Here is a 72,089-nt window from a genome sequence, read left to right on the forward strand (position 1 = left end):
ATCCAGTCATCCACTAACCCAACCATTTTCTTTTCCATTTCTTGTCGACTGTTTCTCCTCCACCTACTATATGTGAAGAACTGCCTTATACGTGAAGAACATCATATTAAAGTTTTACACTGCCTTATACGTGAAGAACATCATATTAAAGTTTTCAACTATCAAAAGATTGAATATGTAATTTTTGACTTTCTATACATGCTGAGAGACCATTGGGATTAACGAAAAAACTCTTTTGAAGGGTATTAGCTTCAACAAGCTTAATTTTCTATTTTGCGGAGTGGTCAATCAGTATATACCTCATTTCTCTTCTCTTCATCTCTTAACTGCCACTACAACCGCCACCTTTAAACACTCTGTAAGTCTTTCACCCCCTTAGTTCTAATTGATTATTATGTTTATTTCTTCAGTTTCATGTTTTATTTTTGTATCTTGAGTTGAAAATGAGTTAATTGATCAAGTCTTGTAATCGTTTGTATATTTGGGTTGGGTTTGGATTTTGGTAAAGAATATTGAGGTTCAATGATTTAGACCTTTCTAAGTGATGGGGTTTGTTAATTGTTGCTTTTGGTTATCAAAAATCACACTAGATTATGAAAAAACTCTGTGCTTACCATACGTATCCATACTTTGATGCGGATGTTAAAGCTGGTATCCCCAGTCTTTGTAAGTTGTAACTACCATAAATCCTATAATAGATATGGATGTGTAGAAGCTGATCCCTTGCCCCCATGCCAGACTCAAGTCTCGTATTATGCACTATGCAGCACAAGTTTAGACATTTAAAGCTAGTGCCTACAAACTTGTCACGACATTGTAGAGTGTCATAGACTCACACTACTAGTATGTGCAGATTTTCCTAAAGTTGACAAGTTATTTTTTTTAATTTCATAATATGTTGACGGTTTGTTAGTTACTTAGTTTATAATTGTTGATAACTTTTTATGCTTTTGATTGATGTTGACATCTTCATTTTTTATAGTAAAGTTTATCATATGCTCATGCAATAGTATGTATATTAGTATATCTACATCCAATGCAATTATAAAACAACATACTAGTGTGTTTCTAATCTAAAGTTATTCACGTCAACCATATAGAAAATATTGGACCCATTGCTTTGTCAAAAGAAAAAAAAAAGAAAAAGCTGATTTTCAGCTAATAAAACACTAGACTTAAAATGGTCCTAAGCACCCAATTATCTCAAAAACCAAAATTGACGTACAATCATTTATGTCTTACATTTAAACTTTTTTAAATGTATGTCTTACATTTTGATTAATTAGTTATATTTGTCTACGTACAACATTTCAACGTGTTGGGAAAAATTGTTTTGTAGTTACATATTTGTCTAAGATAAAAAATGGTTAAGAAAGTAGATATTGGTTGGTCTCACGGTGTACCGTTGGATAGCAAAAAGGCGAAGTTTAGATGAAATTACTGTGAAACAGAATTTAATAGTGGTGGGGTCACTCGCCTAAAACATCACTTATCTAGGGTTGTAACCAAGTGGCAAGGTGTAAGGAAGTCTCCGGACATGTAAAAACTTCAATGCGAAACCTACCACAGGATGGCACAAATAAAAAAAATTAAAAAACGGCAGTTGGAAACTCAAGTCGAGGAGACAATGTGCGCGAATTTGGACGATGATTCCAATGATTCTGACACAGAAGAAAAAGAAGGTCAGGAGTCTCAGGACATGCAACGTGCACGAAGAAACTCCGTAGCTAGTCAATGGGAAGAAAGACATCTAGAAGGGGAGGCAAGAAATTTTCAACAACGTACTACTTTTGAGCCAGGAAGTGGTTCTAGATCAAGCAAAAAAGGAAAGGGATTCATGGGTTTGAGGACGTCCAAAACCATGAGACAACAAACAATTGATCCACACACTATTAGACAGTTGGGACATGACCAACCTAGTATCAAAGTCGTGGGTAAAATGAGGACATAGAGGAAGAAGTTGGGTAGACGAATCAGTGCATGGTTCAATTTTACTGGAGTACCTCCACATGCATTAACAACAAACAATCCATACTACCAACCAACAATTGATTTCATCACGACGTGTCCTACTGGAGTGAAAAGACCAACTGGTAAAGAGGTACTGGGAAAATATTTAAAGATGGAAAATGATGATATCGACAAATTTGAAAGGGACATGGCAGCTTATGGATGTACCATCATGTGTGATGGTTGGTCTAGGACAAAAAGGATGTCCCTCATTAACTTTATGGTTTATTGTGACAGGTAAACAATTTTCAAGAAGTCTTTCGATGTCACCATTGAGCCGAAAGATCACAAAACCGTATTTAAGTTAATGAAAGAGGTTGTTGATGAGATAGGTGCACCAAATGTGGTGCAGATAATAACTGATCAAGGTTCTGCCTACAAAAAAGATGGAAAATTGTTGATGAAGACACCAGGATATAATTTATTTTGGACACCATGTGGTTGTCATTGTATAGACTTGATTCTAAAAGATATTACCAAACACCAGCGGGTGGACGGGTGTATCAGCAAAGCTCACCCAGCTACAAAGTTCATTTACAATGCATCCAGGCCGGGTCTTAGCATTAATGAGGGAGATGTGTGGTGGCAATTTAGTTAGACTTGCAACAACTAGATTCGCCACAAACTACTTGACTCTCAAAAGTCTTCAGTAGAAAAAGATATTGTTTAGGCAAATGTTCGTGGATCAAAGATATCTCAGCACCCCATCGGCTCGTATTGTAGATGGTATGATGGTTTTGGAGCAAGTCGCTTAAGAGCATTTCTAAAATGAAGTTAACTATGTTGTACAAATTCTTGAACCTTTGTACAGATGCCTAAGGTTGTTGGATGGTGACAAGAAGCCAACAATGCCATATGTCTAGCAAACCTTTGAAATAATGAGGGAGAAGGTCTCTAAAATCCCTGGAAGTGGTTGGGTCCTTGATATTATCAATAAAAGATGGACAAAACAATTACTGCACGTGCTACACATAGCTGGTAAGTTTACCTAATTTAGTTTGAGTTAATTAAATTATTTCTATTTCAAATATTCCTAAAAGTTATGGTTATTTCTTCTTGCAATGTATTTGAACCTGGAGTACCAATACGCATTGAAGCTCAGATTCTCCACTCCCCACGTTAAAGCAATTAGAGAAGTAGCAAAAGTGTTATTTAGTGATGGTCACAAACAAGCAAAAGCATTGCATCAGGTAAAAATAAGAATATTGATACTCTCAAATTAGAATTTGAATTTTACATTTATGCTGGGTCACTAACACTTTTGTCTATTAGATGATTTCGTTTCAGGATCAAGTTGGAGAATTTGGTACACCTGCAGTGCAGGCTGGTATTTCAATTTCACACCCTGGTAAGTGAAATATTTTTTGAACTCTCAATCACTCAAATGCCTTGTCTATAGATAATTAATATGAGTTTTTTCGGTTTAAGTAATGCAGCTGAATGGTGGGAGTTGTATAGTGGTGATACAAAAGAGCTAAGGGAGTTGGCAATCAAAATCCTCTCTCAAACAGCTTCATCATCTGGGTGTGAACGCAATTGGAGCACATTCGGCCTAATTCACACGAAACTTAGGAACCATATTGGCGCACCAAAATTGATGATGTTGGTGAAGGTCCACTTCAACTTACGTTTGAAGCAAAGACATGCGCAAAATATAGATAATGATCAAATTATTGACCTCACCCAAGTATTTATGGATAGTGAACAAGTTGATCCATTGGCTGACTGGGTTATTGATAAAAATCTTTTAGCGCCAGTGTTGGATACGGAATCAGGTAGGCCTAACCTAGATATTGAAGATATGGTCGACAGAGTAATAAGAGAAGATGGTGATGCGCCTAATTTCAGCTTGGGCCCCGAATTTGACACACCTCTCCAAACACAAGATGATTTGTTCGAGAACATCTTGGATGATGATGAGACACAGGACCCTAATAGTCATGATAGTGGTGGTGGTGGTGGTGGTGGTAGTGCTGGTGCTGGTGGTGGTGGAGGTAATTTTAATGTTGAATAGCATGACTCAACTGATGAAGAAACTGTAGGAACCGTTATTTTCATAACGAATATTTCTAAACACCGCGAGAACTCATGCGCAGCAGAATCAATGGGGTTCACGGTTTTGGATAGAGAACATACCTTTTCGATCTGGTTTAAATAACTCTGTGAATCCAAGCTTTATGAATCCGAATCAACAATCAACCCCTTGATCTTCTGTTGTATTCCTTTAGACTAGATTGGACATTGTGTGGGCAATGATCTACCAATCCCCTTCTTTCTCACAAAGCTAGATCCAATTTTGGATCTATCTTTCCTTGCCTCTTTTTCTAATCCAGTGAATAGTTAATTTCGGCCAAAGAGAGAGTATTCTATTTATAGGCTACAACAGGGACCATGAGGAGAAATTAGGGTTGGGCCTCCTGACGGGCTTGGGCTTCCCATGTTCGCCCAGAACACACGGCCCAAGTCTGTCAACAAATGGCTTATTCCACTAAAGGCCATTGTTGCACACCGCCCTAATCCCAAATTACGTGTCAGCCATTTATGGGCTCCATATTATATGCTCGTTGATCTCCCCGTGTTTAAGATATCGAATGTCCGTTGATTAAGTCAAGTTACTGACAACTACATTAATCAACTTCTTATGTCCTTGAGTAGTACCACTCAACCTCATTTTCATGTCGGAATAAATCCACCTGCAGGGTTTATATGACTATCTTTTTGAGCTCCTCAAGGGGACATCATCAACCCGACTTCCTGCGGGTCACGGATTCCTTCTATAATCAACAACACACCTTACATACAATGTCATTACCCAATCCATTGAGTTTGTTGATTTACAAATGAATCTCACTCATTGATGATTTAAAGCAATGTACAATGCACGTAAGTGCCCATTATTATATCCGGATTAAGAGGACAAGCATCCATAATAACAGAGGTGTTTGTTCTCTTACATAGTCAGTATAAAGAGAAACAACCTCACTTGATCATGTTCAATACACACAAAGTGTACTAGTGTGATCCTATAGTCAAGATAGACTAATACTAGATTATACTACAACCATACTAATGGTTTGTCCAAATCCATCTAAGTTGTGAACAATTACTTATACTTTATAAGGTACTGATGATATGATCTTCTGTGTGTTCACACCATATCATCTACAACATAAAGTATTATACACATGCATATAACTAATAACATATATAATATGCATAACATTTGCCCATATGATTCTCATTCAAAATATAAAGAGTTAGAGTTAATACAAATGTAATGCTTTTAGTATATAACCCTATCAGAAACTCCATTGGACCCACAATTATATGAGGTTGCAACCAGAAATAATAGTAGTAGAGGAGTTCTTAATGACAGTTCCCAAAGAAGGTACGAGCCATAACATGGAAGTGTTGGTCAAAGAAGACAACGATGACACTGTACATGAAATGATGTTGGTATTGATTCAGTTTCTTCTAATTTTGAAGCAGTGAGTATGAGTTCAGGAACACACGACCATGATAATGAGATGGGTAGTGTTGGGGGATACAACCAATCAAGAGATAACGATTCTTCTAGTGGCATGTTCAGTCACCCTGGGAGTAGTGCGTCATATGGTTCCTCACATGGATATTGGATGGGGTTAATCAACAACCTTATGGTGCACCACAACTTGAACCAACATATGGCCAACTCTATCCAAATTACAAACCTGTTGGAACTGCACCTGGATTTTTTAGATGGCGCCCAACGTATATTTACAGCAACACTCCTCGAATTTAAATCATGTTAGAATTTCCAACACATACATATGAGTGGCACGTTCGACAATTTCTCGACGGTGGGTATAACTCTGTATATACTTGGGCAGTGTATTGTGAAGCAATTAGGATTGAAGAAATGGGTATGGAAGTTGAGCAGCCACGCCACTCGTTTATGTATTGATGTAACTTATTTATCCTATTTTGTAATTTGGGGCTCTGAGTAAATTAGATTATGACATTATTATTAATTATTTGTCAATATTTTGATGGTTTTCTTGATAAATAAAGGTTGCTATTATGTTCGCTGATATATTTTCGAGATTTCTGAGATTTTTGATATTTCCGACAGTTTATACCAAATTGGAGATTTCCAAGATTTCTGAGATGAACGATACATCTCGGTTTTTGGGGGGTCTGAGATCTCGAACGAGGTCAAGATCTTCTGCCTTGTTTTAGGAAATAGAAAACATTGAAAACATTGAAGTTGGATGCTTGGATTGAAAATATGAAATAAAAGAAGAGGAAAGGAGATGACTTTGTTAACAAGTCACACTCATTTGATGTCTTCAGATGAGTGTAACTTGTTTTCTTTAGATTTAAATGACAAGGAAAGTTTAGAAACAAGTTTAATTGAAATGACAAGATTGAAAACAAGTATTGAATACAATGAAGAACATGAAAATAAAGGAAAGCAATAAGATTGAGTAAAAGAAAATAACAAGATAAGAAAATAAATTGCAATAATATAAATCTATCTAACAAATCATGATAAAATTTGATCTCAATTATTGGTTTGTCAAGCTAAGAATTGGATAATGCTTTCTCCCTACGCTTTTTGCTTTTATACTCCTCTTTTTACAATTACTGATTTGCCCTCTCCCTCCACAATTAAGACACCTCACACACTTGCTTTTTACTTTTCCTTTTTCCTTTATGCTTTATCTTTTCTTCTTTCTTCTTGAGCAAGCTAGGGTTAAGCAAGGCTACTTTTAAGCTAAGGCCATCATCTTTAGTTTTCTGAGTTAAAGACATAATCTTCAATCTTTTAAGTTTGAGTCCATGACCATTGACTTTTGATTTTGACTTTTTAGCATTTTCTCCTATATGCTCGAGTCTTCCTAAGAAGCGTTAATAGAGCTCCTTTTGGCGCTAAAATGCATCTTTTATGATAAGTAGTCTGGAATATCTTGTAACCTGCAAAAGGCAGTAAAAGCTATGAGTTGTATGTTTATTATGTGTAAGAAAGGTTATAATGCAGTAATGTAAAGGGATAAATATGCACATTTGGGGTCTGATCACTAGTCCATCACCAAATGCTCCAAACAGACCCATTTTCAACAAACTCCTTAACTTTGAGCATACCTCAAGCAATAGGAGAGATGTCACTCGTGTGTTTCAAAGAAGAAAACAAGGAAAAGTCCTTGTATCTAGCCATAATAATGCTACTCCAAATAGACTTTTTAGTTAAGGCCTTCCACACCAGTTTAGCAATTAAGGCAAGATTAAAAACATGGAAATCCCTGAAGCTGAGACCCTCAGCCCTTCAAATTTAGGAGTACAAAGCTTTTGCTAATCGCCAATACCATGATTCCACCACTAGTTTCTACAAACTTTCATATAATGCAGTAATAGTATGAGGAATATGGAATGCATGCAGACATAGTATATATGGGTTTAACTTGTGCAACATATTTAATCAAAGTGGTTTTACCAACTTGAGACATGAGTCTCCCCTGCCAACTGGCAACAACCCCTCTCACTTTATCAAGGATGAAACTAAAATCCTGATTTTTTATCTTGAGAACAAAATGGGAGACCCCAAGTATCTATCATGCAAAGACATAGATTGAACATCAAGGGAAAGCATTTATGGAGTTTTGTGTAGAAAAAGGTGTACCAGCACTAAACATAATAGAAGACTTTTCCAAATTGACAAGTTGACCCGTGGCATTGCAGTAAGAATCCAAGATGTCACTAAGGTTAATATAATGATTTATTGTTCTTGAGTGGAACTTGTTGTTACTTGTGGAACTTGTTATATGATCAGACCCCAAATGTGCATATTTATCCATTTACATTACTACATTACATCTTTTCTTATGCATAATAAAGAGATAATTTATAGTTTTTACTGCATTTTGCAGGTTACAGGCCATTTCATACTGCTTATCATAAAAGATGCATTTTAGTGCCAAAATGAGCTATATTAACACTTGTTATGAAGACTCTAGCTTATATGAAATAGTGCTGAAAAGTCAAAGTCGCAGTCAATAGTCAAGGACTCAAACCCAGAAGACTGAAGATTATGTCCTTAGCTCAAAAGACTGGAGATGATGGCCTTGTCTCAAAATTAAGTAGTCTTGCTTAAGAAGAAAGAAGAAAATAAAAGCATATATAAAGAAAAAAGGAAAAGTAAAAAGCAAGTGTGTGAGGTGTCTTAAATGTAGAGGGAGATGACAAATCAGTAATTGTTAAAGTAGGAATATAAGAGCAAAAAGTGTAAGGAAAAAAACATTATCCAATTCTTGGCTTGACAAACCAAGAATTGAGATCAATTTTATCATGCTTTCTTAGATAGATTTATTTTATTGCAATTTATTTTCTTATCTTGTTATTTCCTTTTATTTCAATCTTATTGCTTTCCTTTATTTTCAAGTATTTTATTGCATTCAATACTTGTTTTCAATCTTGTCATTTCAATCAAATTTGTTTATAAACTTTCCTTGTCATTTAAATCCAAAGAAAACAAGTTACACTCATTTGAAGACATCATATGAGTGTGACTTGTTAACAAAGTCATCTCCTTTCCTCTCTTTTAATTCATGTTTTAATCCAATAACGAACTTCAATGTTTTCAATATTTTTCCCTTCCTAAGCGAAACAACTTGAACTTTTAACGAACTTTTAAAATTCAGGATTGCGTCACTCAAACTTAACAAGCTAAACTTTCCTTAAAATTTAGGATCGCATCACTCGAACTTTTAACGAGCTACGAGATGTGATCATTCCTGAGTCTAAAGCTCAGAGAGTCCGCCGAGAGCTAGGAGAGGGTAGCTCGACGCTAGATATCATGCACGGATTCTAACTAGGCAGCCTCCTAGTGTCCATATAGATAGATGTTTATTTTTCTTTTAGCACTTATGCACATAACTATTAGCGTAATTTTAATTCTATCTACCCGTTTAATGTTTCTTAGGTGGAATTTGGTATATGAGTAGAAGGTAAAACAAATACATCATGCCAAACTTTCAATTTTTCTTTTTGCATTACATATGTTTTAAAAAATTCAAAAACCCAAAAAATTCATAGTAGAATAATTACATAACTTACTACTTAGATAACCCATGTATTTCTCGTTCTATATCCAATAAACCACGCTCCAAATTTGTTTAGGGTGGTATATTTTCAACACGAATAACATAATACAGGTGTACTGCCATTTTTGCGCATGTTTGTATGGTAATCTCCTTCCTTATCTCTTCATACTTTGAAGACAAAACATATTTACTTTTAGGGGTGGCATAGTAACATTTTGCAAAAACTATGCATTTCTTTTATTAGTATATTTCTTCTTTCTTAAAATTTTTTTTCGAAAAGACCAAATATATATTTTTATTTAGTACTAAAAGTTTTGTTTCTTTTTTTCTATGATGAATAAATAGTATAGAAGCCTCATTATAGCAATAGAGTAAGTATTCGTTCTTCAAACTTAGACTAATTGACCTACTTCTTTTTGTGTTTATGAGATGGTATGTGGATGTATGATGGTTGTTGAACAAAATAGAAGCGTATCAAAACCTAATTATGCCTCAATAAGTAAAGGATGAGTAGGGTATCGTTCCACTTTTAAGTGTATGTTATGTGAAGGACAGGACTGGAAAGGGGGTTTGAGAGATTAAAAACTATGATTGTAGAGATTTTAGATTATAATACTAAACTAAACTAAACTAACTAAACTATTGACAATTTATAGGAGAGGGAATTCAAAAGATTAGAATCCACCAATACTTTTAATCTATGACCTTATGCTTCATGGTTATTCTTACAAATAGACTACAATTAGGCAATCGAGCGAGTGCCGATGCCCTTTTGGATGAAATATTGTTAACAATTAATTCTACTTAAGGTTGTTCCTATGTTTATGCTATTAATATCTTCTTTCCTTTTCTATGTAAGCTCGGGTAGCCATTCAAGGTATTACCGAGAGCAACATCAAGGAGTACTTCCTAATAGGGCGGCCATTCAATGAATTACCACTTAAGGCAAACACAAAGAATACTTCCCCTAGGCAGCCACTCCCTGAGCTACCCCTTCTAAGGCAACACAAAGAATAAATCCCTGACTCTAAAGAATTATACTACTAGAAGAAAAGTAAAGAACACTAGGATGATATTAATATTGTAAAACATAAACCCTATTCTATACTTCCATCCCGTGGTGTGGGCAATGGAACTAATAACTAAAAACATAAAGAACTAACCTGATTGAAGAACACCATGAACCAGAAGAATCATTAAACCTTAAGCATCGGCTTCATCTCCTCCCTTGAAGGAGAAGATTATCTTTCCATAAAAAAGGAAGAATATGAAGAACGAGAAAAAGAAGAGTCGAAGAATATAAGACTAGAAAGACTAACTTATTAAGACTCGGCTAGTTAAAATCGAATCTTTTATTATTAATCTCTCTCTGCCTCAAGTTCTGGAGACAAGAGTATAAGTGAATTGGCAAATTACATGAGGCATTTAGGTCCTCTATCTATAGGGGTTACAATGAGTTTTAGAAGCATTCCAAACTGCCATTTGTTTCCTAATACAAATCAACTTCTTTCAGAGTCCAACTTCATCTCCAAAACTGAGAAGGAAGTGGCTACAGTGTTGTTTCATGCATCTGGACGCATGATCCTTACGTTTCAGATGCGAGCATTGCGTCTAGATGCATGATCCATGAGACCCAGATGCGGAAGTCTATTTTTCCTCTTTTGCTCTATCCTTCTATCCTCTTTTGCGGGCTTTGGTCCAAGCAACGAATTCTTTGGCCTTGAACTTCCAAATAGGCTTTAAAATAGGTCCAAGTCGCATCTTTAATAGTTTCAATTCCTTGGCCTTCTCTATGATTGTCCACGGGCTTCCCATGTGATCTTTAATGCTCTGAATTGCTCCATTTTACCCCTTTTTCTCTAATATTCCACAAAACTCTCTCTTTCACCTGTAGAATTATAAAACATAACTTACAAACACTATTAGTCCACTAAGATGGCTAAACAAGAGGCATAATCGAGGGTTAAATTGCACTTTTTGAGCACTTATCACAACTCCCAACTAGCCTTTTGCTAGTCTCTTAACAAATAAGATAAAAAATAGATAAATGATCAAAATCACATCCTAATAACAAAAATAAAATCCTAACTCACTTTTGTAGGCATTGCAATTGCATTTACCATATATAGCAAGGCTTTAAACCTTTAAGTTCCCCAAAAAGGATGAGTTATAGTCTCGTGAGGGTTTTCAGGTGATATACCCATAAAATCAATCAATAGCATGTTCAAGAATGATAGTGTTTTTCAGAGAGAGAAATTCCTTACCCATTTAGTGCTTACTCCAACAGACGGTTTCCATTGCTAACTACATTGCTGCAAAGACTCATAGATTATGATGGGAGATAGTAAAAATTGGCAAAATTCTCAATCAAGGCTTATGTGTGTACTTAGTCAATCTCCTATACTCTCCTATCCAAGAAATGAAATCCTTAGTTTATCTTTAGACAGATTGACCTTGCCTCTTTTTGTGTGTAGATGAGATGTGGATGATGTAGAGAGATGATGGTCGTTGAACAAAATAGAAGTATATCAAAACCTAATTATCCCTTAATAAATAAAGGATGAGTAGGGTATCGTTCCACTTTTAAGTGTATGTTATGTGAAGAACAGGACTGGAAAGGGGGTTTGAAGGATTAAAAACTATTATTATACATATTGTAGATTTTAATGCTAAACTAAACTAAACTAAACTAAACTATTGATAATTTATAGGAGAGGGAATTCAAGAGATTAGAATCCACCAATACTTTTGATTCAAAGACCTTTTGCTTCATGGTTGTTCTCACAAGTAGAATACAATTAGGCAATCGAGCGAGTGTCGATGCCCTATTGGACGAAACATCGTTAACAAATAACTTTACTTAAGATTATTCCTATGTTCATGTTACAAATATCTTCTTTCCTTTTATGTGAGTTTGGGTAGCTATTCAATGAATCACCATCTAAGGCAAACACAAGAAATACTTCCCTTACTCTAAAACATTACACAACTAGAAAAAAAGTAGAAAATAATAGTATAATATTCAATTACAATAAATAAAACCCTATTCTAGCATTATATTCAATTACAATAAATAAAAACATGTCACTAGCAAATATTCAATTGCAATAAATAAAACCCTAAACTAGCATGATATTCGATTGCAATAAATAAAAAACCTTAATCTATATTTCCATCCCCGGTCTGGGCAATGGAACTAATAACTAAAAACATAAAGAACTAACCTGATTGAAGAACACCATGAACCAGAAGAATCATTAAACCTTAAGCACCGGCTTCATCTTCTCCCCTGAAGGAGAAGATTAGCCTTCCATAAAGAAGGAAGAACACGAAGAACGAGAAGAAGAAGAGTTGAAGAACATAAGACTAGAAAGACTAATTTATTAAGACTCAGCTAGTTAAAACTGATCTTTTATTATTAATCTCTCTCTGCCTCAAGTTCTGGAGACAAGAGTATAAGTGAATTGGCCAATTACATGAGGCACTTAGGTCCTCTATTTATAGAGATTATAATGAGCTCTAGAAGCATTCCAAACCGTCATTTGTTTCCTAATACAAATAGACTTCTTTCAGAGTCCAACTTCATCTCCAAAACTGAGAAGGAATTAGCTACAGTGTCGATTCATGCATCTCAGAGGATTAATGCGTCTGGACGCTCGGTCCATGCGTCCCAGATGTGTAAGACTATTTTGTCTCTTCTGCTCTATCCTTCTATCCTCTTTTGCGGGCTTTGGTCCAAGCAACGAATCCTTTGGCCTTGGGCTTCCAAATAGGCTTTAAAATAGGTCCAAGTCGCACCTTTAATAGCTCCAATTCCTTGGCCTTCTCCATGATTGTCCACGGGCCTCCCATGTGATCCTTAATGCTCCGAATTGCTCCGTTTTACCCTTTTTTCTCTAATATTCTACAAAAATCTCTTTTTCACCTGTAGAATCTTAAAACATAACTTATAAACACTATTAGTCTACTAAGATGGCTAAACAAGAGTCATAATCGAGGGTTAAATTGCACTTTTTGAGCACTTATCACAGATAATCTCGACTTTCAATCCTCACCGATCATACTCTCAGCAAAGAATCTTTCAAAATATGGTATACTATTTTACCTCATGTATGTGGTGAAAAGAATAATAAATATGAACATCCCACATACTACCTTGAAAAATAGACTTCTAGATGACAGTACTCTCATGGAAAGAATGTCAATCACATATGAAGTGTTGGGTCTTTCACTTTAGCATCCTCTCACCTATTCTAGATTTCATACCATAATGTAGTGATAAGTCATAGGTTGTAACTTGGCTTGGGTATTGTTTTATGAAGGAAAGGTAAAAAGGATTCAAATGTTGTTTCTGAAAAACACTAAGGGTTTTGCTTCATTCTTTGGAAGATTTCTTCAAATTCTGTATTGCAGAGAAAATTCTTCTTTTGTTTTAGCTTTTCTATCCATTCTGTTCAACTTATTCTTCTCCTTTTTTTTTTTTTTTTTTTTAGTGGTATATCCTTGATTAGTACTGGATATGCTTGTTTTCCACTAGCTTCTTTCACTTAGAACAGAATGATGGTTTTCATTGTATCTCTCTGATATTTCCTTGTAATCTTCCTTTTGTGCTCTTTCTTCCTCCTTGTTCCCCTCAGTATTCTCGTAAAACATATGGGTATGGCTAATAAAGGTTTTTGGTTATACTCCTTGTCTGGAGTTGGGTAAAGGGTAAAGGGTTTTATGAAAGAAAATAGCTTATTGTAAGGCTCAAAAGGGTTTAACATGATGGTCCTACTAGGTGGGATAAAGGCTGGATAGGCCGAATAGACTACAAGACCTAATGGCTACCTCCCCAGTTGATGTCACTTCGTGATTAACCAAATCAACAAATAATGAGACTATATTACAACGACATAAAGAACTGAAAGATGTTTAGTCACTAAGACTCGGATTTTTCTTAAGAACTCTCCAAAGAATGGGTATAAAGCTCAAGTCTCACGGGCTAAGTCTAAAAAATCTACTTCCAGTTTACTAGGGGTTTAAATCTCTCTTTTAGCAAAAGTACACAAAACTGACCAAGTACTATGGTGGTGCCTTGATAAAGAATTCTATCAACAAGAACTATGTTCGAGCATAATAAATAATCTAAGCGGTAATGAAATCAATAATATCAACTATCTATCAAACTCAACACTAAGCAGTATAGAATATATATCCCAGACTCATCATTAAAATTCATTTTTCTCATGCTGCTGATATAGAAACAAAAATATTTTAGTTTTTGAAAACTAATTTTCAAAATTTATTTCTCAAGTACACCCTCCCCCTATTTATGCATGCATTGACCTCAATGTATAAAGAAGTAAATGAAATGGATGAGAAAATGGTAGGATATTACCATTGATGCCGAATATCAGAATTAGTTGAAGAAACAAATTTTAGGTCTTTTTATGTCGAATCCCCAAGATGTAATGTGAGTCTTTTAATGTCAGATTCTCAAAACTTTTGGGTCCTTTATAGTCAGATCCTCAAGACTAGTATTCCCACCCACTATGTTTTACTTTGTAGGAATTCTTCCGATCTCTCTCAGTAGGTGATTGACAAAAGTATACCTTGTACCAACAATTTTCTCTTAATGGATGTAACCAAGGACAAGTTTCAGAATGGCAATTCATACACCAACCTAGCTTATACACTCTCCTCTTATGTGCAAATGAACTTTTACCGAACCCTACACGAGCCATAGAAATAATCTTTCTTTGAATGTCAATGGGGAGTAAATTCCATAAACTAACAGGTGGGGAACACTTAGGTTTCCATCTCAAAACTGATTTCTCGACAACATGCTTACTTTCTGTAGACATTTTCGCTTGATCTACTAGAATTTCTTCCTTTGAAACTTGGTGACCTAGCACTATCCCTACCTTTACCATGAAGTGACACTTTTCCAAGTTCAGAACTAAGTTGGTATCGCAACAACATTTAAGGACTAAGGAGAGATGGTACAGGCAATCCTCAAATGGACATGTGAATGTGGTCTTCTCTTGGTCCTCAAGGTGGATATGGATCTGAAAATATCCTGAGTAACCATCAAGAAAGTAGTAGTAAGCTTGTCCAGCTGATCTTTCTAATATCTTATCGATGAAAGGTAATAGAAAATGATCTTTCCTCGATGCACTATTCAGCTTCCTGTAATCGATGCAAACTTTCCATCCAGTATGAATTCTGGTTGGAATCAACTCATTGTTCTCGTTCTCGATTACTGTGCTTTCGGACTTCTTCGGCACAACTTGAACTGGACTAACCCATTGACTATCAGAAATAAGGTAGATAATGCCAGTGTCAAGGAGTTTGACGACCTCTTCTCGGACTACTTCCTTCATCTTCGAATTAAGCCTCCTCTGTGGTTGCTTAGAAGTCTTGGAATCCTCTTCCAAATGAATCATATGTTAAACTATCATAGGGCTGATCCCCTTGATATCATCAATTGTCCAACATATAGCTGACTTGTGTTCCTTTAAAAGTGATACTAACCTGGATTCCTGCTCCTCAGTCAAATCTGATGCAATGATTACTGGGTAGGTTCCCAAATCTCCCAAGAAAACATACTTGAGTGTAGATGACAAAGGCTTCAATTCTAGCTTAGGTGGCTCCTTCTTAAGCTCTTTAGATGGTTCATTAAGCATAGGCGATTCAAACTTTTCTTTGAACTTGCTGTCATCCATGACAGGTGATGAATCCAAAATCGCATTAATTACCTTAACACTAAGTTCCTCACAATCTGAGTCTGTCAGAGCTTTCAACAACTCGTCAGCAAGATATGAATGAGTTAGATAATCCTGTGCTAACGCTTCAATCATGCATACCTCGTTCACAGCACACACCTCCTGTGGTTGCTGTAACATATGGAAAACATTGGTCTCGACTCTCATATTACCAAAGGATAATGTCATATTACCATTTTGACAGTTGATGAGTGCATTTGCAGTGGCCAAGAATAGTCAGCCTAGAATGATTGGTATCTGCCTACTAGATGTAGGTTCTGTGTCGAGTACTATGAAGTCAATCGAATAATAGAAATTTTCGATTTTGATTATGACGTCTTCAATGATTCCTTTAGGTATCTTAACTGATCTATCTGCAAATTGTAAAGTAACATCAGTCGGTTTAAGATCCTTCAAGCATAACTTCTCGTAGATGAAATATGGTAGAAGATTCACACTGGCACCTAAATCTAATAAAGCTTGCTCCTACAAAGAATCTCTGATTCTGCATGTAACAGTTGGACTTCCAGGATCTTTCAGTTTCACAACTGATAGATTCTGTAGGCACGATGAACATCTTTGAGCGACAAGAGCTTATTTCAAAATGTTGGTCTTCTTCTTCACTAGATCTTTCACAAATTTGGCATACGAGGGAACTTGCTTGATGGCGGTCAAAATGGGATATTAATATGCAAATTCTGAAATACATCGCAAATCTCCTTGTACTGGTCATCCATTCTGGCATTCATTAGTTTTGAAGGAAATGGTGCTGGCGGATTCTTCAATATCGTTTCTCTTTTTTTTTGCTTCGGTTAGCTTGGTAACAGATAGTGGAGTAATAGGTGGAGTCACTCGTGATGGCTTCTTCTTACTTACTTCCACAGTAGTTCCTTCAACTTATTTTGCAACAGTTTCTTCAGCAGGTGGCACAACACTAAATATATCTGGAATGTTAGAACTAGGTGGGATGGTGGGGACATAAGTTACCTTAGGCTCTACAGAATCTTTTCCTGGTTCATAAACAATCTTGTTATCAACTTTCTTGCCTGACCTCAGAGTGGTGACAGAATTAACTTGTTCATGAGTAATCTCCATGTTATCCACCTGTAGGACACCTCTTCCCTTCGGATTTGGCTCCAGCTGGCTTGGTAATGCTCTTTTTGATCTCTCTGTCAAGGCGGCAGCGATTTGCCCTATCTGGCCTTGAATGACACTAAAGTTATTCTCCAACTTCTGGGTTATTTGATTTGTCTGTTTCAGCTCATTGACAATGGTGGTGATAGCTTCTTCCAGATGTGGGATAACTGCTTTGCTCGACCGAGGCGTAGGGGCAATGTATCCACTCATAAGATCCGTACTAACTCTCTATTTGTGTTGGCTTGGTATTCTTTGGTTCGGTATGATGTTGATTTACGTATGGTTCTTTGGCGGTTTTGGAACTGATATTGGTTATTCTAGAACTGATTTGACTGATTTTAGAATCCTGGAGGAAAATTCCTCTAATTTGTATTTTGTGGCTTCCAATAAATTTGTCCCCGATTGAACTAGTTATTTCTTCCTAAAGAGTTGATACTACATGCCTCTGCATTAGTATCCAGATAGTACGAACACTCTTCAGTGGTGCCTTCATCAGAACATAGCTCACAAATGGCATAACAAGGCTTGGATGGCTGAGGTTTAGCTTGGAAATTGTTTGCTTTTGGAGGATTCATGGAGAACTAATCAAACTTCTTGTTCAGAGTTTCAAGTCCTGTTGATAGGCTTGCCATAATTGATAGCATTGCTTGATTTGGGTCTTCTTGAATTTGGTTGCCAAATTGCTTCGGCACCCCCTCTACTCTAGCTATGTCCTCATTTCTAGTACTCCATTATTGAGTGTCTTCAGCTAAATTCTCGAGAAAGTTGTAGGCTTCCTCTCCATCTAATGTGTAAACTTACCTTGATGCATTAACTGTATCATCTGCTTGTTCATAGTAGAAAGTCCTCAAAATAAAAAATGAGTCAGTGTGCTCTTATCATAACCATGATGTGGACATGAGATTAGCAGATTATTAAATTTCTTCCAGCTTTGATGATATTCTTCAGTCACCTTCCCTTTGAAATTGTTGATGGCTTGCTGCATGGCATCTGTCTTCTGGGGTGAGTAGAACTTGTTCATAAACTTTGTTCTCAACTTCTCCCAGTTGTTGTTTGAATTGATCGGCTGTGCAGTTAACCATTCGGATGCTTTACCTTCGAGTGAGAGTGGAAAAAGAATTAAGTTGATACTCTCATCCCTAATATTCTGGTTCTTGAAAGTTCTGAGGACTGATAGAAATTTGTTCATGTGAACATAAGGCTGAACATTGTCTGAACCATTGAACTTTGGAAGCATAGAGATTACTGATGCTCTAAGTTTAAACTTGTTAGCTTCTGTCTCTAGAAAAACAATACTGCTGGGTGAGCCTCCAAGGATTGGTGAATAGAAATCACTCAGCTTCTTCCTCTGTTGTGCTTGCATGGGTGGGATAGCTTCAGGATTATTGGTGTCCACAACACCTCCATCATTGCGTGCGGCCATTGTATCAATCTCATCTAGTATTCTTGTGAGTTGGTTGTTGAACCTTGTCCACTGTTATGTTCTTACCGGACGATGATATGGACGATGGGGCATACACTAGAAAATGCTATGCAAAAATGACGAAAAACTATCCTACAATGCTTGAATAATATGTAACTATTCTAAATTATACTAAAATGTAAAACTACTTTCCTTCAACTGGGTTGGGCTTTGCAGCTAGTATCACGCCCGTTGTTTAAAGTTGTCTCTTCTAGGGTTATGGTGAATCAATTAGATTGCTTAAGTACCATGACCCACAGACGATAGTCCGTTTGTCAAGATTCAGACAAGAAACATTAGAGTTTGATATTTCACTGTGTTGGCTTACAACTTCAATTGTTGAAAAGGTCCTAAACGCAATTATACTAGAAAGCAATAATACTAAACTACGATGCAACTATACTAAGAATGAAATAAAAAGAATGAAAATTCGACTAACCTGGATGGTAGATCTTGTCTTCGAGATGTCCTTCAAGCTTCCCTCTTTCTCAAAAGGATGGATGATGCGGCTAAAATTACCTCAAGATCCAAACTTCTAATCTTGAAAGAAAACGTTAAACATAAACAACTTAAAATGGTAGCGGCGCCATTTGACCTACTTCTTTTTGTGTTTATAAGATGGTATGTGGATGATGTAGATAGATGATGTAGATGGATGATGGTCGTTGAACAAAATAGAAGCGTATCAAAACCTAATTATGCCTCAATAAGTAAAGGATGAGTAGGGTATCGTTCCACTTTTAAGTGTATGTTATGTGAAAGACAGGACTGGAAAGGGAGTTTGAGGGATTAAAAACTATGATTGTAGAGATTTTAGATTCTAATACTAAACTAAACTAAACTAACTAAACTATTGACAATTTATAGGAGAGGGAATTCAAGAGATTAGAATCCACCAATACTTTTAATCTATGACCTTCTACTTCATGGTTGTTCTTACAAGTAAACTACAATTAGGCAATCGAGCGAGTGCCGATGCCCTCTTGGGCGAAACATCATTAACAATTAATTCTACTTAAGGTTGTTCCTATGTTTATGCTATTAATATCTTCTTTCTTTTTATGTAAACTCGGGCTGCCATTCAAAGTATTATCGAGAGCAACATCAAGGAGTACTTCCTAATAGGGTGGCCATTCAATGAATCACCACTTAAGGCAAATACAAAGAATACTTCCCTTAGGCAGCCACTCCCTGAGCTACCCCTTCTAAGGCAACACAAAGAATACTTTCCTGACTCTAAAGAATTATACTACTAGAAGAAAAGTAAAGAACACTAGCATGATATTAATATTGCAAAACATAAACCGTATTCTATACTTCCATCCCCTGGTGTGGGAAATGGAACTAATAACTAAAAACATAAAGAACTAACCTGATTGAAGAACACCATGAACCAGAAGAATCATTAAACCTTAAGTATCGGCTTCATCTCCTCCCTTAAAGGAGAAGACTAGCCTTCCATAAAGAAAGAAGAACACGAAGAACGAGAAGAAGAAGAGTCGAAGAACATAAGACTAGAAAGACTAATTTATTAAGACTCGGCTAGTTAAAACCGAATCTTTTATTATTAATCTCTCTTTGCCTCAAGTTCTGGAGACAAAAGTATAAGTGAATTGGCAAATTACATGAGGCACTTAGGTCCTCTATTTATAGGGGTTGCAATGAGTTCTAGAAGCATTCCAAACTACCATTTGTTTCCTAATACAAATTAACTTCTTTCAGAGTCTAACTTCGTCTCCAAAACTGAGAAGGAAGTGGCTACAGTGTCATTTCAAGCGTGCCCGGGACGACGATCCTTCGTCTCAACTTGAGCCTTAAGGCGTCTGGGCCGACGATCTATCGTCCTGCACGCAGTAAGTCTATTTTTTCCCTCTTTTGCTCTATCCTTCTATCCTCTTTTGCGGGCTTTGGTCCAAGCAACGAATCCTTTGGCCTTGGGCTTCCAAATAGGCTTTAAAATAGGTCCAAGTCGCATCTTTAATAGCTTTAATTCCTTGTCCTTCTCCATGATTGTCCACGGGCTTCCCATGTGATCTTTAATGCTCCGAATTGCTCCGTTTTACCCCTTTTTCTCTAATATTCCACAAAACTCTCTCTTTCACCTGTAGAATCATAAAACATAACTTACAAACACTATTAGTCCACTAAGATGGCTAAACAAGAGGCATAATCGAGGGTTAAATTTCACTTTTTGAGCATTTATCACTAATATACGTACAATAGTTTCTACATCTTTTCATGCATGGCATGCATAAACATTTGATTGTATATAGCAATGAGTTTCAGAGACCAAGGTTAGAGCAATTAAATTCCTTATTCTGTGAGAATCTAGCCAAAAGTCTCATCTGAATGATTATTGAGTAATGACACAAAGGATGTCTGGATAGAAAGACCACACATCTACTTGCTTGATCACCACGCCATATACTATGAGAGAATTTAGGCCCTTCTTTGATTGATATTGCCAAATAAATATTAAAAATCCAAAAATATATTTTTCCTCTAGTTACCCTTTTTTAGCCTTCAAAAACTTCTAAAAACCTTTTATTTTTTGCCATCAATCCCTCACATGTTACAACACACAATAAAAAGCTTACCCAGATGACGAGTTGAGAATTGGATGAGTATCTAAAAAAGAGAAGAGAGAACCTTTTTCAAAAATAGAATAGTTAGTTGCTTCGAAAAGAAAACAAAAGACCCAGCAAAAACCAAAACTCCAAAAAGAATCAAAAGAGTCAAAAATCGAATCTCCTAAAAGTTCAAAATTAAAAGGAGTCGATATCAAAAGAAACAAAAGAAAAAAGAAACAAAATCAAAGTTAGAACTCCCAAAAATCAAAATCATATGGAGTCACAAAGCCAAAGGGCTAAAGAATTAATCATAATTTGGAAGCAAAGAACAAAACAAGGTTCTTCTCTAGTTATAAGTATCACGAAGACCCGATTTCTCAACTTATCAGATTTTTTTTTCCCTTCCTTTTTCTTTATAAACCATCACCCTAGCCCCGTAATTCCTAATAAAAGACCTCTAACTCAAGTAGGTATAGGATGGTGTGATAGTAAGTGGCAATTGTGATCAATTGACCCCGGATTTATTTGGACGTCATTCATGTATGTGAGCAATATAAATGCCCGCTGTATTTGAGAGAATGAAACTTGAGTGAATCTATCAGAGAGTTTGTGTTTTAACACATCCCTGTGAGAACCCACCTTAACGACGCTCTCCAAAAGTTTTTGAAACGACTCTACTTTTGCATTTCATTGCTCATGTTTGCGCATTTATCTTTAAATGATTTAATTATTGTACATATGTTATCCTAAGTTCAAAGGAGTCTGTCTTTATTCCCCGCTAATGAGATGTATAGACTTCTGAGAATAAATAAGGAGACAAGACCCTTTATACTGGATAGAAGAAGTTTGTGAGTACCTTCTCTGGAAAACTCTCACAATGCTTAAGCTCATCCACTAGGGAATTCCTAATGGTTTAAGGCCTTGTTGCATATGGTCAATGCAATCGCACTCCACAAAATGAGATTTGGATAATAAATCACACATTTGTGACTTAGTTTTTCTCTCTCATCTTTGCTTGAGGACAAACAAAATTTTGTTTAGGGGTTGTTAATCAGGCCCCAAATGTGCATATTTATCCCTTTACATTACTGCATTACATCTTTTATTATGCTTAATAAACAGACAACTAATAGCTTTTACTGCTTTTTGCAGGTTACATGCCATTTTAGACTACTTATCATAAAATATGCAATTTAGCCAAAAGGAGCTCTATTAACGCTTGTTATGAATGTAGGAACCGTTATTTTAGAATGAATATTTCTGCAAACCGTGAAAACCACGCGCAGCGGAATTAATGGTTCTCACGATTTTGGATTGGAAAACATACCTGTAAATCCAGCTTCTTGATAACTCTGAGAATCCAATAGCTATGAATCTGAATCAACAATCAACCCCTTGATATTCTGTTGTATTCCTTTCAATAAATTGGACGTTGTGTGGGCAACGATCTACCAACCCCCTTCTTTCTCACAAACCTAGAACCAATTTTGGATCTATCTTTTCTTGCCTCTCTTTTCAATTCAGATGAGTAGTGAGTTTCGGCCAAGAAGAAAGGTTTCTATTTATAGGCTACAACAGGGACCATGAGGAGAAATTAGAGTTGCGCCTTCTGACGGGCTTGGGCTTCCCATGTTCGCCCCGAACACACGGCCCAAGTCCATCAACAAATGGCTTATTCCACTAAAGGCCATTATTGCACTACCGCCCTAATCCCAAATTACTTGTCAACGTTTATAGGCTCCATATTATATGTTCGTTGATCTCCCCGTGTTTAAGATATCAAATGTCCGTTGATTAAGTCAAGTTACTGACAACTTTATTAATCAACTTCTTATGTCCTTGAGTAGTACCACTCAACCTCATTGTCATGTCAGAATAAATCCACCTGCAGGGTTTACATGACAATCTTTTTGAGCTCCTCAAGGGGACATCATCAACCTGACTTCCTGCGGGTCATGGATTCCTTCTATAATCAACAGTACACCTTACATACAATGTCATTACCCAATCCATCCAATTTGTTGATTCACAAATGAATCTCACTCATTGATGATTTAAAGCAATGTACAATGCACGTAAGTGCTCGTTATTATATCCGGATTAAGAGGACAAGCATCCATAATAACAGAGGCGTTTGTTCTCTTATATAGTCAGTATAAAGAGAAACAACCTCACTTGGTCATGTTCAATACACACAAAGTGTACTAATGTAATCCTATAGTCAAGATAGACTAATACCATATTATACTACAACCGTACCAATGGTTTGTCCAAATCCATCTAGGTTATGAACGATTACTTATACTTTATACGGTACTGATGATATGATATTTTGTGTGTCCACACCATATCATCTACAACATAAAGTATTAGACACATGCATATAACTAATAACATATATAATATACATAACATTTGCCCATATGATTCTCATTCAAAATATAAAGAATTAGAGTTAATACAAAAGTAATGCTTTTAGTATATAACCCTATCAATGAAGACTCTAGCTTACATTAAAAGTGCTAAAAAGTTAAAGTCAAAGTCAACGGTCAAGGACTCAAACCCAGAAGACTGAAGATTATGTCTTTAGCTCAAAAAACTAGAGCTGATGACCTTGTCTCAAAAGTAGCCTTGCTTAAACTGGTGTGGAAGGCCTTAACTGAAAAGTCTCTTTGGAGTAGCATTATTATGGCTAGATACAAGGACTTTTCCTTGTTTTCTTCTTCGAAACACACGAGTGACATCTCTCCTATTGCTCGTGGTGTGCTCAAAGCTAAGGAGTTTGTTGAAAATGGGTCTGTTGGGAGCATTGGTGATGCATGGACTAGTGATCAGACCCCAAATATGCATATTTATTCTTTTACATTACTACATTACAGCCTTTCTTATGCATAATAAATAGACAACTCATAGCTTTTACTGTCTGTTGCAAGTTACAGGCCATTTCAGACTACTTATCATAAAATATGCATTTTAGTGCCAAAAGGAGCTCTATTAACGCTTCTTAGGAAGACTCGAGTGATAGGGATATACACTAAAAGCATTACTTTTGTATTAACTCTAATTCTTTATTTTTTGAATGAGAATCATATGGGCAAATGTTATGCATATTATATATGTTATTAATTATATGCATGCGTCTAATACTTTATGTTGTAGATAATATGGTGTGTGGTGATACACAGAAAATCATATCATCAGTACCTTATAAAGTATAAGTAAACGTTCACAACCTAGATGGATTTGGACAAACCATTGGTATGGTTGTAGTATAATCTGGTATTAGTCTATCTTGACTACAGGATTACGCTAGTACACTTTGTGTGTATTGAACAGGACCAAGTGAGGTTGTTTCTCTTTATACTGACTATATAAGAGAACAAACACCTCTGTTATTGTGGATGCTTGTCCTCTTAATCCGGATATAATAACGGGCACTTACGTGCATTGTACATTACTTTAAATCATCAATGCGTGAGATTCATTTGTGAATCAACAAACTCAATGGATTGGGTAATGATATTGTATGTAAGGTGTGCTGTTGATTATAGAAAGAATCCGTGACCTGCAAGAAGTCGGGTTGATGATGTCCCCTTGAGGAGCTCATAAGGATTGTCATGTAAACCATGCAGGTGGATTTAATCCGACATGACAATGAGGTTGAGTGGTACTACTCAAGGACATAAGAAGTTGATTAATGTAGTTGTCAGTAACTTTTTGACTTAATCAATGGACATTCGATATCTTAAACATAGGGAGATCCACAAGCATATAATATGGAGCCCATAAACGTAACACGTAATTTGGGATTACGGCGATAGTGCAACAATGGCCTTTAGTGGAATAAGCCATTTGTTGACGGACTTGGGCCGTGTGTTCGGGGCGAACATGGGAAGCCCAAGCCCGTCAGGAGGCCGAACCCTAATTTCTCCTCATGGTCCCTGTTGTAGCCTATAAATAGAAACCCTTTTCTTCTTGGCCGATTTCACTATTCACTTGATTGGAAAAAGATAGGCAAAGAGATAGAGAAAGGGTTGGTAGATCGTTGCCCACACAACGTCCATTGTAAGGATAGGAATACAATAGAAGATCAAGAGGTTGCTGATTCATAGATCTTGTATTCTCAGAGTTATCTTAACTGATCTAAAGGTATGATTTCTAACCAAACCGTGTACACCCTTTATTCTGTTGTGCATGGTGTTTCGCAGTTCGTAAGTCATTCGATGCGACCATAACAGTTCCTACATCGAGCATATAAGAGAAAATGCTGAAAAGTTAAAGTCAATGGTCAACGGTCAAGGACTCAAACCCAAAAGACTGAAGATTATGTCCTTAACTCAGAAGACTGGAGATGATGGCCTTGTCTCAAAATTAAGTAGCTTTGCTTAACCTTAGCTTGCTCAAGAAGAAAGAAGAAAAGAAAAAGCATAAAGAAAAAAGGAAAAGTAAAAAGCAAGTGTGTAAGGTGTCTTAATTGTAGAGGGAGAGAGCAAATCAGTAATTGTAAACGTAGGAGTATAAAAGCAAAAAGTGTAAGGAAAAGCATTATCCAATTCTTTGCTTGACAAACCAAGAATTGAGATCAATTTTATCATGCTTTCTTAGATAGATTTATTTTATTGCAATTTATTTTCTTGTCTTATTATTTCCTTTTATTTCAATCTTATTGTTTCTCTTTACTTTCAAGTCTTTTATTGCATTCAATACTTGTTTTCAATCTTGTCATTTCAATCAAACTTGTTTCTAAACTTTCCTTGTCATTTAAATACAAAGAAAACAAGTTATAGTCATGATTTGAAGATATCAAATTAGTGTGATTTGTTAACAAAATCATCTCTTTTCCTCTATTTTCATTCATGTTTTAATCCAACAACCAACTTCAATGTTTTCAATGTTTTTCCCTTCCTAAACAACTTGTTTTTCAATACTTTTAGACTTAAAACAATGAATAAGAAAAGTTGAAGAAGTTCTTGTTTTTAATCATCAACCATTTTTTCCTCTTAAGATTTAGGATGAACTTAAACTCATAAACCACTCCCACAATCTACATCATTTTCATTATACTTGTGGACTTTGTTGTTACTGGGTGGAACTTGTTGTTACTTGACTTGTTTATCAAAACAAAAAATGTCATATACGATGAAAGTCTTTTGATGACATTAAACTCCATTTTGTCACGATAAGAAAAAAAATTCCAGTCGCTTCGTATGAGTTGCTTTGACCATCAACAAGTCTCAAGGGCAGACTTTACCACATGTTGGTATATACCTGCAAAATCATGTCTTAACTTTATTTTTCGATAACCATACTTATAATCATGTCTTAACTCATGGGCAACTATATGTCGCTATGTCTTAACGTTGTATATAGTGAACTCCTCCATTCTTCCACACATGATTGTAGTCTTCATCACTGCAACATGTTCCTTTCATTTTTCTTTACTGGTAATTATCCTTCATTCTCATTATTTCCTTCTATTACTTGCACATCAGTCACATTCTCCACACACACACACATATATAAAATCTAATTCATCAGCTAATTAGCATACTTACCAATCATCAACTATTATTTTCTCGATCATTTTTTCTTCTTAATTAGTTCTTATAACTACCACCAACTTTTATGCGTTTCAGACTTTTGACCAACAACAATAATAAATTGAACCTCATATCTCACTAGGGTGTGAAAAAATTCCCTCAATCCCTCAGCTCGTCCTGGCCTGCCCGACCAGGCCCATGGCTAAAAAAGCCCTCACATTTAAGCCCTCTTGAATTGGAGGGTTGCATTGGGCTGGCATTAAGGCTCTCAATTGTAGTCTATTTTTTTTTTAGGAAAATGCATATAGTATTATCATGATGTATAAAAGAAAATGTAACTTTATAGAGATTTATATAAATTAATCAATGACATCAATAGAAACCATACAACTCTTTTATGTCATATTGTTTTCCTATCGCACATGATTCATACTCTCACAATTAAGGTTTCTTCTTAGTAATCTTTTATAAACATTCAAGTAAGAGTTTAAATACGAACGACCCTGAAACATAGCTCTCAGCTCAGTTCTCTAAATAGGGTTGAGGTGCAGGCAAAGGCTAAACAATTTTAATACTGGCCGACCCTCAAGTCACTAGAGCTTCATGGCTTGAGGGTCAGGCCAACCCAACCCATTTTACACCTTTATATATCTATACATGGTTCATGCATCATTTGATTTATGGTCCAACCTCCAATCTTGACTCAAGCAAGTCAAGTATATATACTTTTTTGGTTAACAAAGCCCATTATATTTTGCATATTGTAAACAAAGTGTTCTATCATAGTAACATTACAATAATTGTACATTTGTACCTACACCAAGTGACATACATTTTTTTTTTTACTTCCCAGATCCACTTTTCAGTACTGCAAACAACATAACGAGTAATACTACAGTGACACAGGAAAAATGACACAGTCAAGATACAGTGACATGGCATGTTGCAATATCAATGTTGCAATGGTGAAAATAAGAGTCAAAAATCTCTTTTCTCTCACTCAAAATACTTCTTCTCTTTCCATTATCATCTTTCCATTCTTATTTTGTCATTCTCATCTTTTCTTTATAGCAAACCATCCATTCATTTAATTTTTCATAGTGCAACATTGATGTTGCAATGGTTTTCATAGTGCAACATTGATGTTAAAGTGATATTTCTCAGTGCAATATTGACGTTGTAGTAGTTTTCATGGTGCAACATTGATGTTGCAGTGATATTTCTCTGTGCAACATTGACGTTGCAGTGGTTTACATGGTGTAACATTGATGTTGCAGTAGTACTTTTAGATGCAGCATTGATGTTGTAATGGTGGTTTTTCATATTGCAACATTGATGTTGTAGTGCCACATTACCGTGTCGGTCAACTGTGTCAAATTTTCTGTGTCAATGTAGAATTATTGCAACATAACATGGTGCATCTACCTATTATAAATTATAACTGTCTTGGATCATTACATGCCATTATGCCACTAATTATGAATTATGTGCAACAGTGCAGTGCAAGACTGTGAATTACGTGCACATCAACTAGGGCTGGGAATCGGGTTGGGTTGACTCAAAACCCGATCTGACCGAATTCCAGTTGGGTAAGATAAGGGTCGTGGACATGAAACTTATCCAATTCTGTTATTTGGGTCAGGTATGGGTGCTTCACCCAGTTGGGTTTGGATTCAGGTTCAGATAATGGAAACATAACAAATTATCCGATTAAATCCAATAAACTATGAGATAAATATGATTCCTCCAATAATTCCAAGACTTTTAGGCCATTTCATTAAGCAAGGTCTAAAAGTTACAATACCATCCCTTTCAATGCAAACAAAATTAAAAAGTAGAAACACCTCAACCCGACTCGGGTTCGAGTTCGGATTTTGGTTACTATGATTTTTTCAGGGTGCGGATTCAGACATAGTCATATCTGCCCAGAACCATACCCGTTCCCTGCCCTAACACCAACTTATTTCGCCAGCACACCATATTAACGGGGCACCAAAATTCCAAACTAAAGTGTGGGAATTGGGATTTAAAAACGTATTGTGTTTTTGGCGCCGCGACTGAAAAACTAGGAAAGGCAATGGAGAATCAAACCACCTTCGATCCCGTAAGCCGCTATTATTTTTTTCCTAATTTAACATATCGTTTTTTTCTCTCTCTAGTAAGTATATAACATATTAAACTGGCAATTGATGATGGCTAGGATCTAATTCACGCCATATTCAAGCACGTATGGACCAAAAAATCCCTAGGTTCGTTCCTCCCGCCTTTTTTCTCTCCTTTTATATTTTTTTTATAATGAAATGTTTTCTTTGTATTTTATTTGTAGAGCGTGAGAGACTTGAAGCCCCAGAAAATCTTAACAACGAGGTACGACACAAGCACTCTTTTTTGTTGCCATTCATATAGTTTTGTTGACACAACTAGTCATTTATTTTTGTAGGTTGAAGCCGGAACTTCAAAGAAAAACCGACCAACTACAGGTAATTTACTTATGCCAGGATTGGAGTGAGAATTGTGATAGTTACTCATTGGTCATATTGGGCATTTACACACGGTTTTACACATGGCACCATACAAGATGACTTAAATGCTGATTTTTGGTGGATATCTTTTTTCTGTTCGGTAGATTATCTCCACAACAATCAGTGTATTTCAAAATTCATTGCTTTGGTAGAAGCAGTTTTCATATTTTGAATTTGTATGACTGTCCAGAATTTTTGATTCTGCAACACTCTTTTTACATTGTTAGAAATGTTTAAATGTCTTGGACTATTTTGAAGAGTATCTCCATGGTATTTTTGAAGATGCTTTCCGTGGTAGGTTGATCATTATTTCATATCCACAAAAGAAAAAAAAAGAACTGAAAAATCATCTCTGAGTTCGTAATTCAGATAGTTATATGTTCATTAACCTATAAGAGCTCTGCCTACTGCATTCTGTACACTTTGAATCCAAGCCTAGAAAAGTACGGAAATTTTAGAGTGATAGACAATACATAATCTCTTCACAAAACATTTTCCCTCTCTTTTCTTTGCCCACTTTTATGCCTTCTGATTAACGTGGGGAGTAAGGAGCATAGTACAAAATATCAGGATATGGGTATTTATCGATATTCAATTTTTGGATATGTATCGTGGATATATCCTCCTCTTTAGGGATATTTGGCATTGTTTCACATGCAAATATCGTGGATATATCCAAAATATCGACAAATATCGTGGATATTGTGGATATTTCTTGATATATCATGATACATTATTTATATTTATTTAAAATATAATGGTAAATATTAAATAAAATTATTATATATACAAAATATCTCCAAATATCCCCAAATATCCCCAAATATCGCAAATATCACAAATATCGTTAAAATATCACTGATATTTACAGTCGTATATATCTCTGAGCATATCGTGATATTTATATATCTTTTTCTGAAATATGGATATATATCCCCAAATATCGGGATATATCGGGATATTTTGTACTATGGTAAGGAGAGGAGATTGGAAGCTAGATTAGAAGAAGAAAAGACTATAGCTTTTATGGGTTGTTTTCTGCTCTTGTGGCTGCAGCTGTCTCTGGTATGGCATTTTTTACGCCGCATGATTTTTTATTCTGAGCAACTGTAAAAGTGTCATTTGATATTAGGTCGAATTGAATCTTACGACACCAGTGCAATTGTTGGCCCTTTTGCCATGCCAAAGACGATGTGGCAAGGCGAAATGCCTTGTTACGATGGAGATGCACTTGCTGCTAGAGATCTATACAAAACTCGCATAGTATTATGGAACATTGTATAGTGATAATGGCTCCTTCATTCCCCTGTGGATAGTGCATGCTCCTTTTATATTCTTCAGTGTATGTATGAACATCATGTGAATCATATACAAATGAGGTTGATGCGAATGTGTTCAATGCTATCAACTTATTCAAAGATGGTCCCTACTCATCCCACTTGTATGGCACATTTGCTTCTCTTTTGGCTTAAATTCATCATTGGATCGGCGTCTTGCTAGGACATTGCTGACCTGTTCTTATGACTAGTTTCTGTTACATGATTCAGCTAATGCAAATGCTTTGAAGCTAAGCTGTGAACTTCTCAGATCGTTTATTGCAGGTGACTTGCTTATTGAACATAATTTTGCTTCATTTGCAGCTGGGATTTAATTTTCTTAGAGATATTATGTACAGTATGCTCACAATGGTCTCTTCCTGTTGTCATAGAGGCCGTTCAGCGCGCTGCAGCAATTGCTGAAGCTGAAGGTGCAAGTAAGATAGAAGCAACTCATTTGGAGAGGATACTTCCTCAGCTGCTGCTGGATTTTTAACTTGAGGTCAAATTATAATATTTCTTTTTTTCCAGAAAGTACTCAGCAATCCAGGTTTATATTTACTCTAAACTTCTACAGATTACTTGATTCAATCATATGACAGTTTTGAAAGGCTCATAAGTTTGTACCGATTTCTCAGCAGCTGTAAAAAATTCTACCTGTAAACACGTTTCTCATCTGAAAGTCAAACAAATTTGTATACTGAAATCTGGAAGTGTTTTTTCTTGATTAATGAAGCTGGAGATGCAATGTCTGCTAGCATGATTCAGGCATTTTGAATGTGAAGTACTTTAAACACACTCTTCCGCATGTCGACTTTGCTTTTTGTATCTGCTTTCTTTTCTTTGTGCTTTCACATCACTCAACACATTATGGATTTCAAACACATGCAACTTTGTTCTCAACCACACTAAAATGATTTCACTTGAGATAGATTGATGTATATCAATACTAGCACATGTAATTTAATATGAATTTACAAGATTTTAATACTATAAAAACATTATCACATGTAATTTAGCAAATGTTGTCTCTCTCTCTCTCTGTCTGTATATATATATATATACAAACCCTATTTTGCCTTTTTTTTTTTAGTTACATATGCATCATTATGTGTTTTGTGCTTAATTCTTCACCTGGGACAGCATACTTCGAATGTCTTTACTGTTAGGCCTTTCTTTCGGATCTTCGAGAGTACAAAAACAAGAAATCTTGAGAACTAGGAGCATTTGGTCAGTAGGTCCATCTTTGATCAGGTTAAGATCAATTGCGCTACTAGGATCCTCAGAGGTCATGACATTCCTCAGCCATTTCACCGGGTTCAGCTCATCAGTGTGTTCGAAGAATTCATCCGATGGCTCCTTCCCTGTCACCAACACGGCCAACAACACCCCGAAGCTATATATATCACACTTATCTGTGAATTTCAGTGTTTGGTGGTACTCTGGGGCAATGTATCCCACTGTTCCCGCGATATTTGAAGTGGAGACATGGGTGTTGGCATCAGGGATCGCCTTGGCCAGTCCAAAATCTGCAATCTTAGCTTCCATATCATCATCAAGAAGGATATTTGCGGGTTTAAGATCCCTGTGAATTATTCGAGGACTATGGTGCATGTGGAGATACTCAAGCCCCTCCGCAATCCCAAGTGCAATCTTGTGTCTTGCCTTCCAGTCCAGCTCTGCGGTCCCTTCAGAAACTTTTCTCAGCATATCCTGTAAACTACCATTTTTCATGAATTCATATACAAGATAATGACAATCTGGTCTAGACACATGCGCCAATAAGGGAACAAGATTCCGATGCCGAATCTGACCAACAGTTTGTATTTCAGAACGGATTTGTCGCATTTTCTTATGCAACTGTTTAGTGTCTTCTTGTGTTAGCTCAGCTATATCCATGGAAGGCTGAACGACCTTTTTTATTGCTATTATTTTGCAATCACTACTTGCAGGTAATTGAGCTTTATAAACTTCTCCACAACCACCTCTTCCAATAATCTCCAACGACGCAAGACCATCTTCTTTTCCTAAGAACGCTAGATCTTCGCGTTTCTTGATAAATTTACTAAAAATAACTGGACCAGAATCGTGAACTCTTCCTTTGATGCATATCAAAAGAATCTTAAACAACAATGAAAATATCATAGCAGATATCATGCCTGTAACTAGACCAACAAAGAAACCAACAATCCATCCTCTGGTACTGTTTCCATTTTTTTTCGGCTTTCTATGTAGTGGATGTGAAGGTGAAGGCAAAGGAGAAGGAGCTGGTGAAATTTGCCAGCCGAAACTTTTATTTCTTTCGGCAAGTATGTACCGTTTCGGCATGGAATATGTATCGATATCGGTCTCTACCCAAGTCAACGTTTTCGGTATCGAGTCTTGATGTAGATGGATATTACCCGAAAGATTGAAAAATCTAAGATTCCGAAAAGATCGTAACGAAACAGGTACTTTACCAGAAAACAAATTATCGGAGAGAGAGAGGTTTTCGAGATTAGGAAAATGTTTCAGGAAATTCAAATTACCGGAAAATCTATTGGACGAAAGATCAAGAGTTTTGAGACTTACAAGTGACGAAAAACCGGGTGGAATTTGGCCCGAAAGCCGGTTATTTCGGAGGTTGAGGACTTGTAACTTTTTCAAGTCAACAATTTGTTGAGGAATGGAGTCAACGAGTTGGTTGTTTGAGAGAGTAAGTTGTTTTAGCTCGGAGAACTTTCCAACTTCCAAAGATAACGTTCCATTGAGTCGCTTCGAATCGAGAACGATTCGAGTGACTCGTAGTGACGTTATGTCGTCGTGGGCAGTTCGTGCTTCGCAATAGATTTCGAATGAGTCGCATGGATGATCGAAGCGTTCACCACCGTAGATGCCCAAGCTTTTTTCGACACTTAAAAGCGCGTTGAAATCGGATTGATCGAGATTTAAGTTAGCTTGGATGAGAGGAGAAAGGGAGATGAAGTAAACGAGTAATGAAAGGAGGAGAAGCTTGGCGGGAAAGGAAGCCATGTTGTTTTGTGTTTCCAGACTCCGGCAAATTTAGCACTGTTTTTTAAGCTCGTGGATAGATCGTGGGAAGTGTTTGTATATAAAAATATAAAATTGGCATACCGTGTTGAAATTATTGAATGGGAATTGGGAAGACCCCGCGATGGAAACTTAACGTGTTCTATTATTTTGTATTGACTAGGACTTTGACTTAAGTGTGAGTATTTTTCCTACATTGCCAATTGATTCCCTGGCTGAAGTTCATTAACGTATTACACCAGCCGTGTAGACTGTAGACTACTCCATAAGAGGTCACTAATTCGAGAGGTCACTAATTCGAGTCTTGTTCTCGCGTATGTCATTATAGCCATATGAATGTAATTTTGAGTATGTTCCACTGTTTTGTACTGTGTAAAATCATTTTTAATATCTTCATCCCACGTTAGTTTTCTTGGCATTCTATCACTCTTTAGATTTTACATACACAAACTAATATATTCTTCCTCATATTCTTCCTCACCTTACAAGCGTATCATAAGTTCATAACATGAGGTCTCATTTTGCTATAGGCATAAAGAGTACATAGTACTGATAATGAATCGTTGCAGAATGCAGATGCAGATATGCTAAAGGCTAAAGCCCTACCAAAATGTAATTATTGTAAATCACTCCAGAATTTTATTTTTCATTCAGTTTATGATGATAATATCACTATTTTATCTGAACTTGAGCAATCAGGAAGAGAACATGCGTACCTTTTCTAATTTGATAGAACTAGCTATATCTTATTGGAATATACAGTTGGAGATAGTAGTAAAAAAGGAACTTATTCATATTAAGGGTGATAATTTGTAGAGAGTGAGACTGGAACAAGAGGAAGAAGAAATTTCATATGAATACTGAGCAAGTCTCAATCAAACCAATGTAACAGATCAGCTAAAAACGGATTCAATAGTAGTGATGCCAAATGAAATTCCAGGACAACCCCTTCGACCAGCTCCAAATGGAATAAATTTGTAGTCCCGACCTCTAAAATCATCTGGGTTATTTAGAAATAGAAACCTCAGTGGGATTAACTCATCAGGTTTTTGCCAAATTTTCAGATTCCTAGCAATCGCCCATGCATTGATTATTACTCTAGTATTAGGCTTTAAACAGCGCAGGAATGTGGTAAACTTCTACAGTTGCACTTCTGGTAGACAATCTAAGTTGCACTTCTGGTAGACAATCTAATGAAGTGAGGAGGATGCAAATGGCATAGTTTCTTTAATCACACATTACAAGTAATCCATTTTAGCCATCTCATCTTCATCTACCTCAGAATTCGTTCCAACAACTGGTCGTACCTCTTCCTTTATTTGCTTGATCACATTTGGGTGTATCACAAGCTCTACCATTACCCATTCCAGAGTAGGTGTATCAGTTCCCGCAACAAACATGTCCTACGAATAAGAAGGAAAAAAACTCGTCAGTAGGTTGTAGGTACTATTCTACAACTATGTATAAAAACTAGCTTTTGAACCCGTCCTACGAACGGGTGCCGTTATATTAAATTATTATAAAAAATATTAGCAACTATGCATAGCTATGAGATATGAAAATTATATTAATCAGTCATTCAAATTTCTTGCACCACTCTCTATAAAAATAAAGCATCAAACCTTGATAAAACTCATCAACTTCTTTTTGTTGTTAGGTTTAATAATAGAAGTTTGATTGAAATTTTGTGAGAATGTCTAATGTGACGAAAATAATATTGAAGCTACTTGAATAGCATCACATTCTTAATCATAATAAAAAAATTATGATAAACACTACTTAAAATGAAAAATTATATTTGTCGAGACATTTATTCCCTCTACTTATAATACAAACATGTTTTAGGGTTATTAGTTCAATGCATTTGCATTAAGTTTATGATTTTTCATTAATTATTCTTTGAAATTAGTTCAATGTAGTACATTGCATTCAGTTTCCAATTTCTCATTAATTATTCTTTGAGGTTAGTTCAATGCAGTTGCATCAAGTTTTCGATTTCCCGTTAATTATTATTTGAGGTTAGTTCAGTGCAATTGCATCCACTTTATAATTTTCCGTTAGTTATTCATTAAAGTTAATTTAGTACAGTTGCATCCAATTTTTTATGTTTAATTAATTAGTCTTTGAGATTAGTTCAATGCATTTGCATCAAGGTTCCAATCTCCCGTTAATTACTCTTTGAGATTAGTTCAATACATCTGCATCCAGTTTCTGATTTTCCGTTATTTATATTTTGAGGTTAGTTGAATGCAGTTGCATCCAATTTTCGATTCCCATTATTTATTTTTTGAAGTTAGTTCAATGCAGTTGCATCCAGTTTCCGATTTTTCATTAATTATTATTTGTGGTTAGTTCAATATATCTGCATCCAATTTTCAATTTCATGTTAATTGTTCTTTGAGGTCAGTTAAATGCATTTGCATCAAGTTTCTGATTTCAGGTTAATTATTACGTGAGATTAGTTTAACGTATTTGCATCCAGTTTTCGATTTCTCGTTTATTATTTGATAATATTGCATTTGCATCTAGTTCCCGATTTCCAGTTAATTATTGTTTGAGGTTAGTTCAATGAATTTGCATCCAATTTCTGATTTCTCATTAATTATTTCTTGAAGTTAGTTCAATGCATTTGCATCCAATTTATTATTTATGCTTTAAGATTAGTTCGATACAATTATATCCAGTTTCTGATTTCTCGTTAACTATTTTTTTAGGTTATTTCAGTGCATATTTGCATTTAGTTTCTAATTTCCTACCAATTATTCTATGAAGCTAGTTCAATGCAGTTACATTTGGTTTTTGATTTTATGTTAATTATTTTTTGAGTCTAGTTCAATGCATTTGCATCCAATTTCTGGTTTCCCATTAATTATTATTTGAGATTTGTTTAATATTTAATGCATACCGTTTACGATTTCCCATTAAATATTTTTCAAGGATTTGCATCTATTTTCTAATTTTCCATTAGTTGTTCTCTGGCGTTAGTTTTATGCAATTGCATCCAGTTTTCGATTTCTAGTTAATTACTTTTTGAGTTTAGTTTATTGCATTTGCATAAAGTTTTCGATTTCCCGTTAATTACTCTTTGAGCTTAGTTATGTATTTGAATCCAGTTTTCGATTTTCTTTTAATTATCCAATGTAGTGTGTAATACCAACTTCTACTGATCTATCTATAGTGTCCTTCCAAACATAACATAAAAAATAAATTATGTTTGATTTACTATGTTGGATCATCAAAGATTATCTAGTTCCTAATTTCTCGTTAATTATTTTTTAAATTATGCATGATTCACTATGTGGAATCTGCAAAAATTATCTACGAACGGGTGTTGTTATATTAATTATTCTAAAAAATATTTGCAAATATACAGAACTATTATATATTAATATTATATTTGTCACTCATCCAAATTTTTTATAACGTGAAAACCTCACTCTCAATTAAAAAAAAAACTCACATTTGATAAAACCCTTCAATTTCATTTTGTTGTTTAATAATAGAAGTTTAATTGAAGTTTTGTGAGATTGCCTAATAAAGGTTCATCATATATATTGAAGCTACTTGAATAGCAAGAAGTTACCAATCATACAGAAAGAGATAAGATAAAAACAATTTTAAATGCAAAACTATACTTATCGAGACATTCTCACAACATATAATCTAACTATGTTTTGAAGTTAGTTCAATACATTTGCATCCAGTTTCTGATTTTCCGTTATTTATATTTTGAAATTAGTTCAATGCAGTTGAATCTAATTTCTGATTCCCGTTATTTTTTTTTAGGTTAGTTCAATGCGGTTGCATCTAGATTCCGATTTCTCGTTAATTATTCTTTACAGTTAGTTCAATACATTTGCATCCAATTTCCAATTCCATTAATTGTTTTTCTTTGAGGTCAACTCAATGCATTTGCATCCAGTTTCCGATTTCCAATTAATTATTCAATGAGATTAGTTTAATGCATTTGCATACAGTTTTTGATTTCTCGTTTATTATTTGATAAGGTTGCATTTGCATCTAGTTTTCGATTTTCCGTTAATTATTGTTTGATATTAATTTAATGAATTTGCATCTAGTTTCCAATTTCCTGTTAATTATTTCTTGAGGTTAGTTTAATGCATTTGTATCCAGTTTATTTTTTAAGATTAGTTGGTCGCGATTCGGTGGGTTTCGATTTCCGTTAATTATTCTTTAAGATTAGTTCCACGCATTTGCATCATGTTTCCAATTTATAATTAATTTTTCTTTGAGGTTAGTTCAATGCAGTTGTATCCAGTTTTTTATTTCCCATTAATTTAATCTTTGAGGGTTAGTTCAATGCATTTGCATCCAGATCCGATTTCCCGACAATTATTTTTTTATATTAGTTTGATATATTTGCATCCAAGTTTTGATTTATCGTTAATTATTCTTTGAGGTTAGTTTAATGCAGTTGTATCCATATTCCGATTTTCTATTAATTACTTTTTAAGATTAGTTTAATGCTTGCATTTGCATCCGATTTCGATTTCCGTTAATTATTTTTTTTTGAGGTTAGTTGATGCGATTACATCAAATTTATATTTATATATATATATATATATATATATATATATATATATATATATATATATATATATATATATATATAATATTTGATGGTGTTGAAAGTTTATAAATTTATAAATTTAATTAGAATATGTCGTAATTATTGTGGCTAGAATTGTGATTTTTGGAATCCTTAACTATGAATAAATATTTAAATCCTATTGTGGATGGCGCATCAAATCGAAAGGGTTTTAGGAAAATCGTTTTCGGTGGAAACTATTGTTTTTAGCAATTTAGTTTTTTGTCTCATATTTTTTTTTCGTAATTAGCTATATTGTTTAGGAAAAGTTGGAGACTGTGTGACACTCTATATGGGATTATTTTTTCATAATTAGTTATAGTGTTTAGGAAAAATTAGACTCTCAAAAACTTTATATGGGATTGTTTTTTTATTTATATCCTATTTTTTTTATAAATAGTAATAGAGTTTAGAAAAAACTGGAGTTCCTATGAGTGATCCAAAAAAATAGATTAGTGATGGTATAACTATAATATATATCTAAGGAATTGAAATATGTCGTACTTATTGTGGCCATAATTGTGATTTTTTGAATCTTTAACTGAATAAATGTCTAAATCACATAGTGGATGGCACATCAAATCGAAAGGGTTTTAAGAAAATCGTTTTCGGTGGAAATTATTGTTTTTAGCAATTTAGTTTTTTGTCTCCTATTTTTTCTTTTCGTAATTAGCTATATTGTTTAGGAAAAGTTGGAGATTCTGTGAAACTCTAGATGAGATTGTTTTTTTCGTAATTAGTTATAGTGTTTAGAAAAAGTTAGAGAGTCTGTGAAACTCTATATGGGATTGTTTCCTTATTTATATCCTACTTTTTTATATTTAGTAATAGAGTTTAGGAATATATATCTAAGGATAAAGATAAATATTTGTTTTCTATTTTATCTCCTACTTTTTCTTAATTAGTCATGACACGTGGACACTCTAGAAACGCTTCCTCAATTGAAGAGGGTAGAACTCTAATATATATATATATAAAAATCCTATTTTGTCTCCTACTTTTTCTTAATTAGCCATGACACGTGGACACTCTAGAAACGCTTCCTCAATTGAAGAAGGTAGAGTTATAATATATATATAAATACTAGAACAAGGAATGGGATCATCTTATCCCAGTAAAAACACAAGAAGAAACTTAAGCCTTCTTACTGGTTAGAGTTACAGAGTACTCTGACTTCGATACAATATAAGGGCAACAAACCCCAAGGACTAGAATTAGCTCAACCTTCTTTCTTTTTTCGTATAAGTCACGTAAGACAGTAAGAGAAATGGTTTTACATCAGTAGGATCAAGGAAGGTGCCCAATCATTCACAGGGTATAATTCAAAACTTATGAGACATCTAATCGAACTCGTGTAAGTCATGTAAGAGAAACGGTTTTATGTCAGTAGGATCAAGGAAGGTGCCCAATCATTCACATGGTATAATCCAAAACTTATGAGACATCTAATCCAACTCGTAGTAGAGACCAAATTGTTTGTCTCGAAGCAAAAGGAATCTGGTCCTTCTTTTGAATGTACTCCATGCTTGCGTATGACAATGCCAAGAACAAGAAAATGGCTTCATCAAAGGCAGGAAGACATGATACATATCAGAAGGACGATAACCATACATAAGCCAGATGTTTGGGAAGAATCACACCATTATAACTTCTTTGAGATTTTCCTACGGAATAAATTCCAGCCCTAAAGTTGAATCCTTTTGGCAGTCAGGCAATATATTGACAAAATCCTTATGATCACACAGTCCATCCCCACTTTTTCTAGCTGTTAGATGCTCCTCAACCACCTCGTCTAAGAAGTGATGAATTGCCTCTCTAGCTCTCTTCATTCTTTTATGAAGCCCAGTGAGCACATCAATCCATCCCAAAGAAGGAAACATATTCTCCACGCTGAAAACTCCAAACATCCACTACTTTTTTGGTTAACTCTGCCTATTCACTCTATGGCTCTATGCCCACTCTCCTTCAAACTTCCTACCAAAGCTAATCCTAGAGATAACATTATTAGTAACAGTCACAATCAAGTTACTAAGATTAACTTCCCTGCTCACTAAACCATCAAACTGCTTAATTTAGCCATATTTGCAATTTCTTCTTCTCCAACCAACCTAAAAGATTGCATTAGATTTGACACTCAAGAGATCTACAATACAAAGTTTTCACGTTTACCTCCAATATTCATCATAAGGTGCAAATACTGTCTTTACAGACATATAGAAAGGCCTTTGAGGCAGTTGGAATTGGTCTACTTGAGAATATGATATCATGCGTCTTCATGATTTGTTTACACATATCTGCTGAGTAAACCACTAGAGTTGGAGTTTGACCCAATTGTGGTAGCATCAATGGACCACGTTTTATTATAGGGCTTGCCGAGACCAGTGCGGCAGTGTACCAAGGCGGTAAAGGTGTCATATATATAAAAGGGAGTTTAGGCAGAGAAGGGGGAATATCAATCGCTTTCTCCGCCCAAACTTGATTTAGCCAAAGCAGAAACGAAGAGAAGACAAAGTAGTGTTGCAACAATGCCTATAGCTGGTTCTGAAGCCAATGAAGCAGTACAAGTGGAAGCGTCATTTTGTCTATCATGTGTTAAAGCAACTAGTACCTTGTCTTACGTAAATACTAGTTCATGGTCCAAAGTCTTTCAGGTCTACTCAAAACTTGGAAAAATCAACTTGACTACTGTAAATTGATATGGAATCCCTTCACAAATTTTATTTGAAGACATTTTCGTATGTAGAGTCACTGTGGCTGCCATGAATACATATACATATACACACTAAAAATTAATTTTGCTACATTCAACTCGATCAAAAGTTTGGTCTGAGTTCACTTCTACTACCTATGACTGTCTAGAAAAATTTAGGTCAGTAAGAAAACAAGAGCTCTGATGTTTTGGATTGAACTCACTGATTTCTTTCTTGAATTTCAACCGTTTGATACACTGCAATGTATTATAGTAGACTAGTGCTAACCCATGACTCAACACATTATATGGGTGGCTTTGGCGTGTTGCTGCCACGCCCTATCGTGGCTGTGAGTAGTCTCATTTGAAAGAGCCCTTATGAACTCAAGACAATCTCAAAGATATAAATTTTGTCAGAAGCCAACATACGGATCAAAAGTTAAGGAATTATCAATTTTCAAAATCCAGAAAAGGACAGCCTATCTTTTCTCGTGGCCACATGTGCAACTACCCCTTGCACATTTAGAATTTTGAACCTTTTATCTTATGAAATTTCCCTTTTGAATGTTACCAACGTGCCTTTTAAATCTTTTCTTGTATAGTTGTATACCCAATAAACCTAATTATACAAAAGCTTTGTAACCCTGGCCAATATGACTCCAACATGCATCGTGCATCTGGTACACAATATGATGTCAATGCGGCATGTTCTTATAAATAGGTGCTAGTTTACAATTCAATGCACACAAAGTCACAAACAAGAGAAGTGATAGATGTCGATTCTTAGCTTTTTTGTTTTTGTTATATAAATATTGGTTATTTCCGACAGGTTAACAACAAAAGTATTAGAAGAATTCAAACAGATAAAACTCAAAAGACAATGTTACCTGCTGAGACTGTAAATAAAGCTCCGAAAGAACTAAGACAGCGATGTTGGCGAATATGATGGCGGTGTCGGAGAATATGATGGCAATGTTGGCGAATATGATGGTGATGTTGGCGAATATGATGGCGATGTTGGGCTGTCACAGTAATAAGGGCAAGTTAACCAATTAATAACAATTGAATAATAAAATAAAGTAAAACAATATTCAATAGTAAAAATAGACCAGTCCCCTTATATCTCTCACTCCTATACCATTTGCAATAAAGGATCACCTATGGCTAATTAAGATGCACCAGTGCACAAAAGTCGAGGTGTAGAAACCTATAAATAATGGATGGGAGATGGTTGCAATTACATAAGGCTTCTTAGAAACATTAGTTTACCTGTAATATGAAGATGTCTGAATGTACGGACTGGATGGGTTGTATTCAGTTGAAGGAGGACTGCAACTTGGCGATGCTGGACTATACCTTGGAGAGGTGGGACTGTAGCTTGCTGAGGTTGAGATACACCCAGGAGAAGTTTCACTATCCTCAAGAGATGTATCGCTGTATATAGTAGAAGTCGGGCTATTCAAAGGTGAATTCAGAATATAAGATGGTGAGGTATGATGGTGAATTCAGAATATAAGATGGTGAATTCAGAATATAAGAAGGACGTGTCTGGTCGTATGATGGTGAAGTGGGGCTGTAGGCAGTAAGACTGTATCTGGGTGAGGTGGGCCAGTAAGATGGACTTGTGGGTGAATATGGAAGGATGTTTGAATCAATAACAGGAGAATATGGACTATAAATTGGGGAAGTTGGACTGTAACCAAGCAAGTAAGGATCATTCCCCAGTGAAGATGGCCTGTAACTAGGAGTGTTAGGGATGTAACCCCGACAAGATGAATTGTAGCCAGAGGATAATGGACTCCATGCAGCAGATGAAGTACCCATCCCACCAACATATGGAGAAAAACTAGCATCTGTAATGGGCGAAGAACGGACATTTGGGCTCAGTGAATAGTCTTGGAAACTAGCGTGGTATGGAGTTATTGTGACATGCGAAGAAGGGGTCACAGAAAAATCAAATCCACCGCCTTCAAAATAACTAGGTAGTTGGAGATCTACAGATTTCAGCAACATTTGATCATTTAAATACATGGCACAGTCTCCAGTGCCAATGGGAGCCAGCTGACCCAGCATGATATTTTCAGTAACACCCCTGAGATGATCAGTTTCAGCATAGACAGCTGCACCCAAAAGAATGTCCACAGTTTCCTCAAATGAACATCTCATCAATGGTCCAGTATCATTCCGGTTGATACCATGGCGAGTAATAGCCATTAAGTGACCTCGATAAGTCATAGTGTCACACAGGACAGCAAGATGCCTATAATTGACATAAGATCCATCAAAGGATAGAACCTTACGCAACTCATCAAGTAGCGCACGGCGAGCAGCCTCAATACCAAGGACTTCAAGCACTTCAATCAAATGATTACTTGTTGTCCTTTTAGCATCCACATCTTCATGACACATAACAGCCAACAGATTGACACCTTCAGTATCCACCATCCACTCCTCTTCTAGTTCTAGTTTGAGTCCTTCATTCTCATGATACCTGTTGCCTTTTTCTTGCTTGATAAAAACCTTGCTGATATCGGGGATGCCTTGTAAAGCCATATCGGCCAGTAGGACACTTTCAATCTTCTCGAGGAGAACAACATCATTATCCGCTGGATCATCTTTTCCGATTGGAGATTCATCGTTAATGATACGAATTCGGAGAATCAACTTTTCAGCATTGTCATCACTACATATACATGTTAAACCATCAGCAAATTCTAAGTTAATCTTCTCAGAGATGTCGGCGATGCTCAGATTCTTCTTTACCATCATCTCTCGATTTAACTCTATACGAAGCAGCCAAGGAGAAATTTTCTCTGGGTCAACCTCTTCAGCTGGCATTTCGTAATATGACGTGACAAAGTCCAAATCCTCTTCAATAATGGTGGTCATGATATGTGGATCATACCACATTTCAGTTGCTAGCGTAACAGTCCTTAGCGTAGTGTATTCCAGGGCACACTGCACGTTTTTGGCCTTTTCCTTTGTCTTTTCAGGATTCAAATATACGGAGAGTGAAGGTGTTTTGATTTTCTTGGCGACATTTATAATTTCCCTCAACCTAGGAACTCCAAGAGTCACATTCTTAGAGCTCACACCAGCATAATGGAAGGTATTCAGGGTCATCTGAGTAGCAGGCTCTCCAACGGATTGGGCAGCAACACACCCAACCATTTCACCTGTTGCCACAATCGATTGGAGAAAACGAGATTCTATCTCACCAATAATCCAATCAAAAGCTTCACGAGTGAGCCTATATTCATTTAATACCCTCTTACTGGCAAGTGTGCTATGGAGCAAGATGTTGAAAAGGAGGGTGGCATTTTTCTGAGCTTCCACACTCAGGAAATCATTGCCAGGAACAACTTTCAGTCTCTCTTGAAGTCTTTCCACAGCTTCTACAATTTCGTTTGGATGCATATCGGAAGGCCTCCTCAAGTCGACTTTGAATGTCTTTTGTGCATTCCAGATAAGCCTCTTGAGGTTAACAGGCATTGGCCAAGAGTGATCACCTCCGGTAGCAATCTCCATGCGAAGTTGATATCTATCTGATTCCAATTTCTGAAATTCCGCATCAAGCAGATTTCGGAACTCCGCGACAGTTTTCAGACCCTCAACATGTTCAGGTAAGATATAACTGGGATTCCAGTTTTCATTGTGAAGCTCATACCTGAAGGCCTCATCGAATTCTGATTTTTTCATATTCAAGGAATCCAGCGTCTGGGATTCAATCCAAACAGCATCTATACCATCTTCACCATAAAGAAATTGCACTACATCTCCCAACGAGTTCCGAACAGTTCCATCATATTTGACCATAATGTCCTCCATAGCCTTTACAAGCCGCCTCTGTATGTACCCAGTTTCGGAAGTTTTGACAGCAGTATCAATTAGGCCCTCTCTGCCACCCATCGCATGGAAGAAGAACTCGTGGAGATAATCCTTGAAGATAAGAATTCTCAACAAACCCACGACTTTCGGGTCCATAGTCATCTTTGGTGAAATGAGGCAATGATCTACCATTGAAACCATATGGTATTCGTTTCCCCTCAACATTCTGCTGTCCTACACATGCAGTCATTTGAGAAATATTGATAGAACTTCCTTTTGATCCCGCAGTCACCATTGCCTTCAGATTGTTACTCTCCGATAAGCTCTTTTCTGCCCGGCTACCAGCATCATCACGAGCCTTATTCAACACCTACCACCGGTTGAATGTGTCAGGAAAACGAAAAAGAAGCATATAACATGTTTGTGGAAAATTAAAGAAAATTCGTAATCTGTAACCTGGTTTACTCTGTTTTCAAATGATTCCATCCTAGTTAGTCCAGGTTCAGGGCCCAACTGGTTTTCCTGTGCAGTCCTGATAAGTTCATTGACTTCAGTTTTCGCATTACTTATTGTTTTGTTTATTATCTCCATAGTCGCTGCATCAGCAACTGTATCCCCAATTCCAATACTGAAACCATTCTGTAGAAGCCAATAGTTAACAAGCCATTGGGTATTTCCCAGAAACTTGCGTGCTGCATCCGGACCAACTTCTTCCCTGTGCATGACATAAATGTTTTGTTAAGATATGCCATTACTGCAAATGAATTAAAATCTGGTGAATGCCATCTACAAAACGTTAACATGTGTACCAGACAACATGAATAAGACTTCCAGTGGATGTTCCGAGGGTTTTCTTGCACAGAATGCCAGTAAGAAGCTCCCCTCTCTCTATTCGAACTTGGGTGTCTCCTGGGGTTATAAAATCTGTTTCAGAATCTGGGTGCCAAGCTGAGGTTCTCATGAGGTTTATCTGCTTTGGTATGATAAGACCAAAAACTTGTTTTCCAGTCCAAAGTGGTCGAGGTTTCAATATAGCTGGTGCAGGTATTTTTCCGTCAAAATCCCCCCACCACATCAATATGTTCATAAAGACATCCTACGCGGATTCAGTCAAAATATCAGATCTATTTTAAAGAGGATCTACATTCATTGGAAGAATACAGAAGATATAAATGAAAACAAGATTGTTACCTTCTCAATAAATGTATCCCTTTTAGTGATCATGCGACAGCCTAAGAGAGTATCTTGGACAATCGCAATAACAGGCCGATTAGATTGAGGTGATACAATGCATTTTGGAACCATCATGAGCTCCAGGACTTCTGCTTTGGTTTCAACGGACTGAGGCACATGCATGTTCATTTCATCACCATCAAAATCAGCATTATATGGGGAGGTCACTGACAAGTTCAAACGGAAGGTTGAGTATGGCATAATCTTTATTCTGTGTCCCATAATGGACATTTTATGCAGACTAGGCTGCCGGTTAAAGAGCACAAAATCCCATCTTGTAAGTGTCTCTCCACCTGCGAAATATAACCTTTACTTTTAAGATTGAGCGATAGAGCAAAAAGGAAGCAATCGCTATTAATAATTAAGGAAGAAATCCTGCCTTGTATCCAAGCTCCAAATGTCGGTCACTATCTTTCTTCAAGTAACGAAGATCAAGCCTCTTTCCATCTTCTCGTATGATATACTTAGCACCAGTTTTACCATGGGGAGGATGAGGTCCATTTTCTACAAGCTCCTTCAACCTGACAGGTAATATTATCTTTTAGCAGTCATAGAACCAAAACAAAGGAGTACTGTATAAAGAAAGAAAAACTGAAAAGTTCTTACCATTCAATGTTATAAGGTGTCACAGTCTCTGGGTAAGTTAAGTTTATTGCAATACTCCAAGGCACTCCCAACTCATCAATGTTAATGTTTGGGTCGGGTGTTATGACAGTTCGGGCCAAAAAATCCACACGTTTACCCATCAGGTTACCTCTAATCCGGCCTTCCTTAGCCTTAAGCCTACTACATATAGATTTGATCGGACGCCCTGAACGTTGTGTAGCCTGAAAAGTTAACAGGTCTCTCAGTAAAACTTAAGACCAAATAACTAAGTAGTAACAAATCTTTAATTATGTATGCAGACCCGTGGTTGACCCGGCAGTTCATTATCAAAATATGCAGCTATATGGAATTGCAACTGCTGAGCAAATTCCGAGATAATATGCACAGGAGCTCCATTAATCTCCTGTCTCCTTAAATCCTCATTGTGTTTAATGATGGTTCCCAACTGATATGTCAAATCATCCTGGTTCAAGTAAATGTCAATTAAAATCAGACGTTTGATATGTCACAGTGCCTAAATAATCTTTGCTATAATGAAAAGGAAGCTCGCCTCACTCCGGGAGCACGAACCCATCATCACAGAAGGTCGCACAGAAGGTGGAGGAATTGGCAAGACTTGTAGAATCATCCAGTCCGGACGGGCATATTTAGGGTCCAAACCAAGTAATACACAATCTTCATCACTTATCTGCTTCAGAACACTCAGAACCTGGAAAACATACAAATTGCTTTTCGTATTACTGGAAATGAATAACAAAAACAGAGAAAGGAATGGGGTAAAAGAAGGGAATAAATACAATATTGATAAACAGCAAACTAAAAAATGAAAACTAAAAGCCACCTTTTCTGCAGAAAGATTTTGTTTTCTTTCTAAATGTAAATAATACATTAACATGTTATTCGAGTTATAGAACATACCTCTTGTCCAGCGGAAGAAAACCCGAAGTCAAAGAATGATAACCTTGTGAGTTGTTACTAGCCTTGTCTCTTGAGAAGGATTGTTCTTAGAATCAATCCCCTTTGTATCCACACCTTTAAGCCCACCCCTTGAATGGAGAAAGAAGAGAGAGAGAGAATTGTTTTCTTTTTTCCTTCAATTTTGTTGTTTTTCTAATACCTTCGTAAGATATATAAAACCAACCAAGCATATAGCTAACTCCCACGACTCTTGCGCAACAAGAGATTCATGATAGATTATATTCTATCCAGTGTATATTCTATCCAGTGGGACTACGATCCTACGATCCGGGGAGTATTTTTAAGCGGGGGATGGATCCTTGATCCATGTGGGCGGACCTAAGTGGTCGAACCCACTTACATCTCCCCTCGCCCACATAGGGCAAATTTCAATATCTCTATTACTCATCTTTGCATATAGGGAATAAGGTGTGCGACCTCCGAGAAGAACAAAGAGCAACGGGGAGGCGATATTATTAAGTTTTCACCCAACTAATAAAACGCGATCACCCGTAAAGCATCTCGTATATGCCCTTAGACATTGTTGATTACACCGAATCGGACTCTTAATCCCTCGTTTAAAGCGGTGCTACATCCCTCCTTGTTTTGTACTAATGACATATTAAAATATGGTCGCGGCCCGCTATGAGTCACAAAATAGATGTAATATCAAAAAAGTCTTCCTAAACATTCATGTCATTTCAATTATATTCGACCGCTTTCCTAGAAATGCCCCGTATCACGGTAAATCTCGTCAGACTTAGGAAGCACACTAAAGTAAAGCGTCACCAAATATTCTCTTCATGACATAACCTTAGGTTAAGAAAGGCATAAGATGGGAAAAAGTTTCAATTATCCCGATTGGCTCACATAACAATGAAGAAGGGATTCATTCATTGTTCTCACTATTAATTCGGCAAAGCACATACAATATGTTATGTATGCTATGGTGTTATCCCATAAAAATGGATATGTCACTTGCAAAGCTGTAACACCATACGAATCTTAGTCTAGTCGCTAAACAAAGCGCTAACTTGAAGTTTTATCCCGGTCACTTTCTAGCGCTGTCAAGAAAAAACACTCATATTAGGCTTAACTACGGGCTCCATAAAATTGTGGATAAATTTTATGTTCGACCTTTATTTTTATAAGGTCTCATCTTAGTTCTAACTAAAGGCGACATTCAAGAATTTAAAACATATTCTTTTTCGGCATCATCTAGCCAAGAATATAGATGTCTCATCTTGCTCGCTCTTTCCAAGCCAAGGTGAATCACCCATGTGAGTAGGTCGATTCAAGCCGGTGACAAAACAAATCAAGAATGTGTAATTAAAAGAATATTCCAAAAATCTGAATTAATGAAATATATCTATCATAAACAATGTCAATTACATAAAAGATGTCCAAACATATCAAATCCTACTTAAGTCCCATACTCCTAACATGAGATTTAAAACGATCTCGTGCAATAGGTTTAGTCATGGGATCACTAACATGTTAAGCGTGGAGATATGTTTCAAGACTACTTCTCCTGTTGCAACCTTATCTCGAATGTAGTGAAAACGAGTCTCTATGTGTTTGGCCTTCCCATGATACTTAGGATCCTTTGCAAATGCTAGAGCTGCAGTGCTATCACTATAAAGTAATATCAGATCCTCCTCGCATGATCGTGATATCTAAGTGTATCAAGAATTTCCTTAGCCAAACAGCTTCTTGGACTGCAGCTGAGCAAGCAACATACTCTGACTCCATTGTAGACAAAGAAACACATTTTTGCTTCTGACTACACCAAGTAATAATTCCACCTCCGAGCATAAAAGCATAACCGAAGTGGACTTGTGCTCATCTTTATCACCGACCGATGCAGATCGGTGTAACCTTTCGGTTTCAAGTCTCCACCATGGTAACTTAGGACAAAATCAGCGGTCCCTTGTAGATATCGAGTATCCTTTTCACGGCTTTCCAATGAGTGGACCGGGATTACTCGATAACGACCGACTAACCCGACCAAAAACCGATATCCGGTCGAAAGTACACATCATGGCATACATCGGACTACCAATTGCGAAATGATATGGCACATTGGACATTTGATTTTTTCTTCTTTAGTTTTGGGACACCGATCAAGGTTTAAGTCACATCCTTTTTCCAATGGGGTGTCTATTGGTTTGGAGTTTTGCATACGGAAACGCCAAGAATTTTTCTAATGTAAGTCTCCGAGACAAACCAAGAAATTTCTTTTTCGCGATCTCTCGTGATCTTAACTCCTAACACATAGTCCGCTTCACCCATATCCTTCATTTCAAAATTGGAGGACAACCACTTCTTAGTGGCAACAATGGAATCCATATCATTCCCGGCTAAAAAGAATGTCATCAACATACAACGAAAGGATAAGAAAACTCTTTTCGGATCGTTTAGTGTACACGCTAATGATCTTCTTCAATCATCTCAAAACCAATTGAGGTAATTGAATTGTGAAATCTGAGATACCATTGCCTAGGCATTTGTTTAAGGCCATATATAGAACATTTTAGGCGGCAAACTTTGCGCTCTTGTCCTTGGACCTCAAAACCAATCGGTTGAGCCATATAGATCTCTTCCTTTAATTCTCCATTGAGAAATGCGGTCTTAACATCCATTTGAAAAAGTTCTAAATCTGTTGTGCGACAATAGCTAGAATGAGGCTTAATTGGCGAATCTCACCACAGGGAGAATGTCTCTTCATGCATAGTCTATACCCTGTTGTTGGGTATAACCTTTCGCCACAAGGCGTGCTTTATGCTTGTCAATTGAACCATCTGCCTTGCGTTTAACTTTAAAAATCCATTTATTTTCAACAGTTTTTTGCCCAGGCGGAAGATTAACTAACTCCCAGACCTCGTTTTTACCCATTGAGCTCATCTCATCTTGCATAGCAGCCATCCACTTGTCTCTAGCAGGAGAAGAAATTGCTTCTTTGAAAGAAGTAGGTTCTTCCTCATCTAATGGAGTACACATAAAAATATCCCCTTCAATCTCGAAATGACGACGGGGAATATTTCCACGTTTACTCCTACGCACTTGATGATCTTGTAGAGAATCTAGTGGTACACTCCCACTTTCTGGTACACTCCCACTAGTTTGAAAACCACTCCCACTATCTTCAGCGATTACAGGATGAGAAATTAATTCCCCACCCTCGCTTGAAGATGGTAGGATGTCTTCATACTCCTCTATCTCATAGAGGCCAAGATCTTTCTTTGCGTTACTTATGCTAGGAAAATCATTCTCAATGAAATCTATATCGCGAGACTCTATTTCTGTCATTCCTCCATCAGGGTGTTCACCATACATAACATAACCTTTTGAGCTATCAGAATACCTTACAAAGATACACTTTTTAGCTCTAGGGCCTAGTTTCCCATACTTATGGGAGATGTTGTGAACAAAACCTGCTGAACCCCATGGGCGCAAATGCTCCAAACGGGGCTTTTCGCCTTTCCAAAGTTCATAAGGTGTTGAAGGAACTGACTGAGAAGGCACTCGGTTAAGTATGTAGTAGGCTGCGGTCAAAAGTGCATCCCCCAAAATGATATAGGGAGATTACTTTTTGCCATCATTGATCTAACCATATCTAAAAGAGTTCTATTTCTTCTCTCCGCTACACCATTTTGTTGCGGAGTATAAGGAATAGTTAATTGTCTGCGTATCCCCTTTTTTTCACATAATTCCTTGAACTGATCAGATAAGTATTCACGCCCCGGTCGGGTTCGAAGAGTTTTTAAGCTCCTCTCTTTCTGTGTCTCAACCTCTGCTATAAAGCGTTTAAAACAATTCAAAGCTTCATAGCGGTGAGCTATCAGATAGACATAACCATATCGTGAGTAATCATCTATAAGAGTGAGAAAATAAGAGGCCATGGCGTGCCTTAACATTCATAGGCCCACAAATATCCGAGTGGATTAGCTCAAGCGGTGAGTAGCTCTTCTTGCCTTTCCAAAAGGCTTTCTACATGCTTTACCAGACTAAACATGGTTCACATATAGGTAGGTCAACCTTAGCGAGTGGGCCCAATAGGCCTTCTCTAGCTAGTCTGGTCATCCTATCTTGTCCTATATGACCTAGTCTAGCATGCCAAGTAACAGAATCAATATTTCTACTTGCACTAGCCATGTAAGATAATGAAGAAACATAATCATTCAATTCAACTTTAAAGAAATTATTCATAAGAAATCCATGTCCAAAAACAATACCATCCAACTTAATATCCAACCTTTCAAATTTTAAAATCAAAAAGAATATCCAAAAGAAAGAAGTGCTAAAAACGAAGCAGATTATTTGAATTCCGGGAACATAAGCACATCATCATGTAGAAGAAGTCTGGCGCCCGGTCGTAATGAGAGTTGGTATGTACCAATTCCTAATGCATCTTCACTAGTGCCATTTCCCATATAAAGCCTTTGGGTGTTTTTCGGAATTCGGACGATAATCTACAAACCCTACTCGCTCGAAGCTACATGCCCGGTTGCTCCTGTCAGATCTACAATCCATTCAGGGAGAGAATGAGCAACTAAAACATGTGTACATACACTTATGTGATGAGAGTCAGGGGAAATGGATACCGCGCCGCTCGTGCAATCACGGCGAAGTGTCCCATCCGCTACGGTTGTAGCATTTCACTTTGGTCATATCAATTTCTTTCTTTCCACCACGCTTGCCTCTATGGCTTTGGCTATGCTTGCCTTAGGAGCCAACTTATTAGCCCCTCCTTGTTTCTTGGGTTTGTTATTACCCTTGCGCTTTAGACCCATTTGTCTTGGCGCCACCCGGATGCGATTAGAGGCGAAGCATTACGGTTCGTGATCCGGCGTTCGCCTCAAGCTCACAAATGTAGAAATATCAAAAAAATTCTTAATACTCTCATTGTGAGTCATGATTTGCTTCATGTGCATCCAAGAATCGGGGAGAGATCTTATCATAGCTTGGACTTGCTGCTTCATCGGTAAGGACATTTCCTCGCGACCTTTAGCTCGCGAATCATGCTTGATAACACCCTAAGGTGTTCGGGCATGGTTGCCTTAGGATCTTTCCGAACATCTCAAACTTTAAAACTAGACTTCTAAGTCTAGTAGTTGATGTTCCACCGAAAAGCAAATTTCAGTTGATCCCACATGTCCTTAGCTGTGGAGAATGTCTCATATTCTCCAATCGGATCATCATGCATCTTTGCTTCAACACAATGTAGCGGCCAAGACGACGATCCGACTTGGTCCATGCTTGATAAGTCTCAAGGTCACGACGATTTTGGGTCAGTAGTCCGGTCCCAATCTCGAGGTTGGGCCATCGAAATGGTTAAGTGTTCCCGGAGTTCTTGTTCATTCAAGAGGTATTGAATTTTCCTATGCCATATATCATAGTTTGTCCCATCAAGTTTAGTTCCATGGTTAAGGTGCGCTACTACGGTCTTGGTGGCCATCACTACATTCATTTTGCAAGGATTGACATATGTCAAGAACTAAGTTTTCTGTATCCATTTTCTACATATATGCAATGGTGGATATAACATTAGTCTATACACATTCTTTTAAATTTATTCCAAAAAAAAATCCAATCCAAGAAAATATTATCTTATTCCACATATTGGGATCGAAAACTTGCAAAGCTCATAATCATCTCCCAATAATGTAAATATAGAATATATCTTCCAATTGATTTTTGAACAAATTCCATATTAGGAGGAACAAAACCTCTACTAATCATATTCTACGTTAATACAAAAAAAAAAAATATGCCAAACATAAACAAAGAATAATATCTATCATTTTATGGCATAAATAATCATATAATTCTACTGTAACTATATGTTAAGCTCAGAATCATGACCTGGGATCTATCCCAATGGATTCAGAAGTGTCAAAAACCCATGTATACAAAAAAACAGATCATTTGGCCGTCTCCAAAAGCCTGAACCGGCTCATAAACATTATACCGGTTCATCTAATATATACTGTCACAGCAACTTATACCTAGAATTTCTATCAACCGATGATTTCAACAGATTCAGAAGGGTCAAAAACCCTTGGGTACGAAATTTCAGGTTAATTAGTTGTCAATAAAGGCCTGAACCAGACCAAAAACTATAACCGGTTCACACCCAACCGGATAGAACCGGTTTTAATGTCGGGTTGGTTTCAGGTGCAGGAAACGAGTCAAAAAAAAAAACAGAGAACTGAGTCAACTCAACCTTTTACACTGATTTTAAAAGCTCGACCGAGTCAACTCATGAGCTAACTCGGTCATCTTCTTCAGTAAACTCGCAGAAAATTATGGCAAGGTAAGCATGTTTAGAGACGTATATCTTTCACATTATAGATCCAAACGAAACATGGTTTATACTGTTACAAAGATCTCACAACATAGATTACTAACATGCAAATATTAAGCATTAATAAGATCTGTAAATCGATCAAAAAACAGTTCAAAGTTCTGAAAAAACCACAAAAAACAGTTTTTTATCAAAAACTTTGATTTGAGTTTTCTCTCATTCTACTCAACGGTTTTCCATGAAATTTTGGGAAAACGTTCCTCTAACTAAGAGCAACAAACCCTAGTAATTAGTTTTTAAAAAATCATGACATGTAGAGATCGAAAATCAACAGATTGTTTATTAATGGTTTTTGAGAAAAACTAACAAATCTAGATTTTTTTTTTTCAATGCATGTTACAATGGCGATTCAACAAACATAAACAGCTCGATACCAATGTAAATAATACATTAACATGTTATTCGAGTTATAGAACATACCTCTTGTCCAGCGGAAGAAAACCCGAAGTCAAAGAATGATAACCTTGTGAGTTGTTACTAGCCTTGTCTCTTGAGAAGGATTGTTACTAGAATCAATCCCCTTTGTATCCACACCTTAAGCCCACCCCTCGGTGAATGGAGAAAGAAGAGAGTCGAGAATTGTTTTCTTTTCCTTCCTTGTTGTTTTTCTAATACCTTAAGTAAGATATATAAAACCAACCAAGCATATAGCTAACTCCCACGACTCTTTTGCTAACAAGAGATTCATGATAGATTATATTCTATCCGGTGTATATTCTATCCAATAGGATTCTATCCGATCCCGATGATCCAGGGGAGTAGCTTAAACAGGGGATGGATCCTTGATCCATGTGGGCGGACCTAAGTGGTCGAACCCACTTACACTACGGGTTCAGGAAGCTGTCCCTGGTCACCATTATTGTTCCTTTGAGCTTTGTATTCTGCAACGATTTTCATACCATCAACAGTGAGTTTTGGCTGCTGAGCACCACAGCCTCCTCGTCCCTTCTTCACTAATTCGTCCATTTCTTCACCTTGAACGTTGATAAGATCACCGTCTTCACATGTGAGTTTGTTCTTACAAGCATCCAAAACCAGTTTTAGTCTGTGTTTTGGGTTTTTGGATCTCTGAGCTTGCTTGAACTTGGAGTCTCCCTGCAAGAAGTTACATTGCATAATCTCTGTATCTATTGTTTAGTGACAGCTGCATATTATGAAAAGCAAAAGAAATGATTGTTTTTTTTTTAAGTATATCAGGTGGAAAAAAATGTGCCATCCCAACATTTAATTGTTCCAAACCTTAATGATAAAAATGGCTCTAATAATCCACAAACGATAAATCCTTCTCCAATGGCCTCTCTCTTAATTTCTCTGTCAAATAACTAACTATAACATACCATCCCAACATTCAACTGTTCCAAACCAAATTCAGAAAATCTATTACCACTACTTAGGCTCTGTTTGGTAGTATGGATTGGGTGACCTGTAGAATGAATAAGACCTTTTATATGGTATTTGGTTGTTTGGTCCGGTCCATTTTCAGTATATGGGCCACAACTTATGAATAAGGGAAACAAAAAAGGACCCATAACCGGTATAATGGTATCTGTTGGAATAGCTGCGATTACGTTATTCTTTGGTGTTAATCACTTTAGAGACCGAGGAAATAAAAAAGAAAATCATGACCGAGAGATAAGAAAAAAATAAAATAAAAACTTTGTTCGTCTTCTTCGTCTTTCCCACCCAGGTTCTGTAGAATTTCCATAATAGCTAAGTAATTTCTCCTCTCCACCTCAACTCTCTCTCTCTCTCTCTCATTATAGATCTTCTTCATTAAATTGAGAGAATTCTAAAACGTCATCTCCTTTTTCTTTTTCTCTTTAAAATTGAGGATTTATTTGTTTGTGCTTCTTGGTGGGTTTGACGAAAAATTTGTTTGAGCTTATGAATCAATTCTGTGACAAATATATTATATACAAATAAATTTCAATAACTTTTTTGAGGATTTTTGTGGATTTTAAATTGGATTTTGAGTTTCGGTAACTTCAATAATTTAATTTTTGACAAATATATATGAATGAGAATGTGGACCAAACATCTGCCAAAGTAGCCAACTTCTTGTGTATCTGCTACTTGACTTGAATACTCTAAATTTGGTTGAGTACCACATTATACAGCGTAAGTAGCTACTGCCAAACAGAGCCTTATGATACACATATACTAACTTTCCTGAACACCAATTTTAATTCCATAAATGCCACTGAATACCAAATGGTTGTGGGGACGAAGATGTAATTTCACATAATCATTAATTACAACAACTCTATCATGCTCAAATAATAAATCATAAACCCCTCTCCAACTTTGGAAATTAAATAATGCGTGACAGTGCAGAGCAACTAGTTCATCCAATAAAACAAGCTCAACCAACCAAATTATAACACCCCGTGTTTTTATTCGTTTATTTTTCTAATAATAATATTAATAGATAATGGATTAAATAAAATAGGATAAGTGTTAGTGGAAATAGGAGACGTGGGTTTATGGGATAAAACTTCTTCCCTATTTCGGGGGTTTTGTTTTCAACAGAAATGAAATAGAATAGGGTTGGTCAAAAACACAGCGAGGGTTTTAGAAAAAAAATGGGAGTTTTACTGACAGTAGAAAAGGAAGTTTTTCTGGTAGCTGGTTGATAGTCGGAGCGCGCTAAAGGTGAGTAGAGAATACCTCAATTCATTTAAACATGAAATTTCTTACTCTTACAACATGTTTTGGGTTTACCGACAAAGTTATACCGCTATCGGTTTTACGCTTTTCTTTGCTCATGTTAAGTTTTCGTGGTTTACTCCCCCTCAGTATCTATGTAGAGGAATGGAGAATATCTATTGTGTTCACATGATAAATTTTATATGGTTTAACCATTGTTATCGTTGGTTCGAGATTGTCGACATTGTCGAAAGAAAATCTGCCCCAATCCTTTGAAATAAAACGAATACATAATTTGTTTATGATTACCGTAAGTGGAACTAGATAAGTATCTATCGCTTTCTTTGATTGGTATTGACGGCAATTTGTTGGTGTCGGCGATTGATTTGTTGAAGCTCGGGAGGAGCAAGTAATCCGTTAAAAAAAAAACCCCAAATCGTCATGATTTTGTTGATTGTTTGAATAATTGGTTTGGTTGTGTAATGGAGGTTGAGAGGGGTCATTGAAGCTTTAGTCGGGTTCGGTTGTTGTTAATGGCGGCAACAAAGAAATTTCATGATAGGTTATGTGAACATTTGTTGCTTTGGTTTTGATGCATACTAGAATGATAATGGATGTCGGGAATTAAAGGTTTGATGGTTGGGTTAATGTGTATGGTTGGGGCCTTTGTTGAAGCTTTAGAAAGGGTCAGAATGGCGTCGACCTCGATTTTGTCGATTATAAGGAAATCACGTTTTGGTGGTATCGGTGGATTGGGTTTTTGAGAGGAGTCAAACCGCGGGCTTTAAATTGTAGATAGGATGGTGGGTGGTGGTGGTTGATTGGTGGAAGCGGCGAGCTGGTGAGGGAGGAGGAAGATGAACGATTAATGTCGTTTTTGTTGGGCTTGGGCGAACAAAGTCAAAATGTGGGCTTGGGTGTTTAATTTGTTTGAAATTCAATTTGGATTTTTAGTTTAGACTATGGGCTTTAGGCTTTGGGCTTTTGGGGTTAGATAAGTTTAGACTGGTTGACTGTTGTTGACCTTTAGCAGGTCGACTTTGACTTTGACCAGGATTGACTTTGACTAGAGTTGACTTTGACCAGGGTTGACTTTGACCAGTTGACCCAATTTGACCTTTTTACTTGGATTATGATTTGGGATATTAGGATAGGTCTAGGGCTATTAGCCTGTTTGGCTTAGGCTAAGACTTTTCTAAATATACTTGTGTACGTGTATTAAATACTATGTGATATTTCAGTTTTATGATATACAACGTTATGACACTTAGACATCAATCTAATTAATCACGCGTAAACAAAAAATACATGAATCAAGATACTACTTCATTCTCGGAAATAATACATGCAATACGGTTCAATAATGTGTAAACAAATTTACCACCCTCTTTTAGAACTCTCCACACCTCAAGTTTTGGAATTGAGTTTTATGATTGTTGATGTCATATGTTAGGTGGGCATTTATTGAATGTGCCATAAATGACCCGTTAGCGTTATATAGGGGTATTCATTGAATGTGCCATGAATGACCCGGGTATTCATTGAATGTGCCATGAATGACCAGATTGTTTGGACTGCCCTAAAGAGGAACTAAGGTATTCGCCTTGCGGGTTAGTTGTATTCCTTGAGTGTACGGGAATGTAGGATTGGGTATTCCTTGAATGTGGCAGGAATGACCCAGGGTATTCATTGAATGTGCCATGAATGACCAGATTATTTGGACGCCCCTAGAGGAACTAAGGTATTAAGCCTTTGCGGGTTAGTTGTATTCTTTGATTATAATGAAAGTATTTGGGTTTACTTTTGAATACCTAATATAATATCTACATATGTTATATAGAAGTTCTAACTTTCTTTTGCAGGAGGGTAGGACTTAATAACATTTTGTGCAGGGACGCGGTCTTACCCTTATACAGCAGTGGATATCGGTAAGTTTTAATTCAATGGTTTGGATATTAAAACGAGTTATTAAAATGAGTTAATATAATGGAAGTTTTGCTTGGGAAAAAATTATGCCGGTTAAAATGACGGAACTACCTGTCTTCCAAGCTGTGAATGATTAAATTATGGGATAATATAAAGTGATTGTTTGAATAATTAAAGTATGATAATGGTCTTATGTGGTTAGTTCTACTCATACCAAAGAAATTCCATTTTGTCGACCCATGTTTGCTTTGTTTTGATTAACGTGGGTGTGTTCTTGGGAACATAGGTGGGAAGGCGATGGAACCATGGCGTGTGATTTGGATTCTCGCTGGAGCGATCAGGGGAGTTTAATTTATTAGGTCCGATCTTTTTGGAAGGATGTAATAACGTAGGGTTACATTTTTTATATGACATGAGAAATCTGATGTTGGAAATTGTTATTCTTAAAGTTTGTTTATGTTTGTATTGGGATGGAAGAAAGTTTCTAATAAAGTGATAGTTGAGGAATTTGGAGATTTTTTGTTGTTAAGTTGATCTTGTTGTGATGTGGGTTTTAGGTTTTGACATGTGTTGTATCCCCGCCATAGCTTTGGGTTTTGACAATTGAGCCAAAGTGATGGTTGAGATATTTATATTTCAATTATTCATTTTTTTTTAATTGTTTAGAAATTCGGGCTGTGACACAAATAATGTCCAAAAAAGAACATATAACTGATGAGCAAGAATCTTAGAACAGTTGAAGCAAACACAACGCAAAATACTCAAAACAGTCTTCAAAAATCCAATATTATAAACTGGCTTAACAAGTTCAAGATGTCCAAAATGCCCTGGACAATCAGCCATATTCCCATCACATGTCCCACACTTTGTTTTATGATCAATACTACCAAGTCTACCATCACTCAATTCACCACAACTTTTTATCTCCACTACTGATATTTGTCTCTGCAACACCAAAAATACAAACTTAATCAAAATCAAGTCTGTTCCATTAAATTAAAATGAAACAAAACAGAATCTTGAAAATAGATTGTTTTATATTATAAAGAACGTACTATTTCTTCAGGACTCAAGATCCCGAACTGAACCGTACGAACTTTCGCTACTTCTGCTGGTGAATACGGAAATCTCATGTCCATTGTTACTAATTAGGGTTCAATTTCAAGTCAAATCTTTATTTAATTAATTTTAAAGTTTTCTGTTATCTGCTTATCTTTAATTCGTTTTTATTAATTTTTCTCTTTTTGAATTTTGAGTGGAAGGATGAAGTTGAGTTTTTTTCTCTCTCGTCTGGAAAACGAAAAAAGTGATGGAGAAAAAGTGGGTGATCAGTATTTATAGAGAAAATATTACCCTAGTTTTTAGGAAGAGAACACGTGTCGGTGGGTCCTATATTAACAGACTCTTCCAATTTTCTAAATTTGGAATATCATACGTGTCCTTCAAAACACGGCTTCTGATATTTTAGGTCGGTCGTGTTGCAATATAAGTATGAACATCTGATTCTTTACCAACACCATTAGCATTGAATTGAATACAGAGATATGGAGTATGTGGATCAACAGACGCTAGAAACACTTTCTCAATACTTAATACAAACGCACTCGCCAGACCCAGAACTTAGTCATGAAGCCAAACATTACCTAGCTACTAAAGCACCTGATATCCACACAAACTTTGGCCTTAAACTTCTTGGTATCATAGCCGAGCCGTATCTGGACGATGAAATTTGTCGTTCTGCTGCTACTTATTTCAAGAACCATATTATTACACGTTGGAAACCATCAACAACAGCCACATTGTTAAAGCCTATATCGGATGTAGAAAAGGAACAAATTAAAGATGTGATTATTCAACTTATGCTTTTTACGAGTAGTCCTCGCGTTAGGATTGAACTTAGTGAAGGTCTAGCTTTAATAGGAAAGAACCAAGGCTTTTGCATCAAGTCTTGGTGTTCTTGGGTGTTTTAAATTGTTTCGAGTCTTGAACGTGAAGCGTTTGATTACGTTTCCATTAATCGCGTTCTTGATACTACAAATTCTATCTTTGAGAATTTTATTGGGGAGTATCATCAGTATACTGTTACGAGTAATGCCGTGCTTTTTGAGGATGTTAAATCTTGTCTTGATCACTTCGCGGCGCAGCTCTATGCGATCTTTTTACGTACGTCTTCTTTAATTGATTCTTGTAGTAATAATGTTGATACACTTGGACAATTTTTTGAGTGTCAGCGGCATTGTTGTAGGATCTTTTATTACTTTCTAAAAGTTTCTTGAGCTTCCTGCATTATTTCAAGTTTATACGAATGTGTGGATGGACGAGTTTATACGAATAGTAGGGACTAGATTTTGGACCCGGGCATACTCCCGGGATCTATTAAATAGTTTGTGTGTTGAAAAGGCTTTACAAAATGTCTTACACAAATTTTCGAATCAGAATATATTTTTATTGAAAATAAACCGAAATACGTTAATGAGCAGCGATTATGATGTATAAGTACTTAGAAACTAAGAGATCAAATTGAGATAGCCTCTTGTGGTTTAGGATATTAATCCATAATTTTCAAATAGAATTATCTTAAACTCAATCTAGCTCGTATAATAGTTTTTTTAGATTTATGGTGATTTAGAGGCAAATTTTCGAATCCGAATATATTTTTATTGAAAATAAATCGAAATACGTTAATGAGCAGCGATTATAGTGTTTAAGTACTTGGAAACTATGGGATCAAATTGAGATAGCCTATTCACTTTGTAGTTTAGGATATTAATTCGTAATTTTTAAATAGAATTATCTTAAACTCGATCTAGCTTGTATAATAGTTTTCTTATATTTATAGTGATTTAGCGGCAAATTTTCGAATCAAAATATATTTTTATTAAAAATAAATCGAAATACGTTAATGAGCAGCGATTATGGTGCATAAGTACTTAGAAAGTAAGGGATCAAATTGAGATAGCATTTTCACTTTGTGGTTTAGGATATTAATCTGTAATTTTCAAATGGAATTATCTTAAACTCGGTCTAGCTTATATAATAGTTTTATTAGATTTATGGTGATTTAGCGGTAAATTATTACCGCTCAGCTTACGTACTAATGTGTACAAATCACTAAAACAGATTGATTGTTTCCATATCCTCAAAGAATACACTACTCCCACTTGAAAAGATTTATCACATGAACGTGTCCTACAAACGGGTGTCATTATATTAAATTATTCTAAAAAATATTAGCAACTATGCATAGCTATGAGATATGAAAATTATATTAATTACTCATTTAAATTTCTTGCACCACTCTCTATAAAAAAAGAAGCATTAAACCTTGATAAAACTCATCGACTTCTTTTTATTGTTAGGTTTAACAATAGAAGTTTGATTGAAGTTTTGTGAGATGCCCAATGTGGCTAAGATAATATTGAAGCTACTTGAATAGCAAGGCATTCCCAATCACAATAAATGAATTATGATAAACACTACCTAAAATGCAAAACTATATTTGTCGGGATATTTATTCCCCCTACATATAATACAAATATGTTTAGGGTTATTAGTTCAATGTATTTGCATCAAGTTTCTGATTTTTCATTAATTATTCTTTGAGGTTAGTTTAATGTAGTACGTTGGATCCAGTTTCCAAATTCCCATTAATTATTCTTTGAGGTTAGTTTAATACAGTTGCATCAAGTTTTTGATTTCCCGTTAATTATTATTTAAGGTTAGTTCAGTGCAATTGCAGCCACTTTATGATTTTCCGTTAGTTTAGTTATTTATTAAGGTTAATTCAGTACAGTTGCATCTAGTTTTCAATATTTCGTTAATTAGTATTTGAGATTATTTCATTGCATTTGCATCTAGATTCCAATCTCCCATTAATTACTCTTTGATGTTAGTTCAATACATCTGCATCCAGTTTCTAATTTCCCATTAATTATTTTTCTACATTAGTTCGATAGTTTATAATTTCTATATAGTTTGCATACATGTAAGAGTCTATTTTTATAAACTCATTTTCGTTTTGGGTTCTTAATTACTCGTAATTACTCATGTGAGAAGGCTAAAAAAGTTGACATTTATGCTTTGAGGTAAGTGCGATGCAGTTACATCCGACTTCCGATTTCCAGTTAACTATTTTTTGAGGTTATTTCAATACATTTGCATCCAATTTCTGATTTCCTATTAGTTAATTTCTGATTTTAGTTTAATGCAGTTGCATCCAATTTTTGGTTTTCCGTTAATTATTCTTTGAGGTTAGTTCAATGCAGTTGCATCTAATTTCCGATTTTATGTTAATTATTCTTTGAGGTTAGTTCAATGCATTTGCATCAAGTTTCCGATTTTCCGTTAATTATTTTTTGAGGTTAGTTCAATGCAGTTACATCAAATTTATAATTTCCCGTTAATTATTCATTTAGGTTAGTTCAGTGCAGTTTCATCCATTTTTCAATGTTTCATTAATTAGTCTTTGAGATTAGTTCATTACACTTGGATCCAGTTTCCGATTTCCCGTTAATAACTCTTTAATGTTAGTTCAATACATCTGCATCTAGTTTCTGATTATTTATGCTTTGAGGTTAGTTCGATGCAATTATATCCGGTTTCTGATTTACCGTTAATTATCCTTTGAGATTATTTCAATGCATTTACATTTAGTTTCCGATTTCCCACCAATTATTCTATGAGGTTGGTTCTATGCAGTTGTATTCGGTTTTTGATTTTCTGTTAATTATTTTTTGAGTTTAGTTCAATGCATTTGCATCTAGTTTCCAGTTTCCCATTAATTATTATCTGAGGTTTTTTTGATGTATTTGCATACCGTTTCCGATTTCCCGTTAAACATTTTTCAAGGATTTGCATCCAATTTCTAATTTTCTGTTAGTTATTATTTGACGTTAGTTTAATGCAATTGCACCCAGTTTCCAATTTCTAGTTAATTACTTTTTGAGTTTAGTTTATTGTATTTGCATAAAATTTCCAATTTCCTGTTAATTACTCTTTGAGCTCACTTATGTATATTTGAAATCTAGTTTCCGATTTCCTTTTAATTATCCAATGTGGTGTGTAATACCAACTTCTACTGATCCATCTGTAGTGTCCTTGCAAACATGACATAAAAAGTAAATTATGCTTAATTTACTATGTGGGATCATCGAAGATTATCCAGTTCCCGATTTCCCATTAATTATTCTTTAAATTATGCATGACTCACTATGTGAAATCTTCAAAGATTATCTACGAATGGGTGTTGTTATTAATTATTCTGAAAAATATTTTATTCTGAAAAATATTTAATAAATATTGATAACTATTTTTATATATTAATATTATATTGATAAAAACTTCAACCATTTTTTGTTTTTATAATAGAAGTTTGAAAACCTTATTGTCCATTAAAAAACTCATATATACTACTTGAATTGCAAAAGAGTTCCTAATCATACGGAAAGAGATAAGATACATTCCATTTTAAACAAAACATATAACTTAACTATGTTTTGAGGTTAGTTTAATGCATTTGCATTCAGTTTATGATTTTTCATTATTTATATTTTGAGGTTAGTTCAATGCAGTTGCATCCAATTTCCAATTCCCATTATTTATTTTTTGAGATCAATCCAATGCAGTTGCATCCAGTTTCTAATTTTTCGTTAATTATTCTTTTCAATTAGTTCAATACATTTACATCCAATTTTCAATTTTCTGCTAATTGTTCTTAGAGGTCAGTTCAATACATTTGCATCCAGTTTCTGATTTCCCGTTAATTATTCTGTGAGATTAGTTTAATGCATTTGCATCCAGTTTCTGATTTCTCGTTTATTATTTGATAAAGTTGCATTTGCATATAGTTTTTGATTTCCCGTTAATTATTGTTTGAGGTTAGTTCAATGAATTTGCATCCAGTTTCTGATTTCCCGTTAATTATTTATTGAGGTTAGTTCAATGCATTTGCATCAAGTTTATTTTTTGAGATTAGTTCAGTGCAGTTGCATCCAGTTTCCGATTTCCCGTTAATTTAATCTTTGAGGGTTAGCTCAATGCATTTGCATCCAGTTTCCGATTTTCCGACAATTAATTTTTTATGTTAGTTTGATGTATTTGCATTCAAGTTTTGATTTTCCGTTAATTATTATTTGAGGTTAGTTTAATGCAGTTGTATCCATATTCTAATTTTATATTAATTATTTTTTAAGATTAGTTTAATGCTTGCATTTGCATCCAGTTTCCGATTTTTCGTTAAATATTATTTGAGATTAGTTCGATGTATTTGCATCCAGTTTTCAATTCCCCATTAATTGTTTTTTGACGTTAGTTTCATTCAGTATAATATATTTTTTTTAATATTTGTCATTATTGCTTTGCCGTTATTTTATTTTATTTATTTTCTATTATATATATATATTTTGTGATATTATTTTTTGTATAATTGTTTTTAACTATGTTTTGAGGCCATATTAAAGATATATTCGAAATAAGTTGGTGCTTTATCATAGACACTAAAATTGTATGATTTGTAATAGGGAATTAGTTTATACAAATCACCTATTTTTTAGCAATTTTTTTTGTTTGATCAAATATATAAGAATTAGAACACTAAAAGTGTTTGATTCGTAATAAGACATTACCTTTTACAAATCACCTATTTTTTAACAATTTTTTTTATTTGATAAAATATATAAGAATTTGAAATATACTCAAACTCTCAAAATTTAAGAATTAGAAATACACTCAAACTCTCCAAAGAAGTTCCATGTACGTGGAATTGTAGGCTATTAGAAAAGACTATCTTTCATATTAGAGTGACATATGAGAGAAAAAAAACTAACTCTCATATTAGAGTGCCACATAGGAGAGAGAAAATCCTTCATTAGAGGTCTCTGCTTTAGTATATAGATAATAGATTGCATAGCGCTTGTCGATGAACTGAGGGTTACGGTAGGGCCGACTTTGAAGGGTAGGCATCATAGGCCACCGCCTAGGGCCCCCATTTGACTGCTAATATTTAGGGCCTCCAGCTGCTACACAAGTCCACACCCATGTCCATCACTCCATATATATATATATATATAGTTTGGCTTTCCATATATATATATATATATATATATATATATATATATATATATATATATATATATATATATATTTTTTTTTTTTAGTTTGGCTGTTTGGCCCATTTAGTACTCAAAAGCCCGACTACACTAAACAAAAGAAACCAACCGAAACCTATAGACTTTTGACTTACAGTAGCAATTAACAAAACAAGAGATATGAGGAATGAGGATGCCGGATTTCAAACTATTTTAGTGAATTAGCGGATGCCGGATTTCTTCTCTTTTGATTTTTTCCTACAAAAGTCGAAAGTTCTTCTAACAAATGTATGAGGTCTCAAACTCTCAATGCTAAAATTATTTGAATTGCTTATTCTATTATTTCAATTTAAAATTTCTTTTGTTTATGAATTATGAGTTTGAATATATAATATGTTAGACAAAGTTTTAAACTGAATTAGAACTTTTAGGAGTAGAAATTATTTGAATTGGATATTTGCCATTGGTTTAGGCATGCATTTAAGTGTTACATCATAATTTTGTTTGTGAAGTTTCAAAATTCGTCAGTTATTTTGTTGTGATGACTAATGAAGTCGATGAATTGTAATTCTTGACTAGTTGTTTCACTGAGTTGTTTTACTGAGTGAGTAATAACTTCTAATCTTTCCTATGTAGAACACTCTTATTTGATTGGTTATTGTCATGAAGAGTGTTAGAAAGCATCCCTCCGATAGTGAAAAGAGAAGAAAGAAGCAAAGACTAGAACAACTCACTCAATCTCAGGTTGGAAGCATTCGAAAGTTTTTCCCTGGCAATAGACAAATAGAAAGTTCTAATGAAAATTTGGTCGGTGAAGATATTGTGCCTGAAGAACTTGATGATATAATAAATATTGAACCCGAAGAGAGATTAGATGTTGAAACCGAAATAGGGGTGAATGTTGAACATGAAGAGAGGATTGATGCTGAAAATAACGAGGGAGTTGATGCTGAAATTGAAGAGGAAGCTGTGAATGAGAATGAAGAATATGGACCGTTTAACTTATTTGATCCAGGGAATTGGAATAATATTGATCAGAAATGCAGAGATTTTTTAGTTGAGAAAGGTCTAATAAGAGATAATGCTATTGATTTTCCTAGAAATGGTGAAGGCAGGCGTTTTTCTGTTGCGCATTACATTCGACATATGGATAGTGGTTTGAAGTAGGATAGAGAGTGGCTTGTCTATTCACATTCACTGGATAGGGTGTTTTGTTTTGGATAAACTACTGTTTTCACCCTTGTACTTTGGGTCAACTAACGTTCTCCCCCTCGTACAAAATTAAGAGCTTAAAAAACGTTGTACTTTCAAGTCAATAATAGTCTCACCCTTCTCATTGACTCCGGCCCAATTCAGGCAGTCTGAAACACACGTGAGCGTGACGTGTTGCCACATAAAATCACACGTGGTCATAACTGATGACTCAACATAAAATCACACGTGAATACTTCAATTCGCGTGAATTAGTTTATTCCTTCGTTCCCTAATCCTGAAACCCTAAATCCCCAATTTGAAACCCTAAATCCCCAATTTGATTTGATCTCCAAAACTCAAACTGAAGATCGGAATTAATCTCTTGAACTTCCTATCTTCATTTTCGACCAGAACGCTTCAAATTTAATAATGTCTCGTAGGTCTGAAAGTAGTTCGAAATCTTGTTTTTGTGGTTCTCCTTCACCAATTCAAATGTCATTTTCTGACAACAACCCAGGAAGGAGGTTTAATGGGTGCATCAACTATAGAAACTCAAACAGAAAATGCTTGTTCTTCGAGTGGATAGATCCACCAAGTTTAACCCGGGCAAGAAATATAGGGCATTTTATTAGCCCATGAAGATTTGAAGATTGAAGTCGATGACTTGAATGACAATTATGTGAAGCCGCAATGAGAGGAATGGACAATTTGGAGAAAAGCATTGAGGTCTTTCAAGAAAAAAGACGATGGGGTTGCAGAAGAAAAACTTAATAAAGAATTGGGCAATCCTTTTTCTATTATTTGTGATATGGATGTTGTGGTTGGGCGCGGCAAACTCGATGTAAAGTATGTTGAATTGAACCATAATGTAATTTTGTACTTGGATGAATTTAGATGAACAAATGATGTAATTTTCTATCATAATGAATTAATGGTAGCTTGGATGAATTTAGACGATATAAAAGCATTTTGTCTGCTGTGATTCTAGTTTGTTGGTATCATATGAATTAATGGTATCATATGAATGCATTTTGTCCGAAGCAAGTCATTTTCTTACTTATTGAAGTGATTCTAGTTTGTTCGTTACTGTAAGAGTCAGAGTTGTTTTCTCTTCCCATTAGTGATTTTTGTCAGTCTTTCATTGAAGTGAAGTGATTCTTATGCTGATCGAAAAAAAAAATGATTCTTATTGAAGTGATTCTATGAAGTGTTAATAGTGTGAGAATGATAGAAGAGGAAAAGCTTGATAGAGTGGGGTATGAGATGAGAAAATAGAGAAAAGGAGAGAAGTGATAGCAGATGAGAGGAAATGGTGTGTGAGGTGGCAGTGGCAGGTCACGGATAAAGTTTCATTACAAGGAAGAGTGAAAAACATAGCCTGAAAGTTTGTAGCAGCACCACGCTCTCAAAGTTTGCTAGTTTGAGCATGATGGAGGCTAGCAGGTTTACACAGTACCATGACAATTCTTGTACTCATGCGATGCGACTTTTTATTACCATATATGAAATGCGGTTTGGTGCTCTCATGTATTTAATTTTGGAGTTTTACCATTATGTTTCTCTAAGGCTCTTTTTTTACTTTCACTTCCTAGTTCCTTTTTTTTTGTTATTATTTTGTGATCTTCTGAGATACTTATCCACCTTACCTGTTCTCTTTCTAGCTTTTCTTTTATGCGAACAGTTCAGGTTTGCTATTAGCCAGCCGAGTTCGGGAGAAGAGTTACCCTCTTGAGACAGAGGTGCAGAAAGCTACCTTTTGGATCCTCTCCACTTGCAAGTGAAATTGAAGTTTGTCCTTTGGGAGAGAAAGGTCGAAATGAAAACAACATTGAAGTCTGTCCTTTGTTTCTCAAAGATATAGCCAAGCCCATTGTATCAGCTGGGAAGTCATTGCAGCTGATTCGGCACCTTCCCCGATGAGGACGTGATTGCATTACGTGGAAGTTGTGATGATCATGATAACGATGGTTTTGGGAACTCCAAAGTTGGTGACAGAGTAAATGAGACATGTTATGGGAAGAGTATACAGGGGTTAACCTTATCATAGATTTTTAGTGTATCATTGGTGGGTCTTATTGGTGAAGGTAATCACATCAACAAGTACTTTAGGCAGGAAGGTCAATGGGAGCCTAGAATAGTGAACTTGTTAAAGTCGTACCATGACAATTCTTGTACTAGTACTGATTTCCTTTTTCAGAGTAGAGATGATGTTTTTTTTTTCGATAAGCAAATCGAGTAGAGATGATGTCGTAGACAATGTACTCACATTTGTGTATGTTATGCAAGGAAAAGCGAGTAGGTTTTATGTTGGTTTTTTATTTCAGTTCTTAGTTGAAATCAACTGAAAATGCTTGTCTCAGTTTCTTGGTTGCGAAACTGAGACGCACCTGTTATAACTCTGTCAGAACATAAGTTACTAATACTGAGGCGCACCTGTTATAACTCTGTCAGAACATAAGTTACTAATACTGAGATGCACCTATTTATAACTCTGTCATACGCACCTATTAATGCACTTTGTCAGACGCACATTTTGCAGATTAATGCACTCTGTCAGTCGCACCTAACAAGATCTAATCCCTTGAGTTCTAAGTTCTAACAAGATGCATCCCAAAAATTCTTGAAAAGAATCTCCATTTTGGTCATAGCAGTAAACTCGGCACTCATACAACATTTTCCAGACGCACATAATGCTCTTGTCATAGCAGTAAACTCAATAACAATACTTGCAATAGTCTTACAAACACAACCTGACATAGACAAAAAATAACAAGGCATCCAAGTACTTGCATAGACAATAGAAAAGTACTGGCATAGACAAAATCCTTTGGCAACAATATAGTTGCATGGGACCTACATTCCCAACAAAAAACCTAGTCCTCTAGCTCTCCCACCTGAAGTGTTGCTGCTTCTAGCTTGTGATCTTGTAACGGTGACCATTGCTACCTTGAGCTTGTGATCTTATGGCGGTGACCGGTATTTACCTTGAGCTTGTGACCTTGTAACTGGTGAATGAGTTGATCTTCTAGCTTGGGATGGAGCTTCATTTGTTGTAGTTGTTGAATGAGTGGATGCCTATGTGGATGTTTGAGTAGGTGCACTTCTTGGAGGTGCTCTTGCAGCAGCTTCATTTCTTGGAAGAGGAGTTTCACTTGGCCTGGTATTAAGTGGTACACTAGCTGTTGCAGCAGCTTCATTGTTTGCAAATGGGTCTGTGACTGGCCTCTTGTTAGGCCTAGCCCATCTCCCTCTCTTTTGACCGGGAAGCTTCAAATTCATAACCATTAACAATTTAAAAATGCATAAACAAAAAAATCTAATAAACTAAGGATCCATAAACTAATATATGCATAAACATTTACCTTTGTCCATGTGTTCCCACTAGGAAATGTGAACACCCCAAATCCAGCTGGTGCTTTCTCATATGGTTTATCTCTCACCCTTGATGGTGGTTTCCTCTGTTACAAAATTGAACTAATAGAATTAATATGATGAACTAATAGAATTAATATCACACTATATAAATTTGAAAATAAATGAATAAATTCTCACAGCAATGTCAGTTATAGTAGTGTCATTGGCACCATTGTCATGCACATCAACATTGGCCGTAGTTGCCGTAGTTGCTGGTTCCTTGTCCTTGGACTTCCTCTTACCCTTTCAAGAGATCAAGAGAAATAGAAAATTAGATGAGTCGTGAGTGTCAGGTGTAAGAACAAAAGACACAAAAGAACCCATGTTCTTCAACTTAGCTAATGCCATCAAAAGAGTGCAATAAAAAGGAAAACTAAGTCTAAAACCCAAATACTCATACCCTTCAAACAACAAATAAGCTTCTTAATCTCTTCTTCAGTATTACAACAATCATTAATAGTAAAAACAATAACTTTCTAAGCAACTTTAAAAAAGCCCATTGAAAAGAAAAAAGTTACAGAGAGTATTTTTCGAACATTTCAGCACGCAGCAATACTCCTCACAGAACAAAGAAAGGACAGAGAGTTTACAGAGAGTTTACAGAGATATAAATCAATACTTACAGTCTTCTTTGAAGTATCAATACCGCCATTGCCTTGTTCTTCAACAAATGTACAAGTCTTCTTGTTGTGACCCACTGCCTTGCACCTTGTACACGTCATTTGTCTTCCTTTTCTACTTATTTGATGACTTTTCTTTGGTGACTTAGTTGCAGATATTCTCCTCTTTTTTTTTTGGCCTGCCAGCCATCTTTCTAGCTATTGGGGGTAAGAAAATTTCACTAGGTTGTTTTTTCCATAATTTCTGCCCATTCATAGGTTTCAAGAAGTATTGGTATGCTTTCTTGTTGGTCTCAACTAGATAGCAAGTAGATACAAAATCATCAGGGTCAGCTTTCATATGATGAATGGCTGCTATTGCATGGCAGCAAGGTATGCCACTGAGATCCCACATTCTACATGAGCAAGTCCTTTTGTTTGTGTCTACAAAGAAGGTATCAGCATCACTTGATTTCCCATTTCTTACCTCATACTCCCCAGCACCCATATATTGTGCAGCCCAATACCTATAACTTTTCTTATTCTCTTCCAATTTCTTTTTTAGCCTTGGACACAATTTCCCAGTCCACTTACTCATTGCCGTTCTCCTCTTGTTCATAGTTTTGATCATGTAATGTCTTATCCACTCAAACATACCTATAATAGGCATCTTTCTACCATCAATTATTTGTCCATTAAAACATTCACACACATTATTCTCTACAGCTTCACAATAAGAATTAGTAGAGTAAAAAGCCCTTGCCCATTTCTTCGGATTCTGCTCATTATGTAGATAATCATATGCGTCATCAGATATCTTCTTAATTTGATCCATGACAAGGAAAAATTCTTGAGGTGTTCCACACTTGCATGCCATCCAAAACAATGTTTTAAGCTCAGCCCCACTATGCCTTTTCCTGAAATTTGCATAAACATGCCTACTACAACATCTATGCTCGGCCAATGGCAACATCAAACTAATAGCTTCCACAAGACCCTTTTGTTGGTCAGATATTATTGTCCAACCCTCCCCATCTATGATACCAACATCATCAAGTAAAAGATTCAGAAACCACATCCATGAATCCTTGTTTTCACTTTCTACCTGAGCCCATGCAACTGGAAACATCTGGTTGTTCCCATCCCTCCCCACTGCTGTCAACAACATGCCCTTAACATAACCTTTCAAAAAAAAAAACCATCTAATCCTAAAACTGGTCTACATCCTTCTCTCCAACCAGTTTTCAAAGCTTCAAAACACACATACAACCTTTGAAAGTGTAGAGGCTGTTGTGGATTCATTTGGTTTACATTTGGTTGTTCAGGATTAGGTTGTGCTACAGGAGCATACCTATGAGTTTGAATGTTGATAGTACTTCCTGGGTTTGCTCTTCTAACCTCACCAGCATAATTCCATAACTTGGCATATTCATCTGTTAATGTTGAATCCACATTATACAAGACTCTCTGCTTAGCCCTGTAACACATCATTTCTATGACTTCAACTCCATAAGACTTCAACAC

General features: G+C 35.9%; 3 protein-coding genes across 3 annotated transcripts; 1 reads left to right on the forward strand and 2 right to left on the reverse strand.

Annotated features, from left to right (window-relative positions):
• Nucleotides 1-28,474: 28,474 nt before the first annotated feature.
• Nucleotides 28,475-32,071, forward strand: LOC147494008 (centromere protein X). Its single transcript, XM_086566073.1, has 6 exons — nt 28,475-28,648; nt 28,745-28,793; nt 28,871-28,911; nt 28,985-29,024; nt 30,614-30,667; nt 30,775-32,071. Exons 1-6 carry the CDS (start codon nt 28,622-28,624, stop codon nt 30,876-30,878), a joined length of 315 nt encoding a protein of 104 aa, XP_086422199.1. The 5' UTR covers nt 28,475-28,621; the 3' UTR covers nt 30,879-32,071.
• Nucleotides 31,275-33,493, reverse strand: SOBIR1 (Leucine-rich repeat protein kinase family protein). Its single transcript, XM_086566072.1, has one exon. It carries the CDS (start codon nt 33,392-33,394, stop codon nt 31,505-31,507), a length of 1,890 nt encoding a protein of 629 aa, XP_086422198.1. The 5' UTR covers nt 33,395-33,493; the 3' UTR covers nt 31,275-31,504.
• Nucleotides 33,494-34,245: 752 nt separating this feature from the next.
• Nucleotides 34,246-47,272, reverse strand: LOC147494010 (DNA-directed RNA polymerase II subunit RPB1-like). Its single transcript, XM_086568013.1, is given in 14 exon segments — nt 34,246-34,815; nt 41,598-41,732; nt 41,980-42,203; nt 42,205-44,638; nt 44,640-44,908; nt 44,995-45,253; nt 45,348-45,634; nt 45,730-46,043; nt 46,046-46,064; nt 46,151-46,292; nt 46,378-46,598; nt 46,679-46,840; nt 46,928-47,086; nt 47,219-47,272. Coding segments are annotated over 13 exon segments (4,647 nt in total). The 3' UTR covers nt 34,246-34,815; nt 41,598-41,629.
• Between the last annotated feature and the right edge of the window lie 24,817 nt (nt 47,273-72,089).

This window comes from Coptis chinensis, chromosome 6 (assembly GCF_015680905.1).
Source record: "Coptis chinensis isolate HL-2020 chromosome 6, ASM1568090v1, whole genome shotgun sequence".
In the NCBI taxonomy this organism is placed as follows: Eukaryota; Viridiplantae; Streptophyta; class Magnoliopsida; order Ranunculales; family Ranunculaceae; genus Coptis; species Coptis chinensis.

Bases quoted from the DNA above. Each gene is read 5' to 3' on its own strand.
- LOC147494008 (XM_086566073.1), top strand. From the start codon at position 28,622: ATGGAGAATCAAACCACCTTCGATCCC. The intron at 28,794-28,870 runs GTTCGTTCCTCC...TTTTATTTGTAG, and splicing joins ATGGACCAAAAAATCCCTAG to AGCGTGAGAGACTTGAAGCC. The intron at 28,912-28,984 runs GTACGACACAAG...TTATTTTTGTAG, and splicing joins CAGAAAATCTTAACAACGAG to GTTGAAGCCGGAACTTCAAA.
- SOBIR1 (XM_086566072.1), bottom strand. From the start codon at position 33,394: ATGGCTTCCTTTCCCGCCAAGCTTCTCCTCCTTTCATTACTCGTTTAC.